Source organism: Fukomys damarensis, unplaced genomic scaffold (genome assembly GCF_012274545.1).
Source record: "Fukomys damarensis isolate Sample0158 unplaced genomic scaffold, DMR_v1.0_HiC HiC_scaffold_16, whole genome shotgun sequence".
Classification (NCBI taxonomy): domain Eukaryota; kingdom Metazoa; phylum Chordata; class Mammalia; order Rodentia; family Bathyergidae; genus Fukomys; species Fukomys damarensis.
In genome coordinates, this window is record NW_022900928.1 from 24,898,745 (window position 1) to 24,970,833 (window position 72,089).

General features: G+C 38.4%; 6 protein-coding genes across 6 annotated transcripts; 1 reads left to right on the top strand and 5 right to left on the bottom strand.

The window, feature by feature from the left end:
- Positions 1-14,294: 14,294 nt before the first annotated feature.
- LOC104847754 (olfactory receptor 52I1-like) lies at positions 14,295-18,974 on the bottom strand. Its single transcript, XM_010603325.1, is given in 3 exon segments — positions 14,295-14,302; positions 17,949-18,092; positions 18,095-18,974. Coding segments are annotated over 3 exon segments (1,032 nt in total).
- Positions 18,975-22,712: 3,738 nt separating this feature from the next.
- LOC104847755 (olfactory receptor 52I2-like) lies at positions 22,713-23,655 on the bottom strand. Its single transcript, XM_010603326.1, is given in 2 exon segments — positions 22,713-23,466; positions 23,468-23,655. Coding segments are annotated over 2 exon segments (942 nt in total).
- A 6,280-nt stretch (positions 23,656-29,935) lies between these two features.
- On the bottom strand, positions 29,936-30,937 carry LOC104847756 (olfactory receptor 52I1). Its single transcript, XM_010603327.1, has one exon. It carries the CDS (start codon positions 30,935-30,937, stop codon positions 29,936-29,938), a length of 1,002 nt encoding a protein of 333 aa, XP_010601629.1.
- A 10,980-nt stretch (positions 30,938-41,917) lies between these two features.
- Positions 41,918-42,868, bottom strand: LOC104847758 (olfactory receptor 51H1). Its single transcript, XM_010603328.1, has one exon. The coding sequence runs from the start codon at positions 42,866-42,868 to the stop codon at positions 41,918-41,920; it is 951 nt and encodes a 316-aa protein (XP_010601630.1).
- A 7,119-nt stretch (positions 42,869-49,987) lies between these two features.
- On the bottom strand, positions 49,988-50,941 carry LOC104847671 (olfactory receptor 52M1). Its single transcript, XM_010603154.1, has one exon. It carries the CDS (start codon positions 50,939-50,941, stop codon positions 49,988-49,990), a length of 954 nt encoding a protein of 317 aa, XP_010601456.1.
- A 14,367-nt stretch (positions 50,942-65,308) lies between these two features.
- On the top strand, positions 65,309-66,262 carry LOC104847759 (olfactory receptor 52M1). The gene has a single exon (XM_010603329.3). It carries the CDS (start codon positions 65,309-65,311, stop codon positions 66,260-66,262), a length of 954 nt encoding a protein of 317 aa, XP_010601631.1.
- The last annotated feature ends 5,827 nt before the right edge of the window (positions 66,263-72,089 follow it).

Consider the following 72,089-nt stretch of genomic DNA (forward strand, 5'->3'; position numbering starts at 1 on the left):
CACTCTAACATGGGCACCCAATGATCCAAACCCCCTCCCTCATGGCTCTTGGCTGCCTCCTGGCACAACTTCATTCCCTTGGATTGCTGGGACCTGACTTTAAGCAAAGGTGACTCATTCTTTATTGCAACCAAGTTTGACCTTAGTACAAATTAGATAACAAATCTCAATGGTCCGAAAATGGTACTTTCAATTTTAACATATAGCAAATTTATGCAATTTTTGTCAATGCAATGGCAAATAGTTAGAAATCCCCTACCTACAAGCCTTCTTTCTTGCCCCTCCCTCTGTCAAACCTGTTGGCCCTCTCAGGTACTTCTAGCCCTAACTGCATTGTCCACCCCTCCTGTTCCACACCCCCACATTCTCCTTGCCCTAGCAACTCCTTCCCATCTCCCACCTCAGCCCAGACTCCAAAGTGACTACTTTTGATCCAGCAGGCCCTTTATAAAAGGTTGTTCTGCCTATGAGGCCCCACTTGGTAAAATGCCATTTTATTGTTGTCTTGTATATGTTACTGTTGAACTTAATTGCTTAAAATTATTGTAAAATGAGTGTGGGAGTTTCCTCTAGCTTTGGTATTCAAGTTTGATTATTTCTACAAAAAATTAATTTACCTTTCAATGTGCTTTTGTTTTCTTTCTGTATCTGCAAGCCAACTGGGAGTTTGTTTCTAAAACAGTACAAGATTTTTTTGTTGTTGTTGTTTCACTTACAAAGTAAATGGGTCTCTGTATCTAAAGGTTACACATTTTTCTACATTTCATTTAAGGCAGATAAAACTCCAGGGCTGCAGGATGTAATAGGCTATTCTTATATCTCAGATGTCACTGGACACCATAAATTATCTCTCTTCTTGACCCTACATCCACATCAACGCACGAACTTTGTTATCATTCCCTCATCTAGCTAATTGACAAAAGTACCTTTTGTCTTCAACGTAAAATAATGTTTGATGGTGTTTGGTTTCCAGATGTTTCATTTATGTATTTAAAACATTTCTTTTACATTGCAAATTCTTACATTGTAATTATGGATTGACCTGACCTTCTCTCTGCTTACTGCTTCAGACTGCTGACAATAACCGTAACACAGATTATGCTACTGTTATAAAGCGCTTTTACTCTTTCTGATTCTAATTGCAAGAGATCTCTGTTAATTGACCTTCAAAAGTTTGGAATATCCCTAATTAGAAGAGATGTTATAAATCCATTGGTCAAATACATTTGAGTGCACTTTAGTTCCATAAATTGTTTTATATGTTTATCTGTGTCTGTCCAATTGTTTGAAAGTGTTTGTCCAATTATATTTTTTTTATCAAAATGACATCAAAGATAAAAATAGATTGTTAAATTCTACAACCTGGTTTTGCAGGTTAAATAAAAAATTCTCAAGATAATTAAATATAAACTTTTAGGTTTGGATAGACTCATGTTGGTGAATAAAGAAGCAGCTGCTCAGAAAAATTTATTCTGGTCTTTGTTCACTAATGGGAGCCCCAATAATTTTCATAGCCTGATGGGAAGATATACCTCACTAAATATGCTGTTATGAAATGTTTACATTGGTTATCATCATCAAAGGGTTGATTTCTAAATATGTTATTATAATATGTGTATAATGGTCATCTTCAAAATATACTATTTTCTGTAAAAAAAAAAAAAAGAAAAGAAAAACAAGGAGTTATTTAAAAAGATCCTTTCGGTACCAAGCTACATTACAGGACAGTAGGTTTCATATAATTGTAATAATTGTTATTATTACTTTTCTGGTGTACAAAACATATTCATGGTTTCTCACTATACAGGTCTTCCAACATATTGTTTAGGGCAATAATCTTTTGATCCAGGTATTCGCCCTTCTCTTCTTCTCCATCTACTCATAACTACAGGTGCATTTGTAGGTGGTACACTTTCCTTAGACGGCATCCTATGAAAAGGTAATACCTTTAAGTAAGAGTTTCCTGGGTTTGTATCATTTTGTTAGGTGTTTTTAGAGGGGAATAGATACATTTAACAATGACTAATTTATACTGGGATAAATATCTAAGTTTGTTGCAAAGATAATGTCTTCATGATTGTCATGTTTAAATATTATTATTATGCGTGGCTCCTGATTCAAAATTTTTCTGTTAGTATTCTATAGGAACAACCATTATTGATAAAAATAACAGTCCTCTAACTATATTTTAGAGTCAAGGGTGCTTGCTATCAGATAAATTTATGATAGTTAAGCTCGGTGCTCCTAAGGTACTACTAATGTCACTGATCTTCTCTTCTAGGTGTTCAACCTCCAAAGTGAAGAGACCAACACTAAAAGGTAACTGGCCTAAAAAGACCACCAATATTTCGGACCCAGCCCTCCAAGGTATGAAGGAACATTCTCTACAATACCTTACATCTTTGTTAAGTCACCCAACCTCCTGAGCAGGGAGATTTCTGGATGCCAGAGAACAAATGTAGTGTGCACTAAAGGAGGGTCATCAAGAGAAATCTCCCATGCTTTCACTGAAAGCAATTTGATCAAGCAAGGCCATGACCCATACTGATGGCTGACACTGACAGAGGAGCTGAGAGGCTCTATGCATGGTTACAAAAGAATGCCTAAAGAGACTTAACTGACTTTGATAGATAGCAAGAGGTTCATATTGATTAACACAGGTCTCACTTTAACTTGGTTTTAAACATCCAGCAGCAAAGAATAACCAAAAGAGCGAGTCAGTGAACAGGCACTAGTGATAGACTTTTGAGGCTCACCACTCCACCTTCTTATAAAGGGACAGACCTCCAAGTGGTAAACCAGATAACCTAGTCTCAGAAAAGGCTATAACACCTACTTAATACCACCCTCCACTATCTCCTTGTCAATATCTCAGACTGTTGAATGTTTATGTCCATTTACCCCAACTCATTCACTCCAATTCCCATCCCCCTAGATTTTAACCTGTCTCAAATACTGGCAATTTATATGCAGTTCTGGAACCCTTCACTAAGGGTCTCCCATTCCATACACAAACCACTAACCTGACATGCATGAGGCAAAATGATAACATCACTTGCCTTGCTTGCTCCCTTTTTATCTCAAGAGTGTCTGGTCTGCCTATCCAATAGTTTATACTTCATATGCAAGCAGAAGGCATTACAATGCCTCAACCGATCTGAAATTTTCTGTTACATAGCATTTCTCAGCCCTCCCTTCACCATCTATACAGAATCCCATATGTTTGAAAGGATCCTCCCAAGGTCAAAGATCAACAAGAGGGTGGCCCCCTTCCTGGTTCCCTTCTTGATGGAAGCAAGGGTCCTCACTGGCATGGTGATGGGTATATAGCATTTCTATCTATACATTTCTATCAGGCATTGTCAATAGAGATCTTAGAAGACATGAACTAAATAAGCCAATCCCTAAACACAGTCCAGGAACAGATTAATTCCCTAGCAGCTGTCCTGCTCCAAAATAGATGTTTCCTCAACATGCTAATAGCAGCCCAAGGGGGAATGTGCCAGGCTCTAGGTGAAGAGTGTTATTTTGTTAACTAATCAGGCATAGTCAAGGCAAAGGTTAAAGAATTACAACAATGCATCAAAAACCTTAAGAAACAATGGGGTACATGAGGAATGACACAAGACTACTCCTGGCTCCACAGATTATGCCATGGCTACTTCCCTTATTGGGCCTGCTGACCTGCATGTGTCTCTGGCCATGGTAGGCCACTGTCTGTTTTGCTGTCTTCAAAATTTCTTGCAGGAATGCATGAGGGCATTTACCAACCAGTCATGGAACTCATTGTGGCAGGGTATCAGCCACTGCAACAGAGGGAAGAAGCCCCCACCTACCACTGCCCCCATCAGATCCAGTTTTAGCCCCAATCTCCTCCCCTTTGTCAGCATGAAGCAGTTCCAGAACAGACCTTCACCCAATAATCATAAAACAAAAGCCTGGAATGTTAGATTTCCTTGCCTCAAGAAGCTTGCTACATAAAACAGTAGCCTCCTTCCCATAATGCTCTGCACCATCAGATGGCTACCACATGGGATAGCAGCCTCCATGTTACATATGGCTTCCACCAAGGGACAGCCTTCTTCCTCCCATCATGCCTCTTTTCCTGCCAAAAGAGTAGTAAACTGATACTTGCTACCTCTGAGTAACCAGTGATGTCACAAGCCCCTCCTGGTGATGTCATAGGCTCCTCCGATCCCTTAATGCCACCTCAAGCAGCTCAGGTTAACCTTACCCCACCCCTATAAAAGACGTTCCCTGTTCCACCATGCTGCTTTTCCCTTGTTAGGAGATAGCCTGGTAGCTCCTCACCATAATAAAGGCTTGTTGTAGTCCTGGAAAAAAATTACAAATAAAACTTTGGGTGTACATTGTAGAAGCATTACAAATATACATTTTTATGATTCCTCAATATATCTAAGTCTCTCTTCATTTTAAACTACCTAGACATTTCAAAAAAATAAGGAAGGTCTTCTATTAGAAAGCAAAGCACATTTAAATGATAGGAATAGTTGAAAAGAATACAATTTATAATCTGGCTCTTTCTCCATTTGTAATATGTAAAAATATACAGAAAAGACACTTTATATAATTTAAATGAGATTAAATATTTCAACCAATATCACATAACAAGTAGGTAGTTCATTCAAGATTCAACCTCAGGCCTCTCTTAACTATGAGTCCCAGGAACTGAACCACCCTAAGATTAATAGTCAAGAAAATAATTATGGATGCTTATAAGAAAACTGTAGTGCTTCCCTTGGTCAATTTAGGTAAGACAAATGGAGGACCTACTCTGCACAGCCAGGAGCTGAGCTTCATGTTGGAGACTTCTGTGTTACTGCCCTTGCCCTACACCTGCCTCATCCAGGTGTTGCCATGTCAGAAGTGTGATTTCCTGGTAGGTAAATCTGACACAAGGAGTCAGCACTAAGTACTATTCCATTCTGATGTGATATCTTTTAGTTCCTGTCCCTTTAGATTGGTGGTTTCCATGATTTCATGTGGTGTATGGGTGTGTGTACATTTCCCAGCTCTCTAGGAACACTCCTTATAAGGAGCCTTTCTTCATTCATTGATGCCACTTCACCTTGAAGACACTAGTCTTCTATTAGGGATGCTCTGTGTCTCCGAATACAACACAAAGACTCTGCATACTTCTATTGACCCATTAAAAAATGTGTTGTTGGTCCAAATGCCATATCCTTAACGTCTTTACTTACTTTGTTTTAGTTGCTTTTCAGAGGCCTAAGTAACTGCATGGGCCAGAATGATAGATCCCATTTCTTGTTTAATGAGCACTAGACAAACATCCACTTGCTTCTCTGTCCTGACCATATGGCATATTATTCTCCCTTCCATTTACTTCCTAGAGAGCTGACCACTGATTGACTCCATGCCCAGATGCCATAGCAGGCTTGAGGGGAATCCTTGGGAGTTTTCTTAAAGGCCAAATGCATAAAACCTGATTGAAAACTGTTATCTCTATTGAAGCAAATGAGTCAACAACAAAAACAAAACAAAAATAAAATAGAAAGTGCCACATCACAGATTATGAGAACCTTAATCAAACTCTGTTCCTTGAGCTTGCAAGGCAGGCAGCAGAACCACTGACTAAATCCCCAGGCCTAGGCATCCTTAATGGTAGAACAAGAAAGGATAGCAGGAAGTTTTCAAAGTGGAATGGTGTTAAGAGTAGAAAAATATCTAGGTACTCCTAAGACTGTGTTCATGTTCTGGATACCACAAATTCAAGGCAGAGCATTATTGCCTAAAGAACTAAAGAAGAGCAGGGGATCCAGAATGCCTATGGCTCCAGTATCCCCTGATCCAGCACCTTCCTCTCCTGGCTGCCTTGTGTAAGCCCATCCTTCTTCTGAGGGCAGCTTCCCTTTATCCTCTCCCCCTCCTTCTGTTTTCAGCCTTGGCAACCTCAACTCATCATGTATTTCTGATCTTCAGAGTGCTATTCCAACCCCCTTTTTTCCCTTCTTCATCAGCACTGCTAGAGATTTCCATGTTTTAGTCTTTCTGAAGAAAACATTTGCTATGGCTATTTGTCTCCTTTTAAAAGTTTTGTCATTTTACTCAACTATTGCTACTGAAAACTTTATACCTAAGGTTAGCAGTGACCTCCATCAAATATCTGTTCTCCCAGAGAATTATTGGATGTGATACACAGATGCCATCTTGAGAAGGGTCTTGTTTTCAGAGCTCATATTACTTGGTGAATTAAAAAATAAACATCCCCCCCAAAAAAAAACAGTGAGTCAGGGATCCTGCCCTCTGAGGAGAAGCTGGGGTGGGGGTGGTGGGATGACCAGTGTGAAAAAGGGACAAGTCTGGAGAGCCCAGATTTAAGGTGGCAGATGGGCCTTTTCTGCTCCTCTCCCCATTGCACAACTCTGTGGCTCAATGCTCCCCCCCAGCCTTATAGACCTCTGAGGACTTCCCCTGGCTATGACATTTGCCTGGCCCTGGGGGTGCTCAGCCCAAATAGCTCCAGCGAAATTATTTGTCTAGTTCAGCAAGAATTAATAGATAACTTATTAAATTCGAGGAATTATAATTTATTTAGAATTGAACATTTCCCCTTCTGTAACTTCATTCTTACCCTGCTGTCTTCCTCTATCTCCCATGTCATTTAGTACTTTCTTGAATACATATGAAATGTACTTATTTATTATGCCTGTGCTTTATTATCCATTTCCCTCCATTGTTTAAGCATTAATAAAAGTTTCCTTTTTTCCTTTCCTTTTCTCATATATCTTAAATTTATAGAACATTATTTGGCCTCTGGAAGGCATCTAAGAAACATTTTTTCATTGAATGAATAAAAATTTCTGATAATCCAGATGTTTTAGAGAGAGTATGTATGTATGTATCTTCCACTTAAAAACAGTTGTTCTTTCCAGCCTTTTCAAAATAATTGCAGTGTATTTTTCTCACTGTGTATCCTAGAAACCATGTGCTTCTCTAACTCACGTTTTCAAATGCTACTCCAAACCCATTTTAAATTTAAAATTAAACAAGTAAACAAGGGCCATCATTTCCCCTTATAAACTAACTAGGAAACTGCTGTTTTGATATAAATAGTGACCTATCTTCCTTCTGTACATGAGTAAACTCAATCTTCAGAACTTGTTGATTAGTGTCACTCAGGGATCATTACATAGAAAATATGAAGCTCTTATTTTCTCAAGATATACTAAATCATGGGGGGAAAATTCATTGATTCTTGCAGAAAATATTTAAAATACAATACTTGTTACCTTTAATATACATAATTTTACTAACTTGGAATAGTAACCTTAAAAAAACAATAATCAAATTCTATTGGAACTTTTGCTATTTAATTTTCCAATATATGAGGTGCTTGATTCTGTGATGCCATATATGCTATCAATAAAAGGAGAAAAATATTTCTAGATTAAGAAAAAAAAAGCCCTTCCCCATATAGTAACATTTTTAGAAGTACTACCTGCTTCTTCATTTTGGTTCCTCCTTGATTTAAATATAATGAACATACTGAAAGTTGCAGAAAATTAAGGTGCACAGTGTGATAGACTTTACACTGTAAATACACAAACACATCCATGTAACCACTACCCAGGTGAAGATGCAGACACACTTACTTCCTCACTCTTGGAGTGCATTCCTCATAAAGTTCTAGCTAAGCTCTCCTGAGACACATGCAGTGTAGTTTAGGCAAGACACTTAATAGCAATAACTAAAGAATAGGCTATGCATGGAATTTCCCTTCCTATCTAAAGGATGGGGAATTCATAACTCAAAATAGTATTAAATGGTAAAATACTAGTACAGAATTCTCTTGAATTCACTCAATTTATGATAACCCTATGCCCCTAACTGAATGTTCCCCCTTTGCAACCAAACACACTGCCAATTGGTCCTATTGCTTGTTCTTTTCTAATAATTCTGCTTGGTCCCTGAAAACTATCTCCCTCCATCCCATGGCTGGACTTGCCTTTCTCTCTGTATTGAACAACATTCCCAAAACTTCTACTTCATGCTCCTTCCTCTCATCATTTCCAGAAAAAGCTCTTAGTATCAACAGTATGTCCAGAACTTGACAGCCCTGTATAGTTCAGTGAGGACTTAAATACTCTTCTCTGGGTACCCCTGGCCTTCTGATGCCATCATCCCACCCATCTCCTGGTCAGTTACCCATACCCTTGGTATTTCCTCTAGATGATGTTTTCAACTTTCTCTATGCCTTTTCTCTGGTAGTTTCAAAGTTTCAACTTTTACTTCGAATAAGGTCTTTGATGCATTTTGAATTGGTTTTTGTACAACATGAGAGATAGGGATCTAATGACAATCTTTTACAGGTAAATCTCCAGTTTTCCCAGCACCATTTGTTGAAGAGGCTGGGTCCCCCCCCCCAGTGTATATTTTTGGCTTCTTTGTCAAGAACCACATGAATATAAAAAAATAGATTTACTCCTGGATCTTCCATTCTGTTGCAGAATGTTGTTCTGGTTCATATGTCTTTTGTTTGTTTGTTTGTTTTTGGTTTTTGGTTTTTTTGGTACCAGGGCTCAAACTCGGGTCCTTGTGCTTTTGAGGCAGGCAGTGGAACCACTGAGCTAAATCCCTGGCCCCATATGTCTGTTTTTATGCCAATACTATACTGTTCTTATTACAATGGCTGCATAATATATTTTGAAATCTGGTATTGTGATGCATCCTGCTCTTTTTCATTAGTTATCTATTTGATTACCACACTGGAGATTGGACCAAGGAATTATCTGCCTCTGAGCTATACCTTGAGTTCCCCAGCACTCTGTACTTCTTTGTTTTGAGGCAAGGTTTTAATAATATTTCCAGGCAACCTTAAACTTGGATTCTCTGCTTCTGCTTCTCAAATAGTTGGAATTAAAGATATCCACTCAGATTCCAGTATTGTTCTTTATTCTCAGAGTTGCTTTGGATATTTGGGGTGTAATTATATTTGTTAGATTTGTTTGCTAAGTACTTAATTTTTTATTTTGTTTTGTAATTTAGATATTTTAATTCTATCTTCAATGTACCTAATGCAATTTTAAATTGAATCTCTTCTTGTGGGACCTAAATTACAATCCCTTGCTAAATGGCAAAGGGCCTAGGAGACAGTGTCCTGAACCCCTCCCATTGTAGCCACAGCCCCGACCTTTGTTCCATCCCTGGCCTAAGAATGTATATCACTCTTGTATTGTTTGGAGTCCGGATCTGAATCTACTTGTAAATTAGAGACTCCAGACATAGAGCCCAAGCTAATTGACAAACTGTTTGCTCATCCAGAGTGTCTTGGTGACCTTTGAGACATCCTATGGGTGGTACCTGTCACTCATCAATATGTGACTGTTGAGCATGTGACTGCTGACCACCAGCTCAAGTCAGCAGACCTTTGTCCCCTGTCTGTGAGCCCAAAAATGTTAACCCCCTCTTTTACTCCCTATAAGAGGACCGCGGCCCCTGAGCTAGGTGCCTCTCTGAGCCAGCCACTTGGTTCTGAGAGTGCCGTCTGGCCAGACTAATAAAGGTCTTTTACCATCCAGCCTGGTGTGTTCCTTCCTGGGTTTCTTGTTCTCCGTCGAGCTCCTGGAGCCTCGCTGGGTGTTGGACCCACCATTGTGGAGGCCTTTTGGCTGTTCACACTCCGTGGAGTGGAAGTGAGACTTTAGGTCTTACATTCTCTGAATTAAGTTATAATTCAGTATACATTTCCATATATGATTTTGTCTCAGAATTACATTCCAAAGTCTGAGCAATTTTTATTTGATAGTTTTTGAATTTATATCTTTCCTTTTTCAAATTGTGAGTTTCTGATACTTTTATATCAAAAATTTTTATAACCTACAAATCTTTTCTTTTTTTTTCCTGTACCAGGGATTGAACTTGGGTCCTTGCACTTATGAGCAGGTGGCAGAACCACTGAGCTAAATCCCTGGCCCCTTAACCTACAAATTTTTTACATGTAAATTCATTTTATCTTTTTCCAGTGATTCTATTTCTTATGTTTTTGTTGTTGTTTTCTTTTGATTTTGTGCTATACATACATGGTAAAATGGTTAAATCTACCTGGTTTATTATTATATGTCTTGATGGGAGAAGATAAGAATTTTCAAAGGTTGCAATATTTTAATTCAAGTTGTTTGTTTTCTTCTTATAATACATACATATATATATCTACTTATAGATACATATGTATATATAGTCTAGGTATTTTCTGTTCATTTGAAAGAAAATGTTTTCATAAATATGAAATAATGCTTTTATGTAAGCCACTTTGAGAAATTTTGGGGGGGATGTAAGAGGGAAAAATTTGAAACTAAACTTTATGATATGAGAATGAGGAGAGATAATTAGTAAAAAGGACCTTATTAGGAGGAGAAGGATGTTTATAGAATTAGATAAAGGTGAGAGAAAATGATGAGAAATAGAAGATAAAAGAAAAGGGAGTGAAAAAAGAAATTATATGGGGAGTAAAAATAAGAGAGAAAAATTAAGGGGAGAATAATTAAAAGAAGAGGGAGAAATATGGAAGAAAAGCAATAAGAAAAAGAGATAAGAAGCAAAGAAGAAAGATGGGAAAATTCCCCAAGCACCAATAAACTGGTGAAGAAGAAAGGAGGAAATGAAAGAGGAAAAAAAGCCCCCCCGCAAAGAAAACCTAAAAATAACGCACACACAAATTTTTTTCTCTGTGACTTTAAAGTGTGGTTTTCTTCTGAGATCTACAATTTTAGGGCAGTGTCCAAATCAAGGTGTGTCCCTGCTCACATGGATAATGGAGGCAGGCAGACTCCACATCCATGTTTGGATGCAGGCACCAGCAAGCAGCAGGATTAGGGCAAGGACAACAATGTCTGAACTTTCAAGTCCAGACTGAATTCAGACTGAATCTGGCCTCTGGCCATGCAAATGGGACCAATATCCTGTGGTTCAAACCCCTCAGGGGTTCTCTTTTCAGCCTGACCACAGCTGCCTGACCACACCTGTCTACTGTGCCTATTTTTCACCCAGTCACTATGGAAGCCTATTTTGGGGAGAACATCAAGGAATAAAAGAAAGAGACAAAGACAATTTTCAAGTTATAAGAGGGAGGACCAGGAGACCTGCCTCTGGCAGGCAGACTCTGCCCACTTCTATTAGCCAGTGAGAAGCACAGGGGAAGGGGTAGCATGCATTTCATAGAATAGTAACTATAGAGAATGGATGGATAAAGATTATTAATGAACCAGATATTCTCTACAACCAAATGCCTGTGTATTGACAATTGTCCTCAGCAGATGCTGTCTTGCCTCAGGAGTGCTGGGTTATGGGCATTCCAACCATATCCAGGAGGCATTAGATTTTATCAATCATTATGCGTTCTACAGTATGTCCAGTTATGTGCAGAATCATGGTAACACCAAAGAGTTTCCCTTAGCAACAACAACAACAACAACAACCAAGATATTCTTTAACTATTAGGTATATCAAATTAGTCTTCATTTCTATGAAGCTGTTAAGGAGCCCATCTCATCATGGCACTTACGCCTGACCAACTGTGAACATAGATTCCATCCCCTGGCCATAACCACCCACAAACTCCAAACTTATTATGTGTTTTACTTTCCCTTGTCACTGGACAGTAGAGGCACAGAACAACCAATCAACCTGATTGAAGGTGAAAGCAATTCCCCAGGTGAGAAGGAAAGTTGGGAGGGTTGACAGCTCTGGAGAGAAATGACAGATGTGGCCCATGACACAAGCCACAATAACAGCCTTTAAAGAAAACAGTGACCTCATGGGTTCCAAGACTGCATATCCTGGAAAGAAGCCACTCATTCAAAAACAGAGAAGATTTTTTTTTAATTCAGTGGTTTGTCATTTTGTTTTTTTGTGGAGTTTTTTGTTGTTGTTTGTTTTTGAAGCTTGGTGTTTAGTCTCTACATGTTTTTCCTTTTTCCTTTTCTTCTTTTAATGTTTTTCTTCATTTTTACTTTTTTCTTTTATTTTTTTCTTCTTTTGCTTGTTTTTTTTCCTTTTATATTTATCTAATACTATTAATTTTCTTTTATTCCTCAATAGGATCCCCATCTCACACTTCTTTCCTCCTGCTCATTTTCTATTGATTAATATTTCAAACTTTAATATTCACTTGTTCAATTCCTGATACCCTCCCTCATTATGAGTACAACCAATAAGCACTATGGTCTTTTAGATAATTAAATCTATGCTATTAGTGTTAAATAATGCTCTACTGTTAGGGGAGCTGGGAGTTGTTTCACTTGTAGGTCAATATTTGGTTTGTCTTAGTGCTTATACTATAATTATAGATCTCTTCTCTATGATAAAGGGAGTTACATAGTGATTCTTAGAGCGTGTCAATATCCAGAATGTCTTTCATGCTATTATTGTTGCTGAATTTAATACTATATGCAAGGTGACATTGTTGTGGCTGTTAATTGGTTTTTTTCTGTATGCCAATGTCAGGACTGTCTTTGTGTGATCAACAATTCTATAGTTCACTTCCAAAGAACTGGGTACTAGGCCAAATTAACTGCATCCTTCCAACCCAAAAAAAAGCAATGGCTGAATTCTAGGACATAGTCAAAAGCTAATAGTTAGACATACCCAGAAAGCATCACTAAAAAGCAGGCATTAAAGAAGTCTCCATACTAAAAAGAAATCCTTCCACTATATACAAACCAAAAACCCCAGCACAAAAACAAACACACAAATACTATCATGAAAAGACAAGGCAACAAAAATCTGGATAAAGAAATTGGTACAATTGCACACAATGCAGTACTACTCTACCATAAAGAAAGATAAACTTGAGTCATTTATAGAAAAATAGATGCACCTTGAGACCGTAATGTTAAGTGAAGTAAATGGATACGGCTTGGCTATCACATGTCTTCTCTTTCATGAGAAACTCAAACCACAAATAAAGAGCAAAATGAAGGATAGATGGTAAGAAGTACGTAGATGAATCTTTCTCAAATGAGAAGGATATTGGGAGATGGAGGGAGTGGGGAAGAATCTATCTCTCAAAATTGATGGAGAAATAAGATACTTTTATAACAAAGAGAACCTTAGGAACTTCATGAATACCAAATCAGCACTCCAAAAATTTAAACAATATCCTAGGAAAAGACAGTGAGGATCACAGCCCCAGGAAGCCCAGCAGAATGAATCCATCAGGTGTGACAAGAAATTAAATGCAAAGGAGGAGAATCCAACAAAAAGAAAGAGTCATGACAAGGATAAGTCAATGCATATACGTTATAACCATCAATGTTAATAGTCTTAATTCACGAATCAAAAGAAATAGACTGGCAGAATGCATCAAGAAGCAAGATCCAACAATACGTTGCATATAAGAAACACACCTAACTCAAAAACAAAATCATAGAATGAAAGTTAAAGGGTGGAAAACAATACTCCATGGGACAGGAACCAAAACTATGGTTGGGGGGAGTAACTATCCTCTTTGCAGATTAAGTGGATTTAAACCAACACTGATTAAGAGAGACAAAAAAGGACACTACATCATTGTAAAAGGAATAATCCATGAAAAGAGATGACAATCATAAATATACATGAACCAAACACTTGTGCACTCAACTATATAAAACAAATACTAATGGACATGAAAAATCAAACAAGCACTAATACAATAGTAGTGGGGGATGCCAATACCCCACTGTTACAAATAGATCAACTAGACAAAAAAATAAATGACACAATACTGGAATTCAGTCAAACTCTTCAACAAATTAACTTAACAGATGTTTACAGAGTGTTCCCCACAAAATCAGAATACACATTCTTTTCAGCTGCACATGAGTTGTTCTCCAAAATAGACCACATACTTGCTCATAGAACATATTTAAGTGACCTGAGGACTTAGATCAGTGGTTCTTCCACCTGCCTTGCAAGCTTGAAAACCCGAGTTCAATCCCTGGTACAAAAAAAAATGTTTAAGTAAGTACAAAGAATGGAAGTTATCCCCTGTATATTATCAGACCATAATGTGATGAAATTGGAGATGAATATCAAAAGACACTGCAAGAATTCCATAAACATGGAAATTGAACAAAACACTTCCCAATGATCAATGGGTCACAGAAGAAATTAAAGAATAAATCAATCAGTTCCACAATTAAATGACAATGACAATACAAGATATAAGAACCTATGGGACACAATGAAAGCAGTCTTATGAGGGAAATTTATAGCAGTGAATACTCATATTATGAAAACAGACTGAATTCAATTGAACAACGTGATGCCTAACCTCAATTTTCTAGAAATAGAAGAGCAGGACAAACACAAAGCTCATATGACAAAGTAAATTATAAAGAGCAAAGCAGAAATCAATGCAATGGACACTAAGAGAACAATACAAATAATCAACAAAGCCAAGAGTTGGTTCTTTGCAAGAATAAACATTGACAAACCCTTAGTCAACCATATCAAAAAATAAAAAGAAATAAAGAAAATGCCCAAATGCATGCAATTAAGAATGAAAAGGATGCAATTACAACAGACACAGTAGAAATCCAGAAAATCATCAATACCTACTTTGAGAACATATAGGCCAATAAGATGGAAAATAGGGAAGAAATGGACAGATTCCTAGGTACATATGAATCACCAAAGTTGAACAAAGATGACCTAAAAATTCTGAACAACCCAATATCCATCAATGAAATTGAAAATGTAGTTTAAAAATCACCAAAGCCCAGACACTCATGGCTTCACTGCTGAATTCTACAAGACATTTAGAGAGAAACTACTGCCACAACTATTTAAACTCTTCAGTGAAATTGAAAGGGAAGCAATACTCCCAAATTCATTCCTGGAAGCAAGTATCATCTGGATCCCCAAAGCAGAAAAAGACCCAACCAAAAAAGAGAAGTAAATGTCAATTTCACAAGTGAACATAGATGAAAAATATCCTTAATAAGATCCTGGCAAATAGAATGTAGATGATCATCAAAAAGACCATACACCCTGTCCAAGTGGGATTCATTCCAGGGATACAAAGATGGTTCAACATATGCAAAACAATAAATGTAATACAGTATATTAATATAGCCAGGGACAAAAATCATATGATCATCTCAATAGATTCAGAAGAAGCATTTGACAAAATTTAGCATGCATTTATGATAATAACACCACAGAAAATTGCAATAGACAGTCTACCTCAATCTGATAAAAGCCATCTATGAAAAACCAGCAGCCAATATCATATTAAATGCTTGAAAACTGAAATCCTTCACACTCAAATCAGGAGCAAGACAAGGATGTCCATTATCACCACTCCTGTTCAACATACCTCTACAAACATTAGCCACAGCAATTAGACAAGGGAGAGAAATAAAAAGAATAAAGATAGGAAATGCAGAAGTCAAATTGTCATTATTTGAAGATGACATGATACTCCATATAGAAGACTCCAAGAACTCCATCAAAAGTCTTCTAGACTTAATAACCAAATTCAGTAAAGTAGCTGGATACAAGGTCAACACACAACAATCAATAGCTTTCCTGTACATGAAAAACAGACTCACTGACAGAGAAGCGAGACAAACAACTCCTTTCACACTAGCATCCAAAAAAATGAAATACCGAGGAATCGACCTAACAAAAGAAATCAAAGAACTCTACTCTGAAAACTATAGCACTCTGAAAAAAGACATTGATGTCAGAAAATGAAAAGACATCCATTGCTCCTGGTAGGAACAATCTGCATAGTGAAAATGACCATACTCCCAAAACTGTTATATATATTCATTGCAATCCCAATTGATATTCCAGCAACATACTTCACAGAACTGGAGAAAACAAGCCAAAAAGTCATTTGGAACAAGACAACACCTAGAATAGAGAAAGCAATTCTAGGCAATAAAGACAAGGTAAGGGGTATCACAATCCCCAACTTCAAACTATACTACAAAGCTACTGTGATAAAAATAACATGGTACTGGGAAAAAAACAGACCTGAGGACCGGTGGAACACATTACAAGATGCAGAAACAGCTCCAGACACACTCAGCTACCTGATCTTGAAAAAAAACCAACTAGCCTCACTGGAGGAAAGATAGCCTCTTTAATAAATGATGCTAGAAAAACTAGGCTGCAACTAGTCAAAGATTAAAACGAGATCTGTATCTCTCACCATGCACTAAAATAGAAGTGGATTAAAGATCTAAATATTAAAACAGAAACACTAAACCAGCAAGCAGAGAGGTTAGGTGGAACTCTTGAAGGCATTGGTGTAGGAAAAGATTCTATGAACAAAACCTCAGTTGCCTGTGAACTAGCACAAAGAATCAACAAGTGGGATCTCTTATTAAAAAGCTTCTGCACAGAAAAAAAAAAAGTGTGAAGAGCCAATTCACAATGTGGGAAATATTTTACACCAGCTGTTTCTCAGACAAAGGTCTACAGCAGAGAATATATAAAGTACTTCAAAAAATCTGACCTCCCAAATTTAAAGACAGACTCCAAAAATGGGCATCTGAAATAAACACATTTCTCAGACAAAGAACAGAAATAGCAAATAAACATATGAAAAAATGTCCCAACTTCACGGTCACTAGAGACATGCATATGTAAACAATGCTGAGACTTCACCTCAGCCCAGAAAGAATGGCTGCTATTATGAAATAAACAAATAAAAAATGCTAGTGGTGCTGTAGGGAAAGAGGAACCCTACTTCCCTGCTGGTAGGAGTGTAGACTGCTGCAACCACTGTGGAAATCAGTATGGAACTACCTCAAAGAACTAGGATTGGAAGTCCCATTTGACCCAGCTACCTTGCTGGTTATCTCCCCCAAAGAGTTAAAAGAATCATACCACAGTGATATATGTGCACATATCTTCATAGCAGCACAATTTATAATAGCTAAAACTTGGAAGCAGCCCAATTGCCCGTCAACTAGAGACTGGATAGAAAAAAAGGTGTTTTTTTTAAATGAAGTACTACTCAGCCATAAAAAGTAATAAATTAGAAATAATTATAGCATGGATGCAAATAAATAAATGGATGCAAATTGAGATGATATTCAAGTAAAAAAATAGGACACGTGTAAATATCAAATAGTTTCTCTACTGTGAGAAACTGAAAGTGTAAATAAGGACTAAAAGTTATAATAAATAAAGTGAAATAGGAAGAAAAGGGGAAAAGGGAAAGAGAGTAGAGGAAAGTAAAGAAGGGAAGGGAATTAATATGAGAAAATGAAAAAATGGAAGCAAAGTCTTTGTAGATAGTGAAGAAGGCAGGGGTTGAAGAGAGGGCAGGGGGATATGGAAAAAATAAGAACCAAGGATTATGTAAAGGTGAACATTTCCAATGATGAATATCATTAAGTTGAATACCTCAGATGCACCAATAAAATTAATTAGAATAAAAAAGAAGAGATTCATAAGTTCTACAGAGAGCAAGCTCATGTACTCAAAGCTTCTATATAAGCACATCAAAAAAGTAAAAGCATTAAAAACTTGAGTAGATGACTGGTAGGAGGAAGGACACACTACTGGTTTCTAGAGGTAAAGGCATGGTGCTTATTAGTGTTAAAAACATGGGTCTAAAACTAAGGGAAGAAAATGTCTTCTTCAGATACAAGCTGAATTAAATTATCAAAAAACTTCTTAGAATATAAGATTCATCCAATTCACTTTATTGCTTGAAATAAAAAAGCTACAAAAGTTCATCCTGCACATCTTCATGTTAAACTTCGATAGCACCAGGTAAATCAATCCCAATTCCATACATTTCTAGATCATCTTTTTTGTTGTTTTTGTTTTTGTTTTTTTCTTTTATTGAGTTTATTGGTACATTTTAGGTATGCAGTACAGTTACATTCATCACTGGGATCTTGCACCTTTACATGACAGGTCTTGGTTCTCATTTTTTCCACTTGGCCCTGCCCTCCCTTCACCCTCTAGATCATCTTTGAAGCCAGTTGGGGAGTTAAAGGTCTGAACAGATTTGCATTCATGAAACTTGATAAGAGTGACAAAGAGGAACATCAGCAAATGCCATGTTTTCTTACATATGTGTTTAATCTTGATACCATAATATTGGGGTTTAAAGTGGGAAGAATAATCAGGTACAAGTCAGCTAAAAGTACATGGATGTGCAAGGGCACTGTATCCCTCCCTAGCCAGTCGACATAGACAGATGCCATCCCAGGTAGATAGTATAGGGCCATGACACCCACATGGGAGCCACATGTGCTTAGTGCCTTCCGCTGAGCATTCTTTGAGGAAAGATGGAATACTGCCCTGAGAATCAAGACATAGGAGGCAGCAATGAAGGCCACATCAGAGCCCACAACAATAGAGGAACCAATTAAACTGTAGAGACTGCTGGGCATGGCATCAGCACATGCCAACTTGGCCACAGCCATGTGCTCACAGTAAGAATGGGGAACCTCGTTGGAGCCACAGAATGGTAAATGACTCAGCAGCCAACTCAAGGGAGACATGAACAAGACAGCCCTGAGTGCAATGGTCACACTCACTCCCAGCATCACTTTGGCTGTGAGAATCCTCTTGTAATGTAGGGGCTTGCAGATGGCTACATAGCGGTCAATAGCCATGGCCAGCAGCAGCCCTGTCTCCACAGCTGTGGCTGTGTGGACAAAATACATTTGAGTGAAGCAAGCATTAAAGCTGATGGAGCCGTCTCCTGAGCGGAAGATGCTCACCATCTTGGGTACCACAGAGGAAGCCATAACAATGTCCACAGCAGCCAGAAGACACAGGAAACAATACATAGGCTCTTGGAGAGTGGAATCTATGAATATCACGGTCATGATGAGGGTGTTTCCTAACAGGGCTGTGGTGTACGTGGCATTCAGTGAGATAGCCAGCCAAAGGTGTGAGGACTGCAAACCTGGAATGCCCACAAGAAAGAAGATGGCAGGGCTTCCCAATGTGTGGCTGTAGCATGACTCAAGCATTGTGTATAAGACTGTCTTCCTGTTATGTAACAAAGTTATGGACCAAAAAATACAAATCTATCAGTTTATTTTTGTCTGTTGTATTGGTAAATCCTGAGGATAATCAGACTGGATATATTCTCAGGATCAGAAAAGTAACGTGGTAAAGCTCTTCTGCTCCATTTTTCATCTTTTTCAATCAACATTTATTAATTTCTATTCATGATTCAATATCAGCTCCCTTTGGGAAATCTGTGCAGTCTCTCGTTCCCCATTGAATGTTAGCAAGGTGCCTTTTTTCTGAGTTCATAAAATGTCTCATGCTAGCTTATGAAATGCTGAAATGGAGAATTTCAGTATGTTACCTATGAATTTATTGTATGCACTCAAATGTGTATCTGTTCTTCAAGGATTTATGCCAAGAATCCGATCCTTACCTGCGGGATACATGTGCTCTTAAAGAGATACCTGTAGTTATTACAATAAACAGTTTCCACAAAATTCATGATCAGCCAGAGGACATAAATCCTCTTTTATTTCCATGTTTAGTAATTGAATTTAATAATCATTGAATGAAGTAATGAACTTCTTGTAGTCAAGTGTGTTAGTTTTTTTATCCTCAGTATAGTTCCTACACAAAATGTGAAGGAAACATCTTTATGATTAAAGGCTTTAAGTTACAGGTTTAGGGAAATGAGATCATTAGAGAACATTACCTCTTTTGATACACAATAATGAATAATGAGGATATTGGCAATCTACTTTCCTTTAGGTTCCTTGAAATATATTCAATGAATATTTAGCTACACAAAAGAGTTGGGGATATGTGTAGATGAAGTCCTATTAAACTTTTTCATGATTCCTCAATAAGGATAAACAAAAAAGCTCTCAGTCAATCCTTTTGCTTAGGTCTTTGTCATAACTTTGCTTGGTCCTGAAAACCACCTCCCAACCATTCTAAGATCTGACTTATCCTTCTGTCATATTTGAACTATTAGTCCTGCTTTCCCTTCCCTCTACAACCTCCTCCACCCTCTCTTTATTCTCAAAAGAAGCTCATGGTATCACCAGTACACTCTAGACCTGGCCAGCATTTATAGTGGGGTTGAGGACTTAAAACCCTCCTTTCTACATGACCCTGGGCTTGAGACTCATCGACATAACCCCCAATCCCCAGGTCAGTTACCCACATCTCATGGTTTCCTCAATGCAACTTCTATGATAGGCTCTTTGTAAGCAAGAAAAGGAGAGTAAAAACACAAACTTCTTCAAGAGGAGCTACAGGGACTCAAAGAAAACAATAAATTATGCAGAGTTGCCCTCTTCAAACACCTCCCACTGGGAGCCCTCCACAGCAGATACTCAATCACCTGCCTTTTCCCTGAATGTCCTGGCTTCTGTAGGCCTCTGCTTAGCAAGGAGACACTGCAATTCCTCCAGAGGCTGATTTGACTCTGCTCTGCCCCTGAGACTTTTCAGACTGCAGGCAGAAGTGGCTGCTCAGTGACTCAACAGTCTTTGTTTCTTCAAGTTCTCAGAGAATGCCTAAATGTTAGAGCAATGATACAAAATTTATCAAGAATGGGAATAAAAGGCTCCAGACTGGTTAAGATTTCTGAAAGCCTCCTATGGACTCAGTCACCCTAATAGATATTTTGCTATTTCTTTCATTTAATTTTCACAAATTGTGACATAGCTGTCTTCAGCACGTCTACATTTCATAGACGAAGTGATATACAAAGAAGTGGCATAGACAAAGCCGATAACCTTAGGAATCCAGATTCCAATTCTAGCAAATATAATGCTTTTCACTTGTTTGTATACTTCATGTACTGAGTGCTACTCTGAACGTGTACATACCAATTAAAATGTCCTGAAGATACTGTTTTTAATTCTTTGGGTATATATACCTAGAAGTGGATTTACTGCATTGTATGGTAGTCCTATTTTCAATCTGTTGAAGAATACCCATATTCAACTACATTGTCTGCACCACCAACAGTGCAGGAGGTTTCAACTTCTCCACATCCTTGCCAAAACTTGCTATTCTTTTCTTATGTTGGTATCTTAATAGATGCAAAATATCATCTCATAGTAGCTTTGGTTTGTATTTCTCTAATGATTAGGGATGCAAAATATCTTTATGTTAGTTGCATGTGATCTTTACAGAAATGCCTATTCAAGTCCTTTGACCATTTTTCACTGGACTATACCATTTTTGTAGAATTTTATGAGCTCTTCATGTACTGAAAGTGAGACCTTTATCAAATATATGATCATAAATATTTTCTTCCATTCTGTAGGTTGCCAGTTCACTCTGTTCTATCCTTTGTTACACAAAAGTAATTCTATTTCATGCAGTTCCATGTGTTTGTTTTTACTTTTGTTGCTAGGAATGTACTATCTCATGATTAAATGTAATAACACTGACGTATAATAGCTCTCCTAAACCAAGACCTCTTTAGAAGAAAGTTGTTTGCCATGAAAATCACCTTATAAAGCTGACAGAGATAGTTGATACATCAGATGCGTAAATCAAAACAGGATCAGTGCTGGTGCTGCACTTCGACTTTTAACACTATTAGAAAATTATATTTTATTAAGATTTTTAAAGGTACCAGAATCAACTATATGTGCCTCATACCTTAGCTCTTTTGCTTTTTAATATATATTGAATATTCAGTTCAAGGCTCTCTGAAAGGACATATACAACTGAGAAAAAAACCAAAGCTATGTAAGATTACACATACATTTAAGAGTAGTGATGTTTCCATTATTTTCTATTTGTTATTTATGAATTTCCTTTCCAGAAAGATCCTGAGAGGTACCCACCAGAAAAAGACCTAATTTATATTTGATCCCTTTCTCTGTCTTTCCAAAATGAGTACCACAGAGCAGATCGAGGAAGCACAAATATGCACAAAACCAAGAAATGAGTACCACAGAGCAGATCGAGGAAGCACAAATATGCACAAAACCAAGGCATATCAACTTACATTCCATTGCTTAAGAACAAAAAGCTGATCCGTGGTACAGTAATTCTAACTGCTTAAAATAATTAAAGTTTAAAAGATACATAAGAAGTGTCTTCTAGGCATGTACCTTGTCATTCAAAAATCAGTTCAAACTGCAGAATCAGAGAAACACTCTCTTCAACTCATATTGCTAAATGACTTCTATTGCTGTTTTACATGTTTCTCTTTCAAGTTCATGTGTTGGAAAAAGGCCACCATCTTTGATCTCAAGTTTATGTCTTCTCAGCTAACTGGAATCCATTTTGGCTGGAGAAGGACTCAGGTTTAGGTGTAAGATCATGACCCAACTTGAGTGAATTCATCAGGGGTTAGGGGAAGAGGTCATGTAATTAACAATTTCATTCATATAATCCCAAGAAAGGAAGAGCAATTTGCAAAATTCAGGCAGGTTTTGGGGGAAGGATGTCAAAATTTGTTTTTTTAGCAAAAAGATGGGTAGGCTATTACTTTGGAAAAAGGAGTAAGGAACTAAAGAAAGAAAAAGTCCAAATCTGCATTTTCCACCCAAAGTCATCTCTGATACATATACTAATATGATTGAAATAAAACCAGAATTTCCTTTACATTCTTACTAAAAATAGAAACTGATACAAAGATACTCTGTACAGCTTCATCTTGTAATGCATATAGTGCTACATTTATCAGCTCAATTCCATAGATTTCTAAAGTTCCTTCCCAGGTGACTGGAAAGCTCAATGTTGAAACAGTCTCATGTTTATTCACTCTAAATGGAGTGGTCAAAGAGACAATACATCAGCCAACTCCATATTCTTTCTCGTATGTGTTTGGTCCGCAGGCCATAGATGATGGGGTTTAAAGTGGGAGGAATAATCAGGTACAAGTCAGCTAACAGCACTTGGGTGTAGAAGGGCACTGTGTCCCGCCCTAGGAAGGCTACATAGATGGATGCCATCCCAGGTAGATAGTATAGGGCCATAACACCCACATGGGAGCCACACGTGCTTAGTGCCTTCCGCTGAGCATTCTTTGAGGAAAGATGGAATACTGCCCTGAGAATCAAGATATAGGAGGCAGCAATGAATGCCACATCAGAGCCCACAATAATAGAGGAGCCAATTAAACTGTAGAGACTGCTGGGCATGGCATCAGCACATGCCAACTTGGCCACAGCCATGTGCTCACAGTAAGAATGGGGAACCTCGTTGGAGCCACAGAATGGTAAATGACTCAGCAGCCAACTCAAGGGAGATATGAACAAGACAGCCCTGAGTGCAATGGTCACACTCACTCCCAGCATCACTTTGGCTGTGAGAATCCCCTTGTAATGTAGGGGCTTGCAGATGGCTACATAGCGGTCAATAGCCATGGCCAGCAGCAGCCCTGTCTCCACAGCTGTGGCTGCGTGGACAAAATACATTTGAGTGAAGCAAGCATTAAAGCTGATGGAGCCATCTCCTGAGCAGAAGACGCTCACCATCTTGGGTACCACAGAGGAAGCCATAACAGCAGTCAGAAGCCACAGGCTCTTGGAGAGTGGAATCTATGAATATCACGGTCATGATGAGGGTGTTTCCTAACAGGGCTGTGGTGTACATGGCACTCAGTGAGATAGCCAGCCAAAGGTGTGAGGACTGCAAACCTGGAATGCCCACAGGAAAGAAGATGGCAGGGCTCCCCACTGTGTAGTTGTAGGGTGTCTCCAGCATTGTATGTAAGATTGTCTTCCTGTTATGTAATAAAGTTATGGACCAAAAAATACAAATCTTTCAGATTTATTTTTTGTCTGTAGTGTTGGTAAATCCTTGGTGAAATCTCAGATTAGAAATATTCTCAACATCAGAAAAATAACATGTGGTAAAGCTCTTCTGTTCCATTTTTCATCTTTTTCAATCATCTTTGTCTTATTTCTTTTCATTGTTCAAGATGAGCTCTCACGTTTCCTCCTTCGGGAAATGTCTGCACTCTCTCTTGCCCCATTTCATGTTAATATGTTTTCTTTCCTCTAAGTTCATAAAATGTCTCCTGCTAGTTTATGAAATGCTTAAATGGAGAATTCCAGTATTCTGACTATGAAATTATTTTATCTTCTCAATTGTATCTTTTTTTCATGAACTTATGCCAAGTTCTGATCCCTACCTGTGGGGTACATATGTATATAAAAGAAAATGTGTAGTCATAATTGTAAACAGTTTCCAAAAACTTCATGTTCACTCAGAGGAAAGAAACTGTCTTCTTCTTGCAAGTTTACCTACTGAAGTTAATAATCACTGAATAAAATAATGAACTATTTGAGGTCAAGTGGTTCAGTTTTTGTATCCTCGTGTAGTACCTGAACAAAATATGAAGGAAACATTTTTATAGTTAAAGATTTTCAGAAACAGGTTCAGAAAAAATGAGATCATTAGAGTACGTGTTATCTTTCCATATGGGATAATGAATAATGAGGATATTGGCAATCTCTACTTTCCTTTAGTTTTCTTGAACTATATTCAATGAACTACACAAAAAGTTGGAGCTATATTAAAGGTGAAATCCTACCATATTTTTTCATGATTCCCCAGTAAGTTTAATCCTATATTCCTGATAAAGTACCAGGATATTCTAGAAAACAAAGAAGCTTTATCCTTTAGAAGGAAAGAACTTTTGATTAACAATAGTATATACCAGGATATTTTTAAAGGGTAATATTTATATAATAATTACATTTCTCTATTTCTAATATATGTCATCTATACACAAAAATTGGCATAATTTAAATCAAATATTCACCCAATATCACATAGCCATTATGTAGTAAATTTGAGATATAAGTCTAAATCTTTCTATTTGTGCCTCTTAAGAGTTGAACCCACCAAATAACAGACAAAAAAAAAGCTATATATAGTTTTTTATAAAGTATATGGCATTACTTTGCTGTAATTATGCATATATTGGAGCTAGGCTCCAAAGCTTGGGAGTTTCTGTTCATGACTATGCTTACCCTGTACCTGTCTCATTCAAGTGGTGCCACGTGTGATGACTTGGTGGGTAAATCTGAATATAAGTGATCAGCATTACCTACCAATACTTCCTTTTGTGATATCTCTTTTGTTCCTTTCCCTTTTGGTTTCATTTTGTAGTTGAACAGACCCACAGCTCCATGGGAATATCCCTTACAAAGCCCCTACTTTACTCAATGGTATCACCTGGCTTTGGAAGATGTTAGTTGACTTTCTTCTGGAAATATTCAGTTTTACCAAGAACAGAACACAAGAATTCTGCATACTTTTAGTGCCCCTCTCAAAATGTGTTTTGTCTTACTTCATCAAAGCAGGAAAACCTTGAAGATCCATATTACAGAGACTGAAAACCCTACCCTATCACTCTCTAGACATTTTCTCTAGATCAAACTATGTAAACAAACCAAACTTTAATTCATTTATCAAAAGATGGCAACAATGTGCCTATTTCAAACAGATTTTTTTCTTGATACTTAGGTGAGAAACTATGTAAAGTGATTAGCAGGAACTTGTGTAAAGGTGCTTGATAAAGTGTAGCTAATTTAAAAAGTAGACTTTTTCCTGCTTAATATTATATCCCAGATTGTACCAAATACCATACTTAAATGGATGCGGTCAAATTAACACATTAACACACACATGCACAGCCATATGCACACACACACCCCAAATAAATTGCACTACCTGAGTTTCCTCTCGGCCTTCTATGGCAACTCGCTGCAGATGCCTCACCCAACAGCTATATATTACAAAGTTCTTCTGTTCCCACTGTGGTGAACAGCCTACTGTCCTTTATAAGATCACTGTTATAAACCTACTGCTTATAAGGGTACTGTTTATAATCCTACTGTACCTTTATAAGACCAGCTCTCACATTTACAGTTCTTGTCATTTTTCTCCGCCTGGCTTGTCTTTTATTTTCATTGTCTCATCTGTGAGTCTCTCTTACATCTACGACCCATCTCTAATAACAAATTCTTAGAACTGTCCATCTGTGCTTCCATACAAGAGTTGGCCAAATTGAAATGAGATTAAGGATAGGGTAGAAGCGGTTTGATGAGAATCTATTATCCAGGCCATTCGGACCATTAACCTTTTTATTTTAATGTAATACAAGTAAATACTAATAAAGAAAATATAAAAATAATTATATGAAAAATTAATTTTTTCATAATGAAATAATTAGAAAATAACAATGGTAAATACACTATGTATCATGATCTCACAAGAACATACTTTGAATTGATAATCTATCTCTTAACTTGTATGCTAATAACACTACATTTTTTGCATAAAATGTATTAATTATTTTTTTCAGCTTTAATTGAGTTTATTGTTACACTTTAGGGATACATAGTTACATTCATTGTTGGGATCTTGTACCCCTACATGACAAGTCTTGGTTCTAATTTTTTCCCCTGGTCCCTGCCCTCCCTTCACCCCCTCCTCCCCTCCCCATCTACAACCACTTTGTTTCCATCTTTTCATTATCTCACATTTTGTCTTTTCCCTTTTTACCCTTCCCCTACCCATCCCACCTTCCCTATACCTTTAGCTCCTTTCTTCTCATTTCTCAATGTCAGTAATCTTATTAGGATTTTCTGTATTATTGCAGATTAAAATGTTTTAATTATTAACAAAGTATCTCACCCAGTATAATTTTGTACAATTTCTTCCTATCTCCCAGTATCATTTATACATTTCACTCCTTATTTACACTTTCAGTTTTTTACCCAGAGACAATATGCGACCATACACTTAAGTGAAATAAATTGAACACATATGTGTAAATATTGCATTGTCTTTCTGGTATGAGAAACTTTTTTTCCAATTCCTGTCAGATCATTTCTGTCCTGAGGGACATAGATAGGGAATTTGTCCTCAGAACTGGACTCAAGATCCTACGTATGGAACAGACCTTGTTGGGTACAATTGGTTTTCTTCATCAAACACCCGTTGCCTTAATGTGCTGCACATCTCTCACAAGGCATCACCCTAGTGGAGCAACACAGTAACTGGATGACTTGTGCTGACTCAATAGTAGTCACACATAACCCTACAACGCTTACATTTCCAGGCAATTTTCATGAAGACCGCTCATTTATCAAAGCTCAAAACTAACCTCATTTCAGATATCACTTCCTGTTCCTCCCCTCCATAAAAGATTTCCAGAGTAAATAGTTAGCATAAAATTACCCACCAATACTGTCTCTATCTTCCCACTTTTAATTTCTCTTTGGGAGCCTGGATTCTAGATACTCCTGTAACTGAATAAACAGCTGGGAACCTAAGTGATGGTTTTTTGTGCTCAGGATTTCCATTGATGCAGTGGACCTTTTCACTGTCAGCTAAGCATAGAAATTTACCTGATTCTCCATTCTGACTATTATTTCCATCTTAGACAGCTGAGTGTTAACTAACTCTACACTCAGCTGCACACAGCACACTTGAGGGGAGTTTCCAGGAATATTTAAAAAATTCAAATGCCTGAAACCTGAGAAAAACTGTCTCTTCACTGAAACAAATAAAACAACATCAAGAACAAAACCATAAAAATAAAGAATGCTGTACAATTTGACACTGGATAAAGTAGAAAACCCCAATTACATATTGTAAGACCCTTGCAGTGTGTAACACACAGCGACACATTTTCAGCGCTGGATCAAGAGAGGACAGGAGAAGGCTTTCAACATGGAGTGGTGGTTTAGTGGGAAAAAAACCTGCTTATTTCTAAGACTGCTGTACCCATTCTGGAGGCCACAATTTCACTGCCTGGAGATCTGAAGAAGAGTAGAGGATCCAGAATGCCTACCACTCACTCATACCTGCTCCAGAATCTTCCTCTCCTGTCTGCCCTGTATAAGCCCATCTCTCTCCTGAGGGCAGCGTCCCCTCACACCCTGCCCATCCTTCCTCTCTCCAGTCCCAGCATTCTCACCTTATATCCTTTTTATGACCTTCAGAGTGTTTCTGTTTTCTCTTCATTCGCTTTTCTTCTTGATCAGCACTGCTAGCAACTTGCATGTACTGTAAGTCTTTTCAAAGAAAAGGCACTCAGTAGGTAAGTTGTCTCTTCTTAAAAGTTTTATTTCATTAAAACTATTGCTACTGAACATTTTCCTGCTAAGATGAAGAGTGAACCTATTAAAGATCTGTTGCCAATTCAATGATACAATTTAGCCTCAGTGCCTTTTTCCTCTTATGATTGACTTTTTGATTGGAGTATGACATACATACTAGAAGATGCACAAAAGCTAAAGTGTACAACATGATAAACTTTATATTGTGGATGCACAGACACAACCAAATAACCATTACCCAGGTCAAGATGCAGACACAGTTGCTTCCTGACTGCTGAGGGGGCACTTTTCTGAAAGCTCTGTCCTAACTTCTAACATACACTATTAGTTCTGGACCCAACTCTGTCTTAAACTCTGCAGATGAGATCTTGATGTTCAATCACTGAAGCCTAGCTCAGAAAAGTCACTTAAGAGTAACAATTAAATCACGGGCTATCCAAGGACTTCTCTACACTAAAGCATGGGAAATTCATAATCCTAATAAAATTTGTTTTAAAGGTAAAACATACTAATTTGTAATTCGTTCAAATGGAGCCATATTTGAAAACCCTTTACGCTGCTACCTGAGTGTCTCCCTTATCCAATTAAACAGGCTCTCAATCAATCCTTTTGCTTAGATCTTTTGTCATAACTTTGCTTGGTCTCTAAAAACCACCTCCCAACCATTCTAAGATCTGACTTATCCTTCTGTCATATTTGAACTATAGTCCCACTTTCCACTTCCCTCTACAACCTCCTCCACACTCTCATTCTTGAAGAATCTCGTGGTATCACCAGTACACTCTAGACCTGGCCAGCATTTATAGTGGGGCTGAGGACTTAAAACCCTCCTTTCTACATGACCCTGGGCTTGAGACTCATCGACATAACCCCCAATCCCCAGGTCAGTTACCCACATCTCATGGTTTCCTCAATGCAATTTCTATGATAGGCTCTTTGTAAGCAACAAAAGGAGAGTAAAAACACAAACTCCTTCAAGAGGAGCTACAGGGACTCAAAGAAAACAATACAGAATTATTCTGAGTTACCCTCTGCAAACACCTCCCACTGGGAGCCCTCCACAGCAGATACTCAATCACCTGCCTTTTCCCTGAATGTCCTGGCTTCTGTAGGCCTCTGCTTAGCAAGGAGACACTGCAATTCCTCCAGAGGCTGATTTGACTCTGCTCTGCCCCTGAGACTTTTCAGACTGCAGGCAGAAGTGGCTGCTCAGTGACTCAACAGTCTTTGTTTCTTCAAGTTCTCAGAGAATGCCTAAATGTTAGAGCAATGATACAAAATTTATCAAGAATGGGAATAAAAGGCTCCAGACTGGTTAAGATTTCTGAAAGCCTCCTATGGACTCAGTCACCCTAATAGATATTTTGCTATTTCTTTCATTTAATTTTCACAAATTGTGACATATTTGTCTTCGGTACGTCTACATTTCATAGACGAAGTGATATACAAAGAAGTGGCATAGACGAAGCCGATAACCTTAGGAATCCAGATTCCAATTCTAGCAAATATAATGCTTTTCACTTGTTTGTATACATCATGTACTGAGTGCTACTCTGCTACCAACTAAAATGTCCTGAAGATACTGTTTTTAATTCTTTGGGTATATATACATAGAAATGGATTTACCATATCTTTTCATGTTAGTTGCATGTGATCTTTACAGAAATGCCTATTTAAGTCCTTTGCCCATTTTCACTGGAGTATATCATTTTTGTAGAATTTTATGAGCTTTTCATGTACTGAAAGGGAGACCTTTATCAAATATATGATCATAAATATTTTCTTCCATTCTGTAGGTTACCTCATCTTATAATGCTTATAGTGCTAAATATATCAGTCCAGTTCCATAGATTTCTAAGGTTCCTTTGCAATTGACTAGAAAGCTCAACATTGAAACAGTCTCGCGTTTATACACGCCAAATGGAGTGAGCAAAGAGACAATACATCAGCCAACTCCGTATTCTTTCTTGTATGTGTTTGGTCCGCAGACCATAGATGATGGGGTTTAAAGTGGGAGGAATAATCAGGTACAAGTCAGCTAAAAGTACATGGATGTGCAAGGGCACTGTGTCCCGCCCTAGCCAGTCAACATAAACAGATGCCATCCCAGGTAGATAGTATAGGGCCATGACACCCACATGGGAGCCACACGTGCTTAGTGCCTTCCGCTGAGCATTCTTTGAGGAAAGATGGAATACTGCCCTGAGAATCAAGACATAGGAGGCAGCAATGAAGGCCACATCAGAGCCCACAATAATAGAGGAACCAATTAAACTGTAGAGACTGCTGGGCATGGCATCAGCACATGCCAACTTGGCCACAGCCATGTGCTCACAGTAAGAATGGGGAACCTCGTTGGAGCCACAGAATGGTAAATGACTCAGCAGCCAACTCAAGGGAGACATGAACAAGACAGCCCTGAGTGCAATGGTCACACTCACTCCCAGCATCACTTTGGCTGTGAGAATCCTCTTGTAATGTAGGGGCTTGCAGATGGCTACATAGCGGTCAATAGCCATGGCCAGCAGCAGCCCTGTCTCCACAGCTGTGGCTGCGTGGACAAAATACATTTGAGTGAAGCAAGCATTAAAGCTGATGGAGCCGTCTCCTGAGCAGAAGACGCTCACCATCTTGGGTACCACAGAGGAAGCCATAACAATGTCCACAGCAGCCAGAAGACACAGGAAACAATACATAGGCTCTTGGAGAGTGGAATCTATGAATATCACGGTCATGATGAGGGTGTTTCCTAACAGGGCTGTGATGTACATGGCACTCAGTGAGATAGCCAGCCAAAGGTGTGAGGACTGCAAACCTGGAATGCCCACAAGAAAGAAGATGGCAGAAGTTTCCATTGTGTGGTTGTATGGCGGCCCCAGCATCCCAGTAGAGGCTGCTTTCTTGTTCATTTATAGAATTGTAAGAAAGGATGAAAACATATTGGATCTCTTCCTGTCTGTAGCACTGTTAAATCCTCTCAGTATTCTCAGCTTAGCTATATTCTCCACATCAGAGAAGGGATGATGCATGACAAGCTATCCCGCTCCAACTTCCATCCTCCTCCTCAGTTTTCACACTCCTAATATCTATTCATTGTTCAAACATCAGCTCTTGAGATTCTTCCTTTGAGAAGTCTTCTCTTTCCCTGCTCTGTTGTATGTTCACCCAAGGCTCCTTTCTTATGAACTTTCACGAAATCTTTCCTACTGACCCTTGAAGGTTCTAAATTGACAAATTCAATTGGCTACCTCTGACTTTATTGTATGCATCCAAGTTGTGTCTCTTGTTAGTGGCTTGATATCAAGTAGTGATCTTCACCTGTAGCACACAGTAAAAAGATACGCATTATATGTATCAGTATATCTTACCATTTCCACAGTATAAGCAATAATTTATGCAGATGAATTTATCTTTTATCTTTTGTGCTTAACTACTAACAATAATGTAATGAAATAATGAAGTTCTTGAGATCCAGTGTGTCATATTTTGTTTCCTCAGTATATTGCCTAGAAAAAAGATGAGCAAATCATCATTGTAGTTGAAGAAATTCATCAATGTATTCAGGAACGTCAGGTCATTAAACAACATTATCACTTTCCATATGAGACAATAAATGTTTAGAAACATTTATAATCCTTACCTTCTGTAAATATTACTCCCAGTTCTTGAACTAGCTTCAGTAGATTTAGTAACTACAAATAAATCAAGACTAATTTATATTTGAACCCTCCAAAAAGTAGTCTAATTCTTTAGTACGGTGACTCCTTTTTCATAATAAACTATGAAGATATTACAGTTAACAAAGAAACTTTATTCTTTAGAAAGGAAAACCCTTGTAATGAAGATAATATGTGTTTGTAATAGCTAAAACTTGGAAACAGACCAATTGCCTATCAACTGGAGACTGGATAAAGATGTGGATTTTCTATAAAATATAGTACTACTCAGCCATAAAGAATGATAAACTAGAGTCATTTATAGCTAAATGGATGCATATTGAGGCCATACTCTAATAGGATACACATTATAAATACCAAATAGTTTCTCTGGTGTGAAAAACTTAAAGTGTAAATAAGGTTCACATTGTATAATTGATAATGTAAAATAGGAAGAAAAGGGCTAAAGAAGTAGGGGAAGTGGGAAGGGTAAGGGAAAGGAAAGAAGGGAAAAAATACTAGAAAAGGAAAAAATGGAAACAAAGTCTTTGTAGACAGGAAAGGGTGGTGGGGATGAAAGATGGACAGAGATATGAGGGAAAAAGAAGAAGCAAGATGCATTATGTAAAGGTACAAGATCCCAATAATGAATGTAACTGTACTGTATACCTAAAAAGTACCAAGGAATTTAATGAAAAAAAAGAAGATACTATGTGCTAGCATTAAAATGACAACTGTGGTGTTTATAACCCAAGTATATTTCTTTATTTATAGTACAGAAAAATACAAGATAGTTGTTACAATTTAAATAAAATAAGATGTTTCATCTAATAGTATCACACAGCAAGTATTCAGTGAATTTGGTATAAAACTTCAGGTTTTTGTAGCTGTGATACCCAGCTGTATATACATACAACTCAACATTCAAAGTCTAGAAAACAATAGATACCCAAAACATTTTTTACTACTTCAGCTTAATTTTATTGAACAGTTTCAATAAAATAAAAAGATTTCCTAAACTGTGCAGCCAGGAACTGAGTGTCAGGTTTGCAATTTTTGTTTTTCTAATGACTTGACCTATATGTACCTCATTCAATTTGCCATGTCATATGTGTGATGACCTGGTTGGTGACCCTAAAATACGGATAACAATAACCACCATTTCATTCTTGTTTGACATCCCTATAGTTCCTTTCACTTTAGGTTGGTTGGTTTCCATGATTTCATGTGATACTTGGGTGTGTGTGCATTCCTCATCCCTCTGAGAGTGCTCCTTAAAGGGTTCCTTCTTTATTCAGTGGTATCACTCAGATGTTAGCTGATCTTCTTCTAGGAACCCATGGTTTACTTAAATACAGAATAAAGATATGCATACTTTAACTATCCCACTCAAAAAGGTACTATTGGACAGACATCATCAAGGAGCAGAAAAAAAAGGAGGACTAAAGCATTCCTTCTAGAGTCACACTCTTTCCTAGGCTGAAAATCCTATTCTTCCACTTGCAAACTCTCTGTCTTGGTTAGAGAGTGTAAACAATCCAAATCTTAATTTACTCTTGGTAAAATGGAGATTATATTCCCTACAGCAAAAAAATGTTTTGAGATTTAGTTGCAAAGATATACAGAAGTGCTTAGTGTTATGGTTCATACATAGGTGCTCAATAAAGTATAGTTAATAAAAATTGAACCATACATAATCCTACATAATCCTAAACCTGTACATTACGCTACATACCATACATTAATGCTGAAGAGTAACACAAAAACCAAATTTAAAAAATTACCAACACAACCTGTACTGCCTGATCTGTTCTCTTGTCCTCTCACTGATCGGCCACCAAAAATGTCCAAACCAGTGAATATAGAGGAAAGGGGCTCTTGCTCTGTTCTTTATAAGACGATTAAGTTTAAGATTTTTGTTTTATGTGTTTATTTGTGTGCTTTCTTTGTTTTCATTGTCACTTTTGTAGAAAGGTCTCTCTAATACTTGCCTATAGTACATCACCAATAACAAGCTCTAAAAATAGTTAACATTTCTGCTGCCATTTAACAATACTTTCCAAAATGAAATTGGATTAAGGATAGAGTACGAGTACCTATGAAAAGCAACCTTGATCCAGGATAAATTGACGCTGCAATTCCTAATACTCTCTAATCATGCAACTCTCTGGTGACAGGGACATGTAGCATGATCCCAGACCTGAACTCAAGATCCCAAGTGTGGACTAGATCACATTAACTCCAACTGATCTCCCTCATCAAACCCTCATTGCCCTGATATTTTATCTAACGAGGCCTCAGACTTGTGACCCAGCACACCAACTGTGTGACTTGAGTAAACTTTACAGTAATCATAAATGCCCTAGCAGGGCATGGTGGCACATGCCTATAATCCCAGCACTGAGGAGGCTGAGACAGGAGGATCACTGTGAGTTCGAGACCAGCCTGGGCTATATAGTGAGTTCCAGGTCAGTCTCAACTACATAGTGAGACACTGTCTCAAAAAAATAATCATAAATACCCTAATAATTCTTTCTTAGGTTTCAGGCAACCTTCAGTGAAGGGATGCTTGCCAAACTTCAAGACAAGCCTAATCTCAGCTATAATTTCCAATACTTTCCCTCAGTAAAAAGCTTCTGTGCTGGCTACTTGAGTTGCCACTTGAGTTGCCTTACACTCAAACACTGCCTCTACTCCTTCCTTTTTCATTTCTCTTCAAGTTCCTGGACTCTCCCTAAATAAGCAGATGAATCACACTGATAGAATTCTGTGCTCAAAATCTCAATTACTGCAGTAGACATTTTCACTGTTAACACTGAACAAGCTTTCACCTGGTTCTTTGTCCTGAGCATGTGGAATACAGTTGTTGCTTTTATTTGCTTCTTGGAGAGCTGTGCACTGATTGATTCCACACACAGGTGAGCCCAGTAACCTTGTAAGGAGTCCTCCAGAGTTTTCTACAAAGCCACAAGCCCTATACCTGATAGAAAACTATCGTCTTTATTGAAACAAACAAACCAAAACCAAAAGCAAAAATTGATAAACAACTTGATGTATAAATTAAAGTAGAAAGCACTGCATCTCAGATTGTAAGAATCTTGGTATGGGGGACACAGGATGAGACATCTTCAATGATACAGCAACAGAGGACAGGCGACAGCTTTCAAAGTGGAAGGATGGCTTAGGGTGGGAGAACAGTATAGACAGTCCTAAGACTACTTTGCAATTCTGAGGCCACAAATTCAGAGCTGAGCATCACTGACAAAAGATCTGAACAAGAGGAGAGAACCCAAGATTTCTCCTGCCACACTCACCTGTGATCCAGCATCTTCTTCTTCAGGCTGCCCTACACGTACCCACCTTTCTCCTGAGGGCAGCCTCCCCTCCTCCCCTTCCCTATCCTTCCTCTCTCTAGCCCTGCCAATTTCATCTCATCATTTCCTTCATATCTAGAAGTTTTTGTTTTCTCTTCATTTATGTTCCTTCTTGTTCCGCCTTGCTAAGGGTTTACAAATGCTATAAGCCTTTTCAAGAAAATTGATTTGGGTTGGCCAGTTTTCTCTTTTAAAGTTTCATTCCATTCAACTTATTGTTACTGGAATTTTTCTTGCTATGATCAAATTGAGCGACCTCAAAGATCTGTTGCCAATCTAGTGCCTTCTTTCTTCCTTCCTTTCTTTCCTTGAGCACCACTGCTTGCTCTCTCGTTTCTTCATTGACTCTTTGATTAGAATATAATATACATGTGCTAGCTTCGGCAGCACATATGCTAAAATTGGAAGAATATAATAGACATACTATAAGATGTAGATACCTAAAGTCGTGATAAGCTTCATATACCGAACACACGGACACATTCATGTAATGACTACCAAGGTCAACAAGCCGACACAATTGCACCTGGCTGTGAAGGTGCAACTGTTTTCAGAAAGCTCTGGCCAGATTCTGAAGGTCTATGCCTGGTAGTCCAATAGAAGAGGGATTTATGTAAGATTCTTCAGAAGGATCAGCAAGAGTCACAAAAGACCAAAGACAACAGCGTTCAGAGCCTCGCTGCTCTCTGTGCTCTGTCCCTGGGGCTTTCAGATTGTAGAAGTAGGCCATCCTTAGTGTATTAAAACTCTGTTTCTTCAAGTCCTCAGAGGGTATCTAAACATTAGAGTAAGGGTACAGAGTGCATCCTGAAAGGAAAACAAAAGATCCAAAATTTGTCAGCTGTGTGAAAGCTCACTATCCCAGATACTGCAATCGATCTCTTTCTATGGTTGTCTCATCCAGTTGTCTCAACCTTCTGAACTAGCTGCCATCCTTGCACCTACATTTCATAGATAAATGTGAGACTGAAAGATCACAAACCTAGTAAGTCAGAGCATCTTAATGCAGATTCTAGTAATCATGGTGCATTTCACTTTGTTTTATAATTATTTACACTGATAGTGTGATTAAGCTCTCAGATTCTACCCTGATGCCCTCTGTTCTTCAAGGAGCTTATAGTGGGCTCTGCTCATTAAGTTTTTCTCATGATGCTTGTAAAGTCCTTCTTGATCACAGAAAAGAAATACAATATTGTGGAGACCAAGGAAGATAAATTCTCCAAACTGAAGGAAGGACTTGGACAGTAGCACAAAGATACGAAAAGCAAAATGTTCTCCAAATGAGAATAAACAACTTCTTATTTACACTAGTTGCAGTGCAACCTTTGGTTCGTTAGCCCATTCTGTTCATAACATTGCCATAATTTCCTAGAAGGCATCTGTAATAGATACTGCAGTTGGCACTGACATTCCCCCTTCCTCCAGGTATTCCCATGTATGTGTACTAGCCTTCCCTTGAGGGTAGACTGGACCTCAGCCCTCACTTGAATGAATACAATGCAGGGAAGTGATGGGACTTCACAATTGATTAATTTACAAACAGACTGTTTTTTCTATCTTGCTTCTTCTGTCCCACTGTCTTTCTCACTTTCTGAGGCAAGGCAGAAGCCACATTATGAGCTACACATTGGAGCGCTAGGCATGGCAAAGAAATTGCTTCTGACTAATAATCAACAAGTATTTAATGTCTCACAACAGCAGCATGAGTGAACCTAAAAGTGGATCTTCTGAGGCTTGCAACATAATGGATCTGTTAGAATGAGTGAAGCCAGAATGCATCTTCCTCCACCTGAATCCTTACAGGACTGCTGGCCGACACTTTGATGGCAATCTATGAGATCTTGATGAAAGGGCACCCAGCAAAGCTTCACCCAGATTCCTGATGCCCAGAAACTATGAGATAATAAATTTTTGTAGTTTTAAACTGTTAAATTTTAAGGAAACATGTTATACAGAAAAATAATAATGCAGTAGCTAGCCATGGCTTCAATGTACAACAATGGGTTGAATTTAAGGCTGCCAATGATCATCATTGATACTGGAGATAGCTATTTACCTGATTGTGAATATCAAGACCATTTAGATCTTAAAACTGCATAGAAATAGGTGGGCAGGATGATTCTCTTTCCTGACTGTTAATCTAGTAATGTTGCACAACTAAAAATTGAAAGACAGATTTTAAGGCAATGTTGTTTATGCTCAAGTGTGTCAGTTTACTTACAAAATTCTGTGTCTGGAATACATTTATAATTCAGGAGAATGGACAGAGGGCACATAATTAGTAGCCTCCAGGCTGTTCACTTAAATTATCTCTCACATTCAATATACCTTATCTTCGCTGCTCTTAGGAGGCATAAGCTATGTAAAGATCTTCATCAGGAAGCAGGCAATTTTCGGATTATCTATGTCCTCCCATAGGGCCAGTGTTACATGCATGAAAGATTCTTGCAAAGTTCAGAATAGAAAGGGGATTGGTAAAACTTTAAAAGAACTTTCCTTTGGTCCCACCTCTTGCTAAGCCCAGAGACCGCTACCTATCTCAATATGTCATATCCTGGTTAAAAATGTTCAAGGCAATTAGGGATTAGCAGTACAAATAAAGGCCCAAATCTGACTCCACTTTTCCAGCATCACACTCTCACATTAGCCCACAGGACTGGTTACAATTAAAAACACTTTATTGGGACAAAACCAAGTAGACCAAACCTTACCAGGTACTCCTTACCTCCTCAATGGCAGTCAATCTAAAAGGGCTGTCATCATGAACTCATTTATACAAGATAAAGACAGCTGTCTCCTCGAGAAGATCAAAACAACTACACCCACGAGATTCTGGTAGAACTCCACTTCCTTTTTCTATGGCATGGGTACCAGAGCAGGCATACAGATCCCTCTGTTGGCACATGAACCAAGTCACCCCAGCATTGTCCCAGCAGCCAGCCATCATATAACAGCATACACAGAGGCAGTGTTAGAACTTTTCGGTAAATAAGTGGGTTTTGATTTGAAGTTTGAGCACTCATTCTCTAAAAGGTTCACCATCACTCACCTAGATGAAACCTACCTTCAAATGCCCCTGAACTCTGATGAGTAGTCAAGATTCTTCCTCTCATCTTTTTGCATTTTATAATATAATCCTGTAAGCTCTTCCTTCCTATTCCTATAACGTCCTACAGGACTCACCTCAATTTAGGAAAGTTGTCCTAGACTTATTTCTAGAAAGGAGCTTTCAGACTATTCCTGGACTAAGGTTGTCACTTACCTCAAATTATATTATGTGTCTTTACTCCCCTACTTTAATACCATACTGTAATGTGCCTAGTATTTCTTCTCATTTTAACAACCTCTCTTATTATACCTTTTACCTGTCTTTCCAAATTTACCCTATGGTATCACCTAAAATATAACCCCTGTACTTATTCCTCTACCTTAACATTCTCAAATGTGTCCCCTCTAGGGTAGATAATGTGGTGGAATCATGCAAGGGGCTTGGGTCTTGTCATTCAACTTACAATCCTTTATCACTGTGAACCGATTCCTTTCCCTTGCTGAGACTAAACCGACCCCATTTATGTTCTACAGCTTCCTTTTACTGTATTTCCCGTCTGGTTTGTTTGTTTGTTTGTTTGTTTGTTTGTTTGTTTGTCATTACTCTGGCTGTGCTGTTACTCATTTCTTCATCACCCTACTCATGAGCTTCACACATGGCCAGTAGGAAGACAATTCTCTGGTTAGTTTTCCTCAGATCATTACTTTAGATAATAATGTCTTTAAATGCTGGGTTTATTGCCCTTTCCCCTAGTTAACTGGACCTAATGATGTGCCCCTATTGTTCTTACCAGTAAACAATTTAAATTTTTCCAAAAATCAGGGCTCAATGAAGTCTGAACACTTATTTGCCTTTCTCCCATCAAGTATTTCATTCCCTTGTTTAGATCTTACACTCCACTTCAACCCTCACCAAATTTGAAGAATTCCCCTTCTTGTGTTTCACACCAAATCAATATCTTGTCCCTGCCTTTACTCTCACCATGCTGCTTCAATGTCAGCAACATACCCATAAAGTCCAAGATTGCCTCATAATTCCTGTATTTAACACTTCCACATAGCTCTAGCCTCACTCATTGGTATCTCAGTGAAATATGCAATATGCCAGACACTGAAAATACATGCATGTATTATTGGTCAGTAAAGACTTGTGTTATCTGGCAAGTCATCCCAAAGCTTAAGGAAAAGCTACAACTCTACAATCTCCAATCTACCCATGGTATCAAGGTGGTGCCTAATATAACCTTCCTAAGTGCCCCCATGGGGTCCTCCGTTAATATCTTGGTTTAACTCCATTATGGCTCATAAAGCCTGCGCTCCACAGGAAACCTGCTTTTCTGGGGATTTAAGCTATGTTCATCACCATATGAAAGCAACTCTAATACCTTCCCTCATATTGAGCTATTGCCTACCCTTTCATAGATAATGCTCAATTCAACAGCCAATGTACCTGAACAAGGTTAAGATCTCAAGGAATATCATCATTTCTGTGGGACCAGAAAGAACCATTGGACTACTTCTTGCTGAAACCTGAGCATCTATCAGCAGAAAATTGGATTGAACTTACTTACTATGAAACTACCTTAAGAAACTTTTGATTTTGACCACAGAACACCTGAATGCCAATTATGGAGAAGTCCTTCAGGGCCTCTGACAGTCATTAGATTCATGGGTAAATGTTGTCCTATTCAACTGATTGGCCTAAACTACCTCATGACAGATCAAGTAGGAGTCTTACAAACATCAGTAAAACCTACTGCACTTATATAAACAACATATATAAACAGCTCAGGAAAAGTAGAAATAAATAACCAAAAGGTTTTGAACAGGAACTAAGTAATTAGGATTCTGCCCCCAACACCATCTGGTCCATCATAAAATCAAACACACCTAACCAAGCCTGTTTTCCTCTTTACAAGGCCTCTCATATATTTAAGGCCTCCCACAGCTATCTTTTTTCTTCTTGGCTCTTATTCTTAAACATGATAAAGTTTGGGCCTTCCAGGCTCTAGAAAATTCACCTTCAAATGATGGCCAGAAAAGGATTTCATTCTCTTTCTGAGAAATTCATTGATCTTTCAACCCTCAAATAATCCACCCAACAGTTCCATGGTCACACTCTATACACCTGTGATCTATAAGGCTGGATAGATCAACTAACTCACTTGGGGACTCTTTTTCTCATTTCCCGTTCCCAGCCAGAAGGAGACACAGAAGAAGAGGTCTCAACTGAGATGCCAAAGAATAAATTGTTTTAACTGTTAGGGATTAATATAGAGTGCTTCATAGAAGAGGATATTTTGGGCTCCATTTGGCTACCCCACTTGGCTTTACACAAGAGTTGCTTACTTCACCTTAAAACGAGCTGATTTAGAAAGATATCCATTGTCATATTTTTCTAAAGCAAGCACAACTGTTACTCCAAATCCCAAGCCCATATTTTATCATAAGGCTTGTGTACATCACCTGCCCTATTGCAAGAAAGACAAATGTTATCAGCTTGAAAGAGACAAAGAATGCATGGCCCTATCTTATCCTAACATTCTCTTCCCATGCATGAGCACCTTGTCTATAATTTTTACACGTAAAATCTCTTATATAAGCTTTCTAACTTCCACAGTCAGTATGATCCTCTCCAGGAACTTGCACACTGCTCCCTGACAGCATACTCTGTAAATCTCTTTCCCCGCTCTGCTCTGGTCTTGGAACATTATTATATCATCCATTTCATTCTCCATATACTGTCTCACATGGCACTGAACAAATAAATAATCCCCCAAGGGTTTTGTACCATTTAACACAATTCTTAAACCAGATACTACCTTCAAGGCAAAAATCGCATGGCACTTGACATATTCCTCCCAAATATGTGTACTGCATTCTTAAAAATTTGGGGGCTAACGAAATTTCACTTGTTTTACCCAAGGTCCAGAAATAATTTTATTCTATCAAATTTTGTTTTTATAGCAAAATTGTGTCATTTACATTTGGTTTAAAGAGTAAAGATAGAATATATGTTTGTGTACTTAGTAGATTACAGAAACATAGAATAATGTTAAACCTGTGAAGAAGTGATCTATAAACAAATGATAGCTAAAAGAAAATGTATTATTAGGAACAAAACATATATCTGATTTAATTTTATCATAACAACCTTTTACTCTATAAATACATAGAGTGATATTAGATCCTATTGATTTTCTATTCTCTATTCTAAAGTAAGATACTACTTCATATACTAAACCTACAGCAACACTACAAAATTTACTGAACCTTATATGATGTAATTATTAATAAATAGAGAAAAATATTACTTAACATTATAAGAGTATTCATGGGCTATCATGGCTTTCCATACAATTGCCCACTCTACTTTCTGGGTATTCTTTCAATTGCATTTTTCCCTTTCACTTGGCCAAACCTATCTCTGCAGAGTGGGTTTCTCTCTCTCTCATTCTTCACTTTTACTTTTCCAAATAAACTTTACCATTTTTTAAAGAATATTCATAAGTGTTATCTGTATAAACAGATAATTTGTCATTACTGACACTCATCTCCCTTTCAAAGAACAACAAATATAACATTACTTAATTAACTTGGATCTTGTGATACCAGATAGCAAAATGTATAAATTTGAAAAAAGAGTAAATACAGAAAAATAATGGCTTTCATTATAGTTTCACTGACAAGTCTTGACTACCTCTGTAATTCATAAAATAGAGAACATCTGATTGCACCAAAACTTCTTAAAGTGGAAACACTAATTCTTCTAGTGTCTATTTATTCTGCAACTTATGTGATTTCCATCACACTAAGCATTGTCCTTTCTTGGCTGGAACATGCGAATGATCCGTCTTCGTATCTGCTTGGTCTTCACACTGTACACAATGGGATTTAGGACAGGGGGCAGTAGGAGGTAGACATTGGCCATGAGCATGTGTATTACAGGGGATAAATGCTTCCCAAATCTGTGGATCATGGTGACACCAATCAGAGGAATATAGAAGAGGAGCACAGCACAGATGTGAGAGAGGCAAGTGTTGAGGGCTTTGAGCCTTTCAGCTCTGGAGGCGATGCCCAGCACTGTCTTCAGGATGAGTACATAGAAAAAGAGAATCATCAGGACATCAAGTCCCAAAGTACAGATGACAACAATGAGCCCATAGAGGCTGTTGACTCGGGTGCTGGCACAGGCAAGACGCATCGCATCTTGGTGAAGACAATAAGAATGAGACAAGACATTGGAGTGACAGAAGGGCAGCCGCTTTATGAGGAAGGGCACAGGGAAGACCACGCAGAATGATCGAATGACAACAGCTATTCCAATCTTTGCAATAACACCATGGGTGAGGACTGATGCATAGTGCAGTGGGTCTTGGATAGCCACAAATCTGTCAAAGGCCATGGACACAAGGACTCCAGATTCGACTACACCAAATCCGTGGATAAAGAACATCTGCGTGATGCATGCATCAAAGGCAATTTCAGAGATATTGAACCAGAAGATGCTGAGCATTGAGGGCAAGGTGGACATGGAGAGACCAACATCAGTCAGAGCCAAGATAGAGAGGAAGTAGTACATGGGCTGGTGGAGACTCTGATCTACCTTGATGACTGTGAGGATGGTACCATTTCCCAGGAGCGTTAGTGTGTAGAGAAATCCCAGGGGAAAGGCCATCCATGGGTTCTTGTCAGGCATCCCTGGGATACCTGTCAGGATGAAACTATGGTGGTTGGAATGGGATGCCGTCAAGTTCTTCATGGCACTTTCACGTTTGGGTAAAGCTGGACTGTCCCACTTAGCTTGCAGTCTCTAAACTGAAAATATATTCTCATATGAGTTAAGCAATGACTTTATGAATATATAGAACAATGACAAATGAGTTCATGAATATATAGAGCAACACAGAAGAAAGAATTAAATGAAAAACCAGTATTTGGGTGGTTGTTTTTTCACTCTGTCCTTTTTCTTCCTACATAGTTATATGTAATGACTTCTCTTCACTTGGATTTGACTTGTTCATCTGAAAAACAGACAAGACTAATTCTCAATACGGTAAGGAATTTGGGTCTGTTCTTTCACACTTCTCAAGGTCTAGCAAAAAAAAAGAAGCCCTATCCATGGACTAATTAGAACTGAGCAGTTGACTAATTTTAAAGCCAACTAAATTCACAATGCTATCACCAATACACACTACAAACAAATCCCAGTGTTGCCACAAACCAAAAACACATCCATTCAAGTCAGTCTGTGTGTGTACGTGTGTGTGTTAAAAATATTTTCCACCTTCCTTGGCATTTATACTACTGTATTTATAATGAAATCCATGTATAATTGGACGCATTAGTAGATAAATCTGTTCAAAATAAAATTTGGGCTTCACAAATTTCAAAAATGTATAATTTTTCTTAACTTCATTTTCAGATATCCAAGAGCAGAATATAAAATTTACTGCCCCATACACAACCACATATATGAAATATAATAATGTCCCACTCACACCAACTTATTTTGAAAGTCTCCTAGCACACCAGATAGTTTGGAGCCATTCTTGAAAACTTACTGCCTCTAACCAACATTTAACCAATTTCCAAACTTGTCTCTAAAACACATGAAAAATTTACCCCTTCTTTCTATCTTAAGAGCCAAAAATTCATCTACACCATTTACTTCAGACTCCCAAGATGATGTCTCTGCATACTCTTATGCCTTCTTACAATATATTCTTTATTCTATCTCCTAACTTCTGTTTTACTACAAAACTGATTTATTCATCACAAGCACAATTCCTTTAGACTTCCAGTGGACTTAGAACATAGTTCTGAATCACCTTCATAGTTTTCAAGGCACACCATGATTCAACCCCTGCTTATCTCTCCAATTCCAACCTATGACATTTACTTTCCTCTTTGGTCTCTTCAATTCAGCCAAATTGTCTGTCTTTAACCCCCTAGATCTCACTAAGCTACTTCCTGACACAGGATTTCTCCTTCCCCAATTTCTCAGGCTTTCCCTTTCCTTCTATTGTCTCCTTTAGACTAGCTTGTCTATCTTTCCAAGCATGCCTTTCCCAAATGCTTATACTGGTTTAAGTCTCCTTGATATGCTGTTTTAACATTCTGAGCTTTTACTTCTTATAAGCTCACATAAATGAATTCTTAATTAAATACTACATAATGACTTGTTAAACGGCTACGTCTCATACAAGAAGTTAAATCCACGAAGAAAAAAATATATTTTCCTATTGATCACCTCATTTATCACAGATGAGTATTTCTGTGTGTGCTGAATCAGGGTAGAAAAAAATAAACCACACGTGTAAATACCGAATAATTTCTAGGATGTGAAACACTAATGGTACATAAGATTCTAATGGTAAAGTTGGCAATGTGATATAGGAAGAAAGTGGCTAAAGGTATAGGGAAAGTGGGAAGGGTAGGGGAAAGGTAATAAGGGAAAAGAAAAAAATTAGAAAATGAAAAAATGGAATTAAGTATTGTAGATAGGGAAGGGAGAAGGGGGTGAAGGGAGGGCAGGGGTAGGGGAAAAAATGAGAATCAAGACCTGTCATGTAAAGATACAAGATCCCAATGATGAATGTAACTGTGCTGTATACCTAAAATGTACCAATAAACTCAATGAGGAAAAAAATGAATGTGAACAAAGGTGAGACTTGCTTTAAGGAGTCCTGAAAACCCTCAAACACTTCTCTGATCTTCCTCAGCATTGAAAATCCTATACCAAGGGGCATCACCTCTTCTAAGGGGCTTTTACAATAACATAAATGGAAAATTTTTGAAAGCCACCAATTGTATTTTTTTCTCACACATCTACTTGAGAAAAGAGACAAAAAATACCTCATGAGCTGCTCTGGGAACCATCAGGCTCATAAATCAAGCGGTTTCACTGCTTCTCTTGTGTCCACTCTTTCTCTGCTGCAGGAGGAGGACTAGCTCTTTGGGAAACATGATCACAAATTGTTTTTCTACTTTGAGTCTCTCAGAACCTGTGAAAAATACTCTAGTCCACTTATGTTGAGTCCTCTCCAAATAAGTTACAGTAGTCAGATATGAACAAGCTGGTTGGATGCCCACCTAATCCTCTAGCTCCACTTTTAGGAAGGAGCTTTGTTGTGTTCTACATGTTAGGTGAGAGCCTTTCACTTCTCCAGGCTTGTTGATCCCTCATCTCAGGTCATTCTGATGTCTTTCTGTGCAGAATAATCACTTGGCTAGCACTACTGGATGTTTTTCTTGGCCAGTTCTTGAAAAATCTTTAATAATCTGTTATTGTTAAAGTCTCTAAGTCCCAAGACCAGCTAGTGTACTACATACAAATACTTGATTCTTGTTTTCCCCTTTCTTTTCACTGCTTTTGACTGCTTTTTGTGACACAGACATATTTTATCCTTTTTTTTCCATTATTACCATTCTCTATCTTTTCTCCTATGTTCCTTAACTACTCAGCATCCTGTTTTCTCTATCCCTCCCAAAGAAATTCTTGTTTACCCTTCCGTCTCATCTTTATTCCATACTTCTCTGTGCACTGTATCCTCTCCCACAGGATACGTCTTTTATTCCTGATAACACTTGCATTTCACATCTTTCCACCACTATGTGGCACTTAACCGATTCCATTGGTCTTAATCATCTCCCTTACTAGAATTTTTGTGAGAATTTATTGAAATAATGCACATAAATTATCCTACACAGAACTTCCTAAGACTAATGTATTACCTGTGGGCTCCACTTCAGAATTACTTTGGCTTCTGTCCTTCCCTGAGATCAGCATGCAAAGCACTTATGAAGATGGCTCAAACCCCTGGTGGTGTCAGGAGCCAACATGATTCTGTAAGCATTTCATAACTACTCCAGAAAGTGTCCCTTAAGGAATGTTACATAGTACCACCCGTACCCCCGAGCTGTTCCATCCTGCCTTACCCAAGAGCTCTATAATTCTAAATCTTTCCTTCATCTGTTAAGCTGTCTTTCCTTTAGCCAACACATTTCAAGGTTCTCTTCATTTTGATTTTATAACATCTCTCTCTCTCTCACTCTCTCTCTCAATCTAATAAACACAGTATGTATTTATTCTATGTCTATAGAAGATATTCCACTTCTAAAGATAACCAGGCTGCTTAAAGAATTGATTTCCAAAGTTTGAGAGGATAGATGTTTTACTTGCTTTAAACATACAATGTATACCATGTAATGTTTCAATACATTACATTGTACCCCATTAGTATGTATGATTTGTTTTTATATATCAGATAAAAATAAAATTAAAAGAATTAAGAATGTGAAATAGGAAGAAAAGGGCTAAAGGTGTAGGGAAAGGGGGAAGGCTAGGGGCAAGGAAATAAGGGAAAAGAAAAAATATGAGAAAATAAAAAAATGGAAATAAAGAGTTTGTTAATGGAGAGTGGAGGAGAGGGTAAAGGGAGGGCAGGAACAAGGGGAAAATATGAGAACCAAGACCTGTCATGTGAAGGTCCAGGATCCCAGTAATGAATGTAGCTGTATTGTCAACCTAGATTGTACCAATAAACTCAATAAAAAGTAATAAAAAAATAAAAATTAAATTAAAAGAATTGATTTCCAGACAAAGTATTTGACCTATTATTTACCTGCCATACAGAGTATGTTGACTTATCCCCTCTGAGTTTTTGGATAGTAAAGTCTAACAGCCTGTCATTTAAAGAAGTGAATTTATTGCTTTCTAACCACATCAATGAAATCTCTCCCTATATAATTTCCTAATTTGTAAATTCAAGATCATATATAATATATCATTTACTGCATTGTTTTTTTAAATGACTTACTGTTACATATGCAGGATTTATCATATTGCCTGGCATAATGTTAATTCCCTAATAAATATTTACTATTATGGTCACTAATCAAAATAACACTTGTTTTAAGTGGAACATTCCACATTGGTGTTGAAGATAAGGTTTCAAATGAGCTTAACAAATTAACAGAATCTTCTAAACACTTGCTATTCATAGTATGGCCCTCACACAAGTGGTGTAAGTTTTCCAGGGAATTAAAACACAAAATTTTATATTTCACCCCAAACCCTTTTAATCAGAGCATTTCAACAAGACCTCCCAAATTATGCACATACATTTTAACATTTGAGAAGTAGTGTTATAAACCGCTCTTCTTTGTAAAAATCACTTCTGCAAGTATCAGGGCTATGGCATTAGTCCGCAAAGTAGAGCCAAGCATTTAGAGGCTGATTCTAGCTAATAATGTGACATACAGGTCTATACTCAGTACTACTAATGATTTCAACCTGTTTGAAATACTTCTATAGTCATTTTACGAATGGGGAATATACCTCTTAAAATGGCATAAGGCATGCACTGAACAGCTCAGTACAATATAGCATGAAAGTAAGACATGGTTTAGTCAGCAAATGGATCAACTGTAGTCAGTAATGGAAATTTTCAAATGCCTGAGACCTTGCAGTCTTAGCAGTAATGCTGATGGAAATTAGAGACTGACGAAGGCAGTATTGACTAAAGACACCACCTCAACATAAAGGCAAGTTTCAGGCTGGATTATGGAGGTGTGTGTGTGTGTGTGTGTGTGTGTGTGTGTGTGTGTGTGTGTGAACATAGGTATACATGCAAGTAGGCACTGATGACAAGCCCCACTTCAGCCAGACAGCCTTTTTGCTTGGCCTAATTTTCACTACAACTCTATCGTACTTTCCAAGAGAAGAATTTTATTTTGAGCTGTCAAGAGCCAGCCATGATACCATCTAATGAAAAACATCTACAGGATTCCAATTGTTTCTTCACAAAAATATATATTTATCATAGAAAATGGAGAAGAGTTTTCCAGATGACAGAATAATTCTCCCTACAGTTTGATCAGTGTAGTGAACATCTTAGTCAGGGTTCACATAGAGACACATAATTTACTCAAGATCTTTGGCATGTTCACAGGTGAATCTATTACAGTACTTATTGTTTTCTACATCATTGTTCCTCAAAGTTTCCATTGTTAGAAAGTTATCCAATGACCAGACACATTTTAAGTATTTAATTATATTTTCCAAATTCATCTGATTTTTGAATTTTAGTTCTAATAGTTTTGTCTCTATTTCCTATCTGAATGAAAAGTAATCAAAATTGAGGTGAACATGTTTCTGTTATATCTATTTATATTATATCTCACTGATTTTTTACCTTAACTATAGCTTAAAATTTGATTTTATTCAATTACGTTCAATTTTTTTATATATGCTTCATGATTTCTCCAAAAAAAGGTACTGTGATCACAAGTATAGGAAGAGCCCACCGTCAAGTTATACATATGTGATAAATAATAAGCTTGGAATTATAGTTGAGTAATCAAACATAGAGCTAATCCATGTTTGTACTTTGTCAGCCCTCTCGGAAAGGAGCAATGTAAGGGCCAGGGATTTAGCTCAGTGGTTCCACAGCCTGCCTAGCAAGGGCAAGGTCCAGAGTTCAATCCCCGGTACCAGAAAGAAAGAAAGAAAGGAGCATTGTAAAATGGACTGTTGATCTGTACAACCCAATGTTGGAACAGTGGGTACATGTGATGACTACTGTGTTGGGAATGTTAAATGCCCAACCATTTGGACCTCAGGGGGGAGGCCTTTCATCTATTTGACAGTTAAGGAAATTGAGTATTAGAGTGACTGAGAGATTTAGAGTTTTTTTCTTTAAACTGGGACTGATTCCTGGAATTACCCCTCATAGCTGAATATGTTTAGCAAGTCTATTTATTTGTTTGTTTGTTTGTTTGGTTACCAGTGGTCAAGCTCAGTACCTTGCGCTTGGGAGGCAGGCAGCAGCAACATTGAGCTAAATCCCCAGCCCAGCAATTCTGTCATATTTGAGAACTTCAATTTCTTCATCTATACAGTGGAATGACTGCTTTATAGGAATTATGTCAATAGTAACTAAGTGCTTCATTCATATAAACAGTTTCCTAAGTATTGATTTAACACATAATCTGGATGGCAAAAATCAGTGCGTGTATAAATTATATAGACTTGCAACTTTTTTTAAGGCTGACCCACTTCCATGAATAGAGTATGTTATGAGCAAAAGTCCTACTGGTTGATCAGCAACCAAGAAGTGTTTCTGTGGGAAAGAGGTTTTCCCTTCCTTGGATCCTTCACATATCTCAGTCCTGGAAAGAAAAATACAACAAGGGCAATACTGAGTAAGACAATCATTTTCTCATTTCCCGTCTTTGAGCCCGTAAGTTTTGTCAGGTCACATTCGGTCATGAGTGATTTCTCCATAAGTACATACAAGTCAGTCTTTTAGAACACATGTTTTTTTTTAGTATAAGCAATTTTAGCAGCATTTTAATGGCTTGTATTTAACTAAGGAAATGTTTCTTATAGCTAAGGTGACTTTCAAAATGCATAGTTTATAGAAAGCAAACTAAGTAAAAAGTATTAGTAAGTAATACTCTAATGTGTTGTAAATTTCAACCAAAACACTGAGCTAGGGGCCCTAAATAACTTTGTGTGTAATCCATAAAGCAATAATGTCTTGTTCTACTTCCTCAGATATAAAATACAAACAATACTTCATAAGGTTTTCAGATTTTATAAGAATTGCATGAAAAGTACAGAATAAACACTTGCTGTTACTTGTTACTGACATCGTTGTTGGTTTGCTTTCTTCATAACACAAATATCCTCCAGGCAGAGAACAGATGCCTTCTGTCTTTAGAACTTATACTCAATTTTATCATTCCTTTGGAGCTATAAAGCCTGGCCCTAATATCTCAGTCTTCTTGACAGGTTCCCAACTAGGAAGAAGCCTTCCATATTCAAATACCTTCTTATTCATGAGCTCATTTCAGAGAAAAGAGGGAGCTGTAGTCATCTGATCTTAGCTTGTATCTTCAGGATTTGGAGAAGCCTCTTTCGGATCTGCTTGGTACGGACAGCATAGACAATGGGATTAAGGATCGGAGGAACGAGGAGATAGAAGTTGGCCAACAGAGTATGGATTGGAGGAGGCACATGGTGACCAAATCGATGAATGAGAGAAGAAACAGCAATGGGAACATAGAAGATCAGGATGGCACAAACATGAGAACTGCATGTCCCCAAAGTTTTCACCCTGGCTTCAGGAGTAGCCATCCCCATTACAGCCCTGAAAATCATCACATAGGAGATAGCAATGGCCATGGAGTCCAAGACCAGTACCAGAAAGCCAATGCTCAGCCCATATACATTGTTGACTCTGCTGTCACCACACGTCAAGGTGATGACAGCCATGTGCTCACAGTAGGAGTGGGAGATGATATGGCTTTTATACAGGGGCAGCCTCATGCGGATCATCAGAGGCAGGGGTCCAATGTAGAGAACTCCTCGGAGAAGGGCAGCTAACCCCAAACGACCCACCACTGCATGGGTGAGCACAGTGGTATGATGCAGTGGGTTGCAGATGGCTACATAGCGATCAAAAGCCATGGCAAGAAATATGCCTGATTCAACGGTGGCAAAGCAATGGATAAGAAACATTTGGCCCAAGCAGGCATCTAGGCCAATATCACCAGCACCAAACCAGAAAATGCCCAACAGTTTGGGCATAGTAGAAGTGGACAAAACCAAGTCAATGACAGCCAACATGCACAGGAAGAAGTACATGGGCTGGTGCAGGCTACGCTCTATGCTTACAGCAGCCAGGATGGTGACATTTCCCACCACAGCCACCAAATACATGGAGCCAAAGGGGATGGAGAGCCAGATGTGCAGGGACTCCAGTCCTGGAATGCCCATGAGGCGGAAAGAGCTGAGTACTGAGCAAACGTTATGAAATGTTAGCATGACTATTTGTAGATAAACTTTCTCATCTGTGCCCCAAAATGCAGCAGAACCTTTGTTTCCTGGAAAGAAAGGACAATATTTCACTTTTAAGTCATATAATAAAAAATGAAGTCACTGACTAGATGTTATACAATAAACTTTTAGAAATAATTACAGAATTGTCTACTATAAAAGTCACAGTGTAGTGCAACGTCCATGAAATTTTAACAAGCACAAGCAAAAATGCATATTTGAATGAATTAATATCTTTTTGCAGTATGACACACAAGTAGTGATGTTCTTGCATCAATGAATGAAATGACCTCAGCAGCTCTATACCCTTTCAGTATTCACCTTTACAGGCATGTTATGAGGTGACCATTGTGGCTGTGTTATAATGCTTTACAGAGTCAAAGCTCCTGGAAGAAAACACACTGGAGCTGAGATCCTGGGTCAGGCTTTGGAGACAATCTAGACTCTATATAAAGAAAATTTTAACTTGGGCTCCTTGTTAATTATTAGATGAGATAAATTTCTGATCTTAGGCCCAAAATCACCAGGCAAAGATGTAACATATTAAAGATGGGACTTGTGGAGGGTGGAAATAAGGTTATTTCTGAAATATGAAAATCCTACTGAAGTTCTGTTTGTGTGTCTAATAATCCAGTGGCAGAACTTGGCAAAGGCCTCCTCTTCCTTTCATTGAAGGTGAAGATAAGATTCCAGAAGCACAGGTTATCACCAGGAAGGAAGAAGATACATTCACCATTTAGTGCAGAGTAGCAGAAAGCTCTAGGAGGCAACTCTTTAGAGAAGAAAGAAAGAAAGAGAGAGAGAAGGAAGGAAGGAAGGAAGGAAGGAAGGAAGGAAGGAAGGAAGGAAGTAAGGAAGGAAGGAAGGAAGGAAGGAAGGGAGGAAGGGTTTATTCAGAGTTTAGAGAAACTAGCTAAAAGAGAGATGTCTACAGAGAAATGACAAGAAAATAATTTGTGCTCTGGTGTTTGGATTTTTTTTCTCCTTTGTTTAACCCCTCCTCTGAAGAATCAACCCATAATCTGTTTTTTTATATATGTTTTTAAAATTGGAAGACAAGGAGCCTTTAAAAAGCTTTGCTTACTGCATCTTGAGCCAAGTCAGGTAGACTATATCAGAATAATCAGTAATTTGTCTGGGAACACTCTAGATCTTAACTTCAGATCCTGGCAACAGAAGCTTAAAGAGACTACTTTATTCCATCAATGAAACACAACTAGCCTTGCTTCACACCAATTTGCATTTTTTTTAAAAAATTGTTTCCTGAAGTTGTCATGTGATTATATGAAGAATGACAGACACCTAATACTGCTAAGCATGGGCCCTTTTTATTCAGTTGAGACTAATGTGCAAGACCTACAAGACACTCAAGAAACTTTAAAGTACTTTGATCTGTCTATCTCCAGGGAGCTGTGTTTCTAAGAAAATGACCCCATGGAAGCCCACTTCAATGACTTGATCTTACAGCCCTCCCATCACCGGTTTTTTGAGACAAGGTGTCACTAGAAAGTTCAAACTAGCCTTGCACTCATTATGTAGCCCAGCCCAGGCTGGCCTTGAACTGGCTATGATCCTCCTGTCTCAGCCTCCCAAGTGATGGGATTACAGGTGTGTGCCAAGAACTTCTCTTTGTAAGATAGATCCATGTTAAGATTTTCAGACTATTAAATGGGTCCAAAATTGGCAGTATCTGCTCAAAAAGAAGATAAATGTCTGTCACTGGGGATGGGAAGGAGGAATGCACAAGAACTGGCCTGTGAAGTCTCTAGGAAAGGTGGACCAGGGTACAACTATAGAAACCTCACTTGTCTTCCTTAAACTATCTTCACCATGTGTCCCTCCACCTCCCTGAAAGATGCCTCCGAATCTGACAGTTGGGAGCTATGTCATCCAGATGCCCCTCTCCTCTGGTTTCCAAGCAAGCCCAGCCAGTGTGAGGCACTAGTAGGAGTTAGGACTTTAATACTAGAGATCAGAGACTTGCTTCCTAATTCCTTTCCCACCAGGCCTGTTTGGTACTGTCTTTTCTCCTATAAAAGCCCCCAACTCTTGAAAAGTGATCCTTCTTGAGTTCTGGCAACGACAGTTCCCATCGCCTAGGAAGGTGTGGGTTAGGTAACACTCCGCTGTTTATCCTGATACTTCGCCTTCCCCTGTCATCTTCCTTGGGTCTCCTTGTGCCCCTGCAGAGTCACTTCAGTTGTCCCGATGGCCATATGTGTTCTTTTGTGGACATTAAAACAGGTCCCAGCAATATGCAGTCTTTACCTAATATTATATTTTGGCATGCAGATAGCTTCCTTACTAGGACAAAGAATCTGACATAGGACAAGTTGTGCAACTAAATTTTGAAGCCCCTCCCAAAAAATCTATAGTCCCAAAGACTAGATAGCTTTCTCCCCTGACTTTGAGATTTATAATAAATGGACATTTGTTAGTTTTATCCCATACTTTCTAATCAAGTAAGTGGGTTTTGTAACATGAATATATTACACTAAGCAAAGCTGTAATGTAGAAAATAATAATTTTGCTTTACTCCAGAAAATGGAGAGGACTTGAATGGAAAAATAGAGGGGCTCGCCAGGTGAATATTTCTGCCCCCCCCCGATTCTTCTGTGTAGCTGTTACTCCTCTCTGTTAGAGGAGATTGTCACAGATCTATCCTCCCTTCCAATGACATTTGGGTTCTTTCACTACTGCCCTTTAGGGGTGGCTACCTTATAAATGTGGACAGAGAAGTTCTGTTGTAGGAGAATCTCAGAGGCCCAAGTCAAAGATAAGGCTAAGTGTAAGCCTCATGAATAATGGATATGAAAAGAGAGGACTTCTTGTGAAAGCCAGCAGACATCTGTTCCACCACAAACCATTTTACAGCTAAACCAAATGTTCTCAGTCCTTCTAGATTGACCTAAGGCCCTGAAACAGAAGACGATTTTTCTTTCCTTCCCCATACCGGATAACACACAAGGTGCTGTTTTCCTGATGGATATTCCAACTCCATTTCCTCTCTTCCTCTTCCTACCCATCCTTGGAAAACACATCATGAAGCTGAGAGAGATTCCCAAGAATGAGGGCGGGCTGTGTGCTGATTTTTTCCCAGAGTCCTAACATGAGTACTTCCTCCTACCTTCCTAACCAAAAGTAGACCTTAAACCTTAAATATACCCAGGAGACTATAACATTTCCTGTGCAGAGACACTAAAAGTGTAAGAAACGGCTGCAAATCAACCTCCCCACAAGCTGCTATCCAGACACATTCACCATTACCAACCACAGGTCTTACTGCTCCACGTCCTCTTCCTATTAAATATTTGCTTCCCAAATGTATCGTGTTTGTTTGTCTCTGACAACCATTTGGCCCTGTTTTCCTCACCTGACAAATCCTTGCATATCCACCTTGCCACAGTTTAAATATAACCTTTTCAGGGAATCTTGCTTCAGCCCTTAGTTCAGTACCCTATTTCTATATTGCACAGTTCTTGGAAGAGCTTGCTGATTTGCATATTTCTTCAGAAAAAAGCAAGTTCTAAAAGGATAGCGATTGTGTATGTCCCCTCTACTGTAGATGTCATGATAGCACAGTGCCTCACTTTCTTCAAGCACCTTAAAAGTACATTAAAGTCTCATAGCAACAATAGTGAACTAGAAGCTTCTTTGTCCTCCTTATACATGGTTCCCTGCAGATTCTATCCTTTAAGTCCCCTTCCAAGAGAATTCCTCTCACTGAGTCTTTTCTTAAATAGAAGTCTGACTCAACCTGACTGCCTAGAAGTCCACGTCTGCTCATCCTTATAAGGTGTGGAGTCTGTCCAGGGACTCCCTGCTCCTTCTCCAGAATCCCCTTCCTAAGATGCTCTTACCTGAGCTGACTCATATCAGAAGCGCCTGGGGCTCTGCGAATGCTTCAGAGACCTTGTACATAAAGTTCTGCTCAGAGCCTAGAAAATTCCATCTGAGAGAAGGGCAGGTTCAGGGTCCACTGAAGAATGACGATAGCTGGTCTGATGCCAGAGGGATGAGCACAGAATTTAAATGTAAGCACGGTTATCCCCTGCATGTCCAGGATGGGCCGGAAGGGAGCATATGGAACAATGTACCTATTGAGTTATAATCCCGTGGGTCCAAGTCCTGCTCCTGCTCCTTACCATCTGGCCTCCCTAGAGTCTGCAGCGAATTTGAGGATACCAAACAGAAATCAGAAAGGCCTTCCTGAGGTAGAAATGAAGTTTCCTTAGACTCAGAATATAAGAGATTAGAGGTCATCCTGGATATAAATCTCTAACAGTAATTTATCTCTATGCATTTGAGGGTGATAATAGAGTCCCAAATTAACTAAGACATCTCAATGTCCACAACTTAAAGGGTGGTGACCTCATGAGAACATTTGTAAAGGATGTGAACAAACCCCCTATACTTTTAGAAACCCAACATTCACGAATATCTCATTCCTCACAAAGGACAGAGTCCAAAAGGAGAAAGCAGTCTCTCCCGGGTGTCCTAATAGAATTACCCAGGAGGTGGTGGGGCAGCATACTCTAGGAAATGTGTAAATCCATAGTATTTAAACTTCCAAAGGCTTCAGTCTGCAAAACTAGCACAGTTACATATTCACTGTGATCTCAAGCTATTCCATCTGTACTTCGATCCATGTAAAATGCAAATAAAAGCTATTTCTTTGTATGGTTATAACGTGGATACTATGCATAAGCATTACTACACTTGGTTCTGCATTTCAGGAGTGGTTAGCTCTCATAAGCCTGGGAGACACAAACTTCACCGTCAGACCAGGAGGGAGTATGACCAGACAAGAGGGTGGTGTAGTTGGGATCTTTATGGGAAGGATTCATTTTCTCCTTTCCTTTTAGAGATTCCTACTCCACAATACCTCAGGGAAAACTGGGAAGCTTACAAGCCTCTCCATAGCAATAAACTTAACATTCTGTGTAAAATCTATGTTAGTTATCAAAATAATTTCCTTTCCTCTGTGCTTGTTCATGTCCTGAACCCTCAGCCTAGTAATGAAGAAATAGTGTCACTCCATACAAATTCACATTCGGCTTCTGAAACTTGGTTCAGTATTCATCCAATGGATGAACTGTCTTTAATAAACTTAAGTAGGTGAGATAGTATTTTTTCCAACTGTATGTTCATGAATAGTCAATACATTTGTAAAATTAATGTGGGAGCCGGGCATGGTGGCGCACACCTCTGATCCCAGCACTTGGTAGGCTGAGGCAGGAAAATTGCTGTAAATTCAAGACCAGCCTGGGCTACATAGTGAGTTCCAGGTCAGTCTCAACTACATAGTGAGACCCTGTCTCAAAAAAAAATTTTTTTAATGTGGGAGACTGCAAAATTGATTATGTCCAAAGCAGGCAGGCCATAAGCAGTGCAGGCTGTAAAGAGTTAAACCACAATTGGCTTGTTTTGAGAACAGATTCTGGCCAAACCCTACATGCTGAGGTCAGAGTAATTTGCACCAAAATTCTGTTTCCACAACTAAAACCTTCTTAACTAAAAGGACAGTTTCTAATTATAACCTATATTTTGTCTATCCCTAATTCAAGAATGCTTTTCTTTTCCCTTTATGAGCCCTGCCGACAGTAGTTTCCATAGAAACTGCACAACTGAGTATCCTCATACATAGTTGCACTCTCCCATGTAGCTTGCCTTTGACCCAGTTGATTACCAATAAAAATCAGTGGTTTGAACTGGCCGAAACCTTGGTAGACTGCACCAGTGTTGGTCATTCTAGCACCACACTTTCTATCTCTCTTAGTTCTGTGTTTTAGGGTTTTTCCCTAAGGCCTGCATCATACACTAGCAAGAGACTGAAGCCTACTGCAGTTTCCAGTAACATTTCAGGGCTCCCCAGTAGTTTAAGGTTATAGTAAAGCCCCATCCCTTAATCTTATATTAACTCTACTTTTTCATTTTTTTACAACTGATCAAAACATATGCATTGGATGTGTAGAACATTATAGAGCTTACCTTAAAATAATCTGAAATCTATGTTAAATATCCCAGATGTACCTATTCAGCTGTGGAGAGAGATCAGGGATCAGAAGCAAACATTATCAATGTCCATTCTAACACTGTCCACAAGAGTGCACTCAGCCCAAAAAATGAGATGGCCAGTGGCAGACTGGGCCCCATGACGTAAAAGTAAACATCAAGTATAAGTTTGGTGCTATTAAACATCTTAATCCTTTATTTATATAATAATTCTACTGACTCCTTGGGTTTGATTGCATCCAAACAACTCACTCTGTTTTACAACTCATGTACATCAATCAAAGATGAAAACATGCTAGGCAAGCCAATACAGTGATACCAACAAATAAAATAAAATATTTCTAAGTCTAATATTGGATTTCCGGGTTATAAATTTATCAGTGAAAATAGTGGCACACCTTAAATAATCCATTGTTTGTGTATAATTCTGGAGGAAAAATATAATTTGAAGCTTGCTAGTCCAGATACTGAATTGGAACATATAGAAACCATTCAAGGAACTTGTCTACATCTCTGAAAACTGATAATTTCCTCATCCTTAAGTGGGATACTTGATGATAAAATGGGTAAAGAAATTTAAATCCTCCCACCTAGGTGGTAGTTCCAGGTTAAAAGCTCTGAGATCAGACAAACGAGCTCATACTCTCTTCCAAGAAGGAAGTGGTTTACCGCATTGATTGTGGTGGGATACACCTGTAACCCTGACATTCTGGGATCACAAGTTCAAGCCCAACCCAGGAAATTTAGTGGCTTAGCAAGAACTTGACTCAAAAATTTTAAAGTGGTATATCTGTAGCTCAGTGCAGTTTCCCAGGTTGCGCGGGGGGGCATGTTTATCTGATTGTCACCTGTAACCCTTACTGGATATGTGTTCTTGACCTCAGTTTTTCTTATCCTCATTCCATCATTAATACCCATTCCTGAGCTTTACTCCTTTTGTGAGTTTTTCAACATCCCTCATCCCATCTTACACCCCTATATTTAATCCCACCTATATACTTTTTCTGCTCATCAGTCTATCAAACTCACAGCCTTCCCCTTGCTATACCATCCCTAGACTGGAAGATTGATTATCTATTTTCTGTGATGTTTTGTGCCTGAGAGGTTTCTAGTAGATTCTTAACAGCCTGAGGACATACAGTTAGATAAGAAAAAAACCCTTCAGATATATATGTGAATAAGCACTTGGCATCTTGGTCTAGTCAGGTGTCAAAATGACTCACCAGAGGTTGGTGTGCTGCCCCAATTGTCATTTGTCAAATCCTTTGAGCATTGGCCATTGAATGAAATCCCTATCCCAACATCAGAAATGATTATTTATCATGCCCTCTTCCTTTTACTGCCTTATGCAGTAACATGTCAGGACCTCTGGCTATCATCTCTTCAACTTTTTCCTCCTGCTCTATTAAGAAACAGCCCTATAAAATATGAGCTCTCAAAAGCTCCCTTTTTGAGATGACAGAACTGAGGCACTTAGCCCCTATGCCTAAGATTTACGTAGATGCCTTTATAATTTTGAAATGAACACGGCAGGGGATTTAGCTCAGTGTCACCATGCCTACCTCACATGCACAAGATCCTGAGATCAATCCCTGACACCAAAAAAAATGAACTGCATTATATTTATAGATCACTTTGAGTAATATGGAGATTTTAACAATATTTTCTACCCCATGAAGGATCTTCCATTGCCTTCAAGGATTTTTAGTATTATTCTCTAGTTTTAAGAGTATTGTGTAAGTTGTTTATTGCCTTGGTTAAATATTTATAAGTACTTTCTTATAGTATCTATCCTAAATGGGACTATTTGAGTTCTTTCTTGGATAGTTGATTAGTAGGTAGAAATGCTAGTGGGTTTTATGGTTTCATTCCCTGGAACTTCACTAAAGTTTTTTTCATTCCAAAAGCTTTTAGGTGGAATCTTAGGTTTTCTATATATTATGTCATCTGAAAACAGACAAGTTTACTATCTTATTCAAATGATTCTGATTTCTTGTTCTTGACAAGTTGCTTTAACTAGTACCTCCAATAACAAAATAAATGGTGAGGGTGGCATATTTTCTCTCAAGCCTTGAGCTATACAATATGAGTGAGATGTTAGCTCTGGGATTCTCATATTTGGCCTTTATTATGTTTTAAATATAGAAAGAATATGTCTCATCTGAGTTTTATCATACAGTAACACTGAATTTTGTCAAATGTTTCCACTGCATCTATTGGGATTACTATTTTTGTCTTTCATTCTGTTATCACATGTATTGATTTTCATATGTTGGACCTCTTCAAATGTTTTGATAGAGTTGTGAAGGACTGGTATTACCAAAGTTTGTGGTAGAATTCAGCAGTGAAGCCATCAAGTCCTGGAATTTCTTTGTTAATAACTTTTTATTACTGATTCAGTCTCCTTACTCATTATTGCTGTATTCAGGCTTTCTGCTTTTGAGTGTGTCTCACATTATATGCACCTAGGGATTTGTCCATTTCTTCTAGTTCATCCAGTCTGGCATATACTTGCTCATGGTAGTCTTTCTTCAGTGTTGAGGATCAAAGCCAGAACCTCACATATGGTTGATGAATCTTGTATCTCTGAGCTGTAGCTCCAGTCTTTTGATGATCCTTTCTTATTTGTATAGTAGTAGCAATTCCTCCTCTTTCAATTACAGTCTTATTTATTTGAATCTTCTTTCCTCTCTCTAAGAATTATCAACCTGTTTATACTTTCTTTAAAAACTTAGTTTTCTTGATTTTTACCTTATTTGTTTTCTCTATTTGATTCCTCCTATAATCTTTTTTGCTGACCTTGAGATTTTTCTATGTTTGCAAGGTGTAAAATGAGGTTATTTGAGATCCTTTTTTTCTATAGTATATAGGCAGTTATCATTTTTGCTTAAAGGGTAGCCTTTTATCCGCTTGAACCTCCCTCTTAGTGCTGCTTTGGGTGCCTCTCTACTTATTTATTTATTTATTTATTTAGGTACCGGGATCAAACTCAGGACCTTGCGCTTGTGAGGCAGGCATGGTGACACTGAGCTACCTCCTCAGCCCTGCATCTCAATATCTTTTTTGTTTTTTCAGAACTGGGTATCACACTCAGGACCTTGTGTTTGAGAGGCAGGACCAGGCTGCATCTCAGTTTTTGATAGGCTCTATTTCCTTTGTCTTCTGATCCTCATGCACTCCTATAAGAAATATGAGTCAAACCATCACACCACCAGAAGAACCTGATTTTCTAATAACTTAGTTCCACAAGTGGAAATATAAAAGTGCTCTACAAAGAATTCAAAATAATCATTTCTAAAAGGCTGTGAGTTAATAGCAACATTAAAACACAATTCAATTTTGGGAACTTTTCATACTGGTTGTACTAGTTTACATTCCCATGAACAATACAGAAGAGTTCTACTGGCCAGTCTTCTGTATTTCATTGAGGAGAAAAGTTTTGTGTGATTAGCTGTATGTTTCTGTTTATAAGAATATTTTGGGTTTATGTCTTGTACTCTAAGCAAGTACTTTAAAGATAATGATACACAGTGTTCATTGCTATTCACTTATTGCTACAAAATATTATTTTACTTTTTTCAAAATAAGCAATAAACTCGATGACATGAGGAACATAACACATGAGAAAATCCACAAAGAGACAAGTCCCTACAGCCACAGGCTCCAGTAGATTCAGGCTGAGACTTATCAGACCCACGTAGGCCCAGACTTTGGAATGATTCCTACAGACACAAGCTCTGAGCACCTCACAATGGACATCTAAGCCAGGCCATTTCAAGTGTCTTTTGTCATCACAATGACATGAAACTAGAAATCGATAACAGGAATGAAATCAGAAACTTCACAAACGTAGAATTTAATGCTCCAGAAAAATTGCCACCAAAAAATCAAGCCCTACTTACAGAATCTTCTAACAAAGTTACTAGATTAAAGCACTTCCATCAACAAAAAAGAGACTAAAGAGAAGGAAAGTAAACTCTACTGATACAGGCAATAAGGTTCAAATATGACTGAGGCCTTACAATAACACAAAAAGAAAAGAATGTGTGAATTAGGAAATCTAATTGCAGGGACTTGTAATCAAGATGCACTATTGAATTATTAAAAGAGATTGAAGGACTGGGGCTGTACCTCAGTGAGTAGAGAGCATGCTTACCAAGCACAAGGCCCTGTGCTCATTCCCAACACCAAAAAATTATAAAGGTATTTCTTTGTATAAATGTCAACTTTCTATAGAAAATAAACTCTGCAATATTTTCTGAAATCATCATCCCTACCTTCACTTAATATTATGAATCTGTAAAAAAGGATTGGTTCAAAATAATAGTGGTGGGCTGGAGATTTAGCTCAGCGGTTCGGTGGCCTACCTTGCAAGCGCAAGGACCCAATCCCTGGTACCAAAAAAAAGAAAAAAGAAAAGAAAAAAAAGTGATATTGTGACAAAATAAACACAGTGGCCACAGATCCTGCTCAAATATAGAAATATTCACACTCCGAAGAAAGAAAAAGAGAAAAACATCCTTTTCGTCTTATTGACAAGATTTATGTTTTGAATTATTATAGGGCAATTATGCTGATGAAATCATTCAATGCTGTGTTAAACACACTAGAATATTTTGGGGATGTGACTTGGAAACAGGATTCCTGAGCCTGCACAATCTTGTCTGTGGCACTGTGGAATAGGCATCAAACTGAAAATAGCCTTCCCACTATTCTTGAAAGGTTAAGTAAATACATGATCATTTAAAGCTATAATTACAAGTACTCATTTTAAACAAAAATGAAAAAAGTAGAGGCAGAATTTTAAAATCACACTGTTAACATTTGTATTCTTTGTATACCCTAGATTTAATACTATGATATTTTTTTTAGCAGAAACAGTGATTAACACAAGAAGTCCATATTGCTTGTACGACTCTCCAACAGTTTTTGCCCAACCATCTCTTGTGAAATGTCTTGCCCCTCGAGAGTCATTGTGAAAGAGGTCATCCTGTGAGAGGATGGTTGGAAATCTGGGACCAGCTAATATCCCAGAAGAAGGGTAGGAATAAGTCTTCATCTAGTCCCTGGTGGGATGGGGGATAAGGTCTTCTCTGTGGACGGTAACCAAAATTCCTGAGGGACATACACAAGTTTCTGTGCAATCCCTGGGAACTAAGTGGCTATTTTCAGAACCTAGATAAGAGACAGAATAAGAATCCAGGAATGTCTATGGCTTTCCTTGGCTGTCAAATGAACTTGACCAAGCATACAGGCAAGAGGTAACCACTGTAAAGAGCAGAGCTCAGAGCTCTGGACAGAACTCCAATGGGTAAGTACACCCACAGAGGGGATCCAAGTCATTGAAAGCCATTCTCCAAGATCCAGAAAATTTGTCTTAGGGTCAGTCCAAGTCTTCTTCACAGGTCTAGTCAGAAATGAATGAAGTAAAGCATAGTTTAAACTGGGTCAAAGAAAGATAAACCCCAAGGTGGAAGGCTTTGTTGCCTAGTGTTTTCCTTCGGAAGAGCAGAGGGAAGATTGGAATTTTCTGTCCTGACTGGACTTCTTGTCTTCTGTTCCATGGTCAGGCAACCTTCTTCCCTGACCTGATCCCAACACCTTTTTCACATCTTTCTTCCTGATCAAGCTTATGTTAAAGAGGCAAGTCATACAGTTTGGAAAGAGGGACACAGAATCACTTCAGTCATACAGACATAGCACTATGTGTTCTGTAGAAGTGGAGAAATACAAGAGGGAAAGGGTAGGTAAAGCAAAGCCACTGCCTATTCAGAGGCCATGCCTCCTAACATTTGGCTTTCTATGAGTACACAGAGTTCCTTTAATAATAACAGGTAGCTATTGTTCCTCCCACTTCACAGACCAGGAAACAAAATCAAAACCAAAAGTAGATTACAGAGTCTGGTTATGGAACCAGAAAGAGTAGTTAGTATTTGAACCTAAGTCTGCCTTGCTTCTAATCCATGCTTATTTCACCATAATAAACTGCCTTTCAGAAGCTTCAGACTCACAGTCAGAATGCCTCCGAAGAATGCCTTCAGGCTCATCACAAGCGTTCAGGTAAGGAAGCCCTGATGTAAGTTGATGGAAAATACTTTAGAATGTTTGGGTCAACTGACACAATGTAGGAACCACTATCTAGTTTAAGCTACTATTGACTGTCAACTCGATAGAAATTTCTACATCTGTGTTTAACTTTTGTCACAGACAAAAACTCATTTACAGCGTCATTGGTTGAATTGCTTATGGAGCAAATCAAAGTTAGAAATCTAGATTGAAGACCATCTCCACACATTGATTCTTATGTGTCCTGCAGCCACTTCCATGGCCCACCCTGACACTGAGTAAATTGGGTCCCTTCTGGTTTAAGATAATAGTCCCTCACAATGCCTTTAGGGAATACTTCAGACACTTTCCATTGGATTTTAAAATTGTATGCTGACTAAAATTACATACTATTAATATATGCAGTGTTTGTTTTAAATCTGTGCACTGTCTGATCAATTCCTGCATATCTGCGGCATCCTCTAAGTTGTTCAAACTTGTGGGATATATATTTCTGGTCTACCACCCATATTAAACAGTAGGAATTTCAGAAGAGGGGCAGCTGCTGTCAAATGCCAAGATTTTGCACTTGTGCTACTTGTTATGTATACTTACCCATTATAGTAAATGTTCTCCCCATTTTACCTATAGAAGAGGGGGCTTCCAAAGGTTAGGAAACTTGCTCAACCACAGAAAAGATGAAAGTCTGAAATGAGCAATCTGATTTGTTAAATGACAAATCAGTGCTGTGAACAGCTGTGTGGTGCTGCCTCCCAGGCCTCCTTGCCTTCCTGTCCTATTGATGAATCCAGAGCAACCTTACATTTGAAACTTTAGAAAGGACTGCACATGTTCTATCACTTATTTACATGTGTAAGTAACAAAATTATAAAATTACTAGAGAATCAGGAAGATGTAAAATAAAAATCTTATGAACTGGCCAGGAATTTAACTCAGTGGGGCTGCCACCTATCTCACAGGCTCAAGGTCCTGAGTTTGATACCTGGTACAAAAAAAAAAAAATCTTATGAACTGTTTACAAGGTCACAAAGCTCACAAGTCTCTTTAAGCCCTCAGTCAATGTTTAACCAATGAGGAAACACATCAAAACTTAAAGTGAACTGTATTTTGGAACCTGAATCAGGGACCCATGATACTACAGAGGAACTTTTGTTCTTATTTGTTAGGGAAATGTAGTTGCTGCTCTTGTTTTAGACAAAATCTGCAATGTGGGTGGGCATGTTGGAAATAAGTTAAAAGAATTTAGTGATTCTCTTTCCCCCACCTACTTACTCTGGTATGGACTAGAGATACCACAGAAGATGATCTGGAATAGACCTTGAAGAATGAGAACATTTCCTTAGGTGAAAGGCAAGGAGGTCATGAAACTTCTCAGCCAAAATATAACTGAGTAAAGAAAATCACCATGCATACATGGTGTCATAAGACATTCAGACCTCGCTGGAAATCTGATGAGAAAGATAAGGAGAAAAGCCTCAGACAATAAAGAACATGAATCACATCCTCTGCTCTCAGGTCCTGAGTCCTGAGGATATGAAGCCATGCATCTAAAGGGCAAAAGGCAGACAATGGCCAGTGCTTTTGTGATCTCCCTGTCTCTAAAAAGAAAACAAGAAAGACGCTGCTGATAAAAAAGTTCTTGCATATCATTTTATATTAGTCCATCTTTTCAATCTCTGCTATCAATTTGTGGAAAAGTATAATAAAATTTACTCATAAAAAAAATCTCATGTCAAATTACAAGTAATGCCCAGATTCTTACCAGACTGAAGCAATATTTTTTAACAGGTTCAATTTTTCATTCATATAAGAATTACAAGCACCTGATCAGTGCATATTCTTGATATTCTTTATAGTAAGGTTCAATAGGTCAGTAACAAGAAAAGTGTATGCTGGAAGTTAGACAAATCCATTATAGATATTTATGTCTGTATTGTCCAATACCTTTAGGGAAAAGTTCACCAAAGTAAAATTACTAGGACAAAGGAATGCATAACTTTGAGGATTTCTACAGCATAGCAGGGCAGTTTAGCAGTAAAAACCATGAACATGCTTACTTCTACATTTAACAGTAGGTATCACCATGGATAATTATAGTAAAATACATAATAATTCTTCAAGTTGGTATTCAGAATTCTTTTTTATTATAGGTAACACCAGCTTCCAAAATGAAAATAAGGATCTAGTCTACCAATGTCCCAGCTGTTATCTCTCAGAAGAGTAGAAATCTAAAATGAAGAGCTTTTGTCTCCTGGATATCCCATACTCCTAAACATGTTTATCTCCAATAATGCTTGCTCTGTGCCCAGCTCTTTCTGGCTCACAGGTATCCCAGGGCTGGAGTCCATGCACCTCTGGCTATCCATCCCCTTTGGCTCCATGTACCTGGTGGCTCTGGTGGGAAATGTCACCATCCTGGCAGTGGTGAAGATGGAGCACAGCCTGCACCAGCCCATGTATTTTTTTCTATGCATGTTGGCTGTCATTGACTTGGTCCTATCCACTTCTGCTATGCCCAAACTGCTGGCCATCTTCTGGTTTGGTGCCCACAACATTAGCCTGGATGCATGCTTGGCCCAGATGTTCTTCATCCACTGCTTTGCTACTGTTGAGTCAGGCATCTTCCTTGCCATGGCTTTTGACCGCTATGTGGCCATCTGTGACCCATTACATCACACCTCCGTGCTCACCCATGTAGTGGTGGGTCATTTAGGGCTGGCTGCCCTTCTCAGGGGTATAGTCTACACAGGACCTCTACCCCTGCTGATTCGCCTGAGACTTCCCCTTTATCGGACCCAAGTCATTACCCATTCCTACTGTGAGCACATGGCCGTGGTCAGCTTGGCATGTGGTGATACAAGGGTAAATAACTTATATGGAATGGGAATTGGCTTCCTGGTTTTAATCCTAGATTCACTGGCCATCGCTGCTTCATATGTGATGATTTTCAGGGCTGTGTTGGGTTTGACTGCACACGATGCCAGGTTTAAATCCTTAAGTACATGTGGTTCTCACATCTGTGCCATCCTTGTCTTCTATATCCCTATTGCTGTTTCATCTCTCACCCATCGCTTTGGCCGCCTTGTGCCTCCTCACATACATATTCTTTTGGCCAATTTTTACCTCCTCATCCCACCCATCCTTAACCCAGTTGTCTATGCTGTCCGCACCAAGCAGATCCGAAAGAGACTTCTCCATATTCTTAAAGCAGGAACACAACCCAGGTGACTGTCCTACATCTATGGGACATGTAAAATGCTTCATGATGATAGGAAAAATCCCTGGGGAAAATTTCTGGGTCATAGCTGAACTGTGAGGACAAGGGCCTAAAGGCAATCCTAAAAGTCATGTAGCACAAGCTTACTATCTGAAAGTGAAGAAAAGGGAGGGGATAAGTTCTTGCCCTATACTTTTCTTTTCTCCCCTATTTAATCTCATAAAATTAAGAACAAGACAACAAGAAATAAGGTCCCTTTTATCCTTTCTGACATAATAGTTCTAGTGTTTTTTTTTGTTTGTTTGTTTTTTGTACCAGGGATTGAACTCAGGTCCTTGCACTTGCAAGGCAGGCCACCTAACCACTGAGCTAAATCCCTGGCCCCTCTAGTTTTTCTATGAAGAGTATATAAAGCAAAATTTCTAGAAGTTCTAGAATTTTACTGCAACATTTCCTTGAGGATGGTTTACGAATTCTACTAATTGAAATTTTTTGAGACTTTCACTGTGTCGGCAAACTTTTCTAATTCTTTTGGCTTGCTCAGATAAGAGTATTTGTTAAGAATAGAACAAAACAAACATGGGAACTCTTAGTGTAACAGGGATATAGAATGAAACTTCAGTGCCTAGCTAAGTTAAAATCCTCAGATGTGGTCATTTTCCCACTAAATACCACATTTCCTAATAATATGGTTAACTGTGAGCAGGGAGAAAGAAATACGGGAAATTAGAGATTCCATCTCAGAAGCTTTGAAATGACATACATGACTGACAGAAGCTTTACTAAAAAATGAAATGACTGAGGGAAAATAGGCAACAGAGTAATTCACATGAACACAGGTAAGTCAAAGGGGATGAGAATAAATGATGGTCCTGTGGTGAGCATAAGCCTTGAAATCATTTGATATTTTTGGAGAACTCTTGTTGCTATTCCTTATTATGATATTTGGTACTTCTTATAAAATGGTTTCTTCATCATGAAGATTCCATAATGAAAAGACTATTTCAGATCAGAAACCTATAGAAATTTTGCAGTAATGTATAAAAAGCAGAATGAAGAAATCACTCCTAAATCTAATGCTCTAGAATAATGGTTATTCCCATTTTCTGAAATATTTCAATTATCATTTAGTTTCTTCAGCCTGCAGGCCATAACAATAACTTAAAAGTCTCAAGTGTCTAATTTTGGATTAAAAATTAAATCACTGTACTACTTTGGAGCACATAATCTAAGGAAGTCAGAAGTAAAATACAAGCCTCATATCATCAAAAGAAAGTAAGAAACTTGGACTAGTGTAAGTTCTCTTCTAGATTTTAGCTTAAACTTCTGACTAGTCCAAATTTTCAATTCTTCAGTCATAAGACTAGGATTGGTTGGATCATGTTTTATTATTTCTCCATCAGTTGAGGATAAGAGATGATCTCCCTGTCTTATTAAGGTCTCAAGTCCAGTGCCAAAGTTAAGTGTAAATAATGAGGAAAGGGAGGTTGTCTATGATCATAGATTAAGTGCCAAATGTAAGCTACTGATTTCTACTTGGAGTTGAAGAAAATATACTACAGAAGCCTCCAAGCTGGAAATTTATTTTACGGTGATCTGATCATGAGCCAGGGCATAGGAAAAGATGAAGGGAAATGATCAAGAATTTTTCAAATAGCTCTTTGTTGCAATACCTAATGTCCATTTATACCATATAAAGCAGAGAATACATGCAAAGGTTTGAGGCTTTTAAAATATGGCCTTAATTAAACCCAGTATAATTAAGAATTCCTGGCACATTAACATCATAAAACCCATAGCAAGATCCCCTTAGGTAATCTTCTGAATTCCCCGTAAACCAAAACCAAGGACCAATCATCTCTAGAGTCTTCATCTTCATGGGGATAAAAGGGAGTAAATACTACCCTTCTGTATGTTTCTACTCCATCCATGGGCAATAGCTCAAAACAAAAGCTAGTCCTGTCAGATTCAGGGTGTAAGCTTAGTTGCATTACAGCATTTAGTCCTATTGCTTGTATGTATTCCTGGGCTCGCTAATGGTGAGTGGTTTGGTACAGAACAGGATGGCAGGGAATAGGCATTGGGGAGGTAACAAATAAGCCAATATTGAATGTGCTATTCCAAAACATTTTGTCTCCCCTTCATACAAATATTTCTGTTCCTTTTCTAAACCAACACTCTGGGTGAAAATAAAAGACACTATCATCAACCTGATTGGGAGACAGTTGAGGGAGAATGCTTCCTTAATAAGCACCCTTGTGAAGGGCCATGTACCATGAATGTTTGAGGATCTGTGCTCTGGAATCAGGCTGTGGTAGTACTTGCCTAAAATACCCGAATTCTGGAGCTTAGAAGGCTGAAGCATGAGGATTGCCATGATATCATTGCAAGCCAGGGCTACATGGTGATTTCAAGGTCAGTCTGAACTACATAACAAGACCTTGTCTTGGTAAATTAAAAAAAAAAAAGAAACAAACAAACAAAATATCTGTGCTAAGGAATCACAAAGGGCAGAGACACACCTGAAAGAGTATCCTTAAGAATTTGGATTGTTTTGATCTAAATCTAAGTTTCCCTTCCTTGATATTCATTATGAGGTTGTTGTAAGGATGCAATGAGGCACATCAGAAATCACTATGTAGTGCAGTAAATTTTAAAAAATTTTTAAACCATACCAGTCTATATTATACACTGCAAGGCTTCTAGCACAAAAAGGTCAGAACACATGCAACTTCACTGAAAATAACAGAGAATATGCTATAAAAGATTCACAAGTATATAGGTCAGAGCTCTGGAAAAATATGGTTGCTTCTCCACAGCAGCCTAACTCTAATCCTAAGCCTCTAACCCTAACCTTCTAACCCTAACCCTGACCCTAACCCTGACCCTACTCCAACCCTAACCCTAACACAACCAACTTTCTTCTGTTTCCACTGGCTGCCCACCACACTCTTGTGCAACTGAAGACTTTCAACTGCAATGACACTCACACAGTTAGAGTTGTGTGATGGTAAAAAACTAAATACTTCTAAGAATTCCCCTGTGTAACAAGTAAACTTATATTCACACACCTGATTGCACAAACATGTAATTTACTTCATATTTTTCCCCTGAATAAACCAGAATGGGGAATAGAGTAAAAATAAAATTAATTTAAAGAAGATAGCCACTTCCAACAAAATCCAATCAAATTTAATGACCTTACACTGAATTATAACTGTTCAAGTTTTCCTTAGTAGTGCAGTATGGAGTGAGCTCTTACAAAACTGCCAGGGTGACAGTCACAAAGAAAGATGCCCTTTGCCTCCTTGCTCCTTGGCTGTCTCTAATATGTCTTGCACTGTCATGTTTGGTGCCCTCTCACATAGTAATTTGTGGGCACTGACAACCACCTAATGGACTCTCTAGTACTGTCTGTTCACTGAGATTGCAGTCATGCCTTCCACAGGCCCCTACCAGGGACTGCTCTACCTCTTCCTGAGATCATCCCTTCATCCTGACTGCAGGACTCTGCAATCTAGCCAGCACGATCATCTATCTCTTTCAGGCAAACTTTTGTCTCATGTGTCCCAGGACAGGAATGTTTCAGAGGCACACCTACATGCCTAGGAATCTTGAGAGCCTTAGCTTGAGGGGGATGAAGTAAAAAAAAAAAAAAAAGAATGAAAAAGAGAAAAAGAAAAAGTCCCTCATCCTGTTTGTTGCAGATGTTTGTGCTTAATCTAACCTAATGCCAGAAAACCCTATTTTCTAGATCTTCTTGCAACTCACTTTTGTTTTTCTTGATCAAGACTTTAGAACTTTAAAGCCAAGAATTTGGTATCTGTTCTCTGGCCTTATTTGACAATTTCCTCTTGACTTAATGATTAGTCTAGGATTTGCTAAATTGGGAGCGGTCACAGGAAAAGAGAAGAAAGCCCTAAGGAATACCTGTTTCTCTCACAACTACATAAACCACCATATTTTGAGATTTACATTATAAGATTAAAAACACTGTGAGAGGAAAATTATATCTGGCTGGGTATTTTGATATTGAATAAACGTGTCTAACACACTCTGAAGTGCAATGCTTTCTTATCTTCCAGGACTGAAGGAAAACTCACTTTAATAAGATTGTATCCATTGGTCTCCCTCACAGCCTCAGGGCGGGAAGTCTCTTCCCTCATTAAGCAATGGCCCTCCTTTAATTAATTTTCTTCATATAGGGAGCAGAAGTATACTGGCCTCTGGAGCCCCACTTCCCGGATTCAAACTCTTACTCCATCGCTCCATAGCAGACTCTGGTCTGCTTTGTACTGTAAGAAACAAGTCTTTCTCATTTGGGATGTCTTGTTCTCTGTGTAATTTAGTGCTGTCATCCTTTATAAATTGTGCACTGCCTACCACTTCTGATTGCTTGGTCAGTTAAAATGGAGAGGGTTTGTTTGTTTGCTTATTTGTTCATTCATTTGTTGTGTTTTAGGAATAAGTTTCTCTTTTCTTTCTTCACTTGCAAACCTCCCAAAATTATACCCATGGCCTAATGCTTTGGCTAGGGAGGCATAATAAGAAGCCCTGTCTCTTCTGACATCTTTCATTGGCTCCATTCTAGAAATACAGTATTGTTCTTTAGAAATGTCTCTCCAGGGTCAGGGATTTAGCTCAGGGATACAGATGCCTGCCTCACAAGCACAAGGACCTGAGTTCAATCCCCGGTATAAAAAGAGAGAGAGAGAGAGAGAGAGAAGGAGAGGGGGGAGGGAAGGGAAGGAAGGAAGGAAGGCCTGCCTCTCCAGAACATCTTGGAAACATACATCTAAGTTCCAAAGGACCTAGACTTCTGGAAACATTAACTAACCAAAGCAAAACAGTAGTGTGACTACACTTCAGTTCTTAAAAAAAAATTAATCTCTTCATTAGGAAATAATATGGCTAGTTGATTACTTTTGTTTTCAAACACAAGGGAAACTGGATCACTATGTAAATGAAATCAATACCAGCCCAGGTGTCAGAATAATTATATTAGCAATGATGAGTTTGAGTAGAGAAGATTTCTACAAAGACTCTTCCTGTGGCCATGACTCCTGACATGTCTACTTAATTGGATTAAGAAACACCTAGTGGATTGGTAGAGTATGCTCCTGGGTATGTATGGGTGGGTCATGGAGGTGTGGACTTGGGTATTATATACTGCCCCTTGCCTGTTCCTGTCTGGTACTATTGCCCTGCCCTGCTTTGCAGTCATCATGAACTAAGCAGCTGTGTTTCTCTGACCTCTTCTGCCATGTTTCTCCTTTAGGGCCAGCTGAATATGGACTGAATATCCCCAACTTGTGAGCTAAATTAAATCCTTCCTCCTTTAAGTTGTGAGTGGTGGGCATTGTTTCCAGCAAAGGAAAAGCTACTACACTTCTTTTCTAAGACTATTTTCTACTTCAGTCCTGATTGGTAAAGAACAGTGGATAGAGAAGATGAAGATGAGTGATTAATAGAAAAAAGATAAATCTCACATCTTGACATAGGTTAGAAATAAATATATAAATGGAGAGAGAGATGATGGAGTAAATAGGTGGGCCAATAAGAGGTAAATGTCAGACAGGCAAGTAGACGGGCAAGCACACGGATTTTCATCCAGAAGAGCCACTTTTACCTCAATTTTATTTATGCAAGATTTATCAGATGCGTCTGATGCTGTGAGGGTTGTTGTACATGTTATCTCAACAGAGCTAGCATTCTATTTCCTAGAACCTTTTCTTGGTTCCCAGAAAGGGCTGATCTACAAAGGGATTTTTATGACACTGTAAGGCAGAAATGAAATAGCAATCGTTACTCTCTGAAGGTTTGCCCAGAACACCAGAC

What these genes read in the sequence shown, in the direction of transcription:
- LOC104847671 (XM_010603154.1), bottom strand. Translation starts at nt 50,941, where the DNA reads ATGCTAACATTTCATAACGTTTGCTCAGTACTCAGCTCTTTCCGCCTC.
- LOC104847759 (XM_010603329.3), top strand. Translation starts at nt 65,309, where the DNA reads ATGTTTATCTCCAATAATGCTTGCTCTGTGCCCAGCTCTTTCTGGCTC.
- LOC104847756 (XM_010603327.1), bottom strand. Translation starts at nt 30,937, where the DNA reads ATGAACAAGAAAGCAGCCTCTACTGGGATGCTGGGGCCGCCATACAAC.
- LOC104847758 (XM_010603328.1), bottom strand. Translation starts at nt 42,868, where the DNA reads ATGAAGAACTTGACGGCATCCCATTCCAACCACCATAGTTTCATCCTG.